Source organism: Hevea brasiliensis, chromosome 15 (genome assembly GCF_030052815.1).
Source record: "Hevea brasiliensis isolate MT/VB/25A 57/8 chromosome 15, ASM3005281v1, whole genome shotgun sequence".
Lineage (NCBI taxonomy): Eukaryota > Viridiplantae > Streptophyta > Magnoliopsida > Malpighiales > Euphorbiaceae > Hevea > Hevea brasiliensis.
The window spans coordinates 23,887,809-23,959,897 of NC_079507.1; the positions used below are offsets into that span (position 1 = coordinate 23,887,809).

At 35.7% G+C, this 72,089-nt stretch overlaps 1 protein-coding gene across 3 annotated transcripts; it reads left to right on the forward strand.

Annotated features, from left to right (window-relative positions):
- The first annotated feature begins 16,890 nt into the window (after positions 1–16,890).
- LOC110664954 (lysine-specific demethylase JMJ13) lies at positions 16,891–25,298 on the forward strand. Of its 3 annotated transcripts, none has more exons than XM_021824883.2 (11): positions 16,891–17,451; positions 19,312–19,696; positions 20,364–20,520; positions 20,597–20,816; positions 21,677–21,730; positions 21,812–21,891; positions 22,007–22,284; positions 22,441–22,836; positions 22,968–23,377; positions 23,552–23,836; positions 24,091–24,452. In XM_021824883.2, the coding sequence occupies exons 1-11, from the start codon at positions 17,449–17,451 to the stop codon at positions 24,175–24,177; spliced, it is 2,355 nt and encodes a 784-aa protein (XP_021680575.2). In that variant the 5' UTR covers positions 16,891–17,448; the 3' UTR covers positions 24,178–24,452. The 3 variants fall into 3 exon arrangements, with proteins under 3 accessions (XP_021680575.2, XP_021680572.2, XP_021680566.2); XM_021824880.2 differs by having other exon boundaries at positions 24,088–24,451; XM_021824874.2 differs by lacking the exon at positions 24,091–24,452 and adding an exon at positions 24,479–25,298 and having other exon boundaries at positions 16,899–17,451.
- Positions 25,299–72,089: the final 46,791 nt, after the last annotated feature.

The window sequence follows — 72,089 nt, forward strand, 5'->3', positions numbered from 1 at the left end:
AGCTATTTTTTGGCACTCCAACCTTCCGCAGCCGAAGTAAATAACTTCGGCAGCCTAACCTAAGTTTCTGCAACTCGATAAAATAGAGCTTTGGGTGGTTGAATAGCTAGTTTAACATTTAATGCACTCTCAACGGTTGTTTTCTTGGAAAACTAAAAATAGACACTATTTATGACTGGAAACAAGTTACAACAACAATCTCTTTGGAAATTTATTGTATTCTAAAGATTTTCTTTATTCTTTCTCTCTAGAACTTGAGCTACCATAGTTAATGTTGAGAACTTGATATTTGAGTTGTAAATTCTTTATTCTGAGAGTTCATTCAAGGTTGTTGTGAGCGCTTATTGTAATTTTGAGTGTGATAGAGCTTTAAATAGCTCTTGAGTGTAAAGGGATTTGTAAAAGAGCAAGGGTTTGCTCTTGTGGTGATTGAAAGGGGTTTATTCTTCATCCAAAAAAGAATTTTAGTGGAGTTAACTCTCAAGGAGGGCCTTAAAGAGAGGACGTAGGCTTAGGATAGCCGAACCTCTATAAATTTCTTGTGTCATCATTCTTCCTCTACTCTTCTTTATGTCTAAATTTCTTTTAGTCTTTAATTTTGCAATTAGAACCCAATTCATCCCCTCTCTTGGGTTGCTACAAGGGACAACAATTAGTTAAATAGAAATTATTTCAATCCATCTAGCTTGATGTCAATATATCGAAATTTTTATTTTGTATAACTCATTTAGTTAGATATTATTCTAAGACAATTGCATTTATTTTATTTATTTTTTGTACGAATTAAATTTAATTATGAAATATATTTTATTTTTTAGGCAATAGATAAATTTCTTATAAAAAGGAAACTCTTAAAGAGTATGGGCAACAAAATGATAAAAAATCTTCAAAACAATCTCATGTGGTGATTCACTTAGAAAGTTTTCATAGTGATCCTGCATTGGACTATCATTCTAATGATCGAGATAAAATTTCAAGATATTATTTACAAAAAGATCCTTGTCAACCACGTGACTATACATTTCCACTAAAATATTGGAGACTTGTTGAAGCACTTTAATCCTTCATGGTTTAATGAATATGGGAATCGGTTAGAGTATAGTATAAAAAAAGATACTATTTATTGCTTATCAACCACATGATGCTCACTATGTGAGGAATCTGTTATATAACCGAAGGGGTGATCAATTGATAAATGATTGTCTAGTTATTTACATTGAAAAAATGTATTTGATAGTATAGGTAATGAAGCGATTACTCAATGCTTTAAAAAATAATAACTTATCGAGGACAATTGTGATTTTAAGGTTATATATATATATATATATATATATTAATGTTTAAATGAAATTGACCTAATAAATAAAGTTTCTGGCTCCATCACTGTGAACCTTTGAAGATTCTTAAAAATATTTTGAAAGCTTCACAAAAGTTTCTTTTTTTTTTTTTGCATTTTTATATGTAAATATAATAATGTTAAAAACTTTCAAAATTTAAAAAAAGGAGGATGGTTGGATATTGTTGTAAGAAAAAGGAGCTTGCTCAATTGAATGGTTAGATTGGAGGAAAATGCCTAGCAACAATAAAGAAGATTTTATAAAATTGACTAAGGTATCAAAATTTCCTTGAAGATTTTATTTTCTAAATTTGACTATTTTTCTTTATTTTTCATATCTTTTTACTTTTCACATATGTACAATTAATAAATTTCAATTATGTTATTTGGTCATTTATACTACTAAATTGGTCATTCTAATTGATGTAATATTTCATTCTTTCTATTTTAATTATTTGTAGCCATAATTCAAATATCACCTTATTAATTTGCACTAATTATGTTTGTACTTGTATTTTATTTGATGTGCAAGGCAATTGAAGTATGAGGACTAATCAAATGCAATCATATATCAGTGTTTCAATATATGAAGATATCTAATATTTGTTTTTTCGATGAATTGATTTGCACATATGATAGAATATGTTATTAGGATAATTTTACTTTTTATATGGATTGGAGGATAATTTTGTTAGCAAATGTTACTTGACCAAATTGGGTACATTAATATATTTTATATTTTCTTTAAGTATTTATGTTGTTTGAGAAAAATTGTATAATATATGTTTTCAATAATGAAAGTACATTAAAGGTTTAAAAATATAAATTAGAAAAATTGATGTGAGGATATATTGCCAAAAAAATCTTTTGAAAATTTAGAAATTAGCTACGATTTTGCATTGTTAATTGGGGATGTTGTCAGTAAGATGCGTCATTCGTATTACGACATTTATAGAACAAGTGTCGCTAATTTAGGACGCTAAAATAATATAGCTAATTGGGGATGCAATCATAACTATACGTTGTTCATTTTGGGATGTTATAGAATAAGTATTGCTTAACGTGAGACACTGTACATCCATACTTTAGCTATCTGGGGACACAGCCACATCTATGCTCGTTCATGTTAAGACACTTAATAGGACAAGTTTTGCCTTATTTGGAACACTATTTATGCATAATGTTGCCAATTGAGGATACAACCATTAGTAGGCGTTGTCAATTTTACGACACAACCATTAGCATGCATTAAAGATGGCACCCAAAAAATTTAAAGTATCTGAACTTGAACTTTTGTAATATATAAGCTACCCAAACCTGAATAAAATATATTTTTTTATTACCCTAAATCCGATTAATAATTCTCGCATACTACTCGTGTCACACTTTACCCCTCCGAAAGACATAATATGATCCCGTAGAATACTTAATGAACTACCGAACTTTACCTACCGATAACTCATTAAGTACTCTACAAGGGATTTTAAAACAATTTTCTTACATTTTGGAAGTAGTGAGCATTTTGGTAGGAATTAAAAACCATTTTTTCAAAGTTTAAATACTAGTAAAAATTTTGTCCATTTAAATTTTGCCGCAAATTTTATAAAAATTTTGACAGAGTTCCGTTTGTAATTGGAGAAAACAGTTCTTCAAATACCTGAGAAAAGCACTTCCAAAAATTTTTCACAACTCCCAACCTCCAATAAATCTCAATCATCTCAATTCAAATCACTTCAAAGAAATCCCACAATACAAATCAAAATTCATCATCTCAAAATATTTAATACTTCATTCACGAGGCATAAAAATATGAAATTCACATGTACAAATATTAAATTTACAGAAGGAAATCCAAAATAATATTATTACAATTTATTTACAACTGCTCAACTTTCATTGATACATACAACATTTCTATATTTACATCAAAATTATCTACAAGGGTATAAAATAATACCCGTACAAAATGATCGATGTGGTCCACAATTCGATAGCAGCTCACTCTGCTGCTTTCTCCTTGATCTTATCTGCGACAGCAAAATAAGCTATCGCTGAGTATAAAAATACTCAGTGGTGCACAATAAAAATTTAAAATGAAATACATAAATCATTCATTGGTGAAACACAATTTAAATATTTTTCAAATTAACAAAGCTCATAATAACACAATTTAGTCAAACAATTTCATAAACACAGTGTTGCCAAAGTCATACACAACTTAAGTCATGACACAAAATTTCTGATCAATGCCGTGTTGTACACCACGACAAAGCAATCTCAACCCCATTAATCGAAATCAATGAGGGAGGTGGCTAGCTAGCTAATGAGTACTCATCCGATCTCAACCTCAACTGGCAAGCCAGAGAGGGAGGAAAATAAACGATCTCAACCCCATAAATGGAGGAGGAATAATGTGATACCGTCATGCTAAGTGTGAACATAAAATCAATTCAAAACAATTTATTCAAATAATTTGTGAGAAATCTGATCCATTTCCAAAGTCATATTTGTGATCATAAAATGGCAACACAATACACAATTAATCACAAAAGTCAAATTTTCAAGAATAAAATATTTAAATAAGAATTATTGTGCACAGACCTGACGTGAGTCGCCTTTAGGCCTTGACTCAGTCTCTTCGAGTTTCTAAGTCTTTTTCAGCTGAAACACACAATTTCACAGTGTTTCAGTACCATAACTTAGCATAAATCCAAAAATAAATTTCACTTCATTTTTACCTAGCTTTAATGTACTAATTTCGACATTCTCGAAGTTTTTGTGTTTTGGGTTACTATTCACTACACTATTCAAGTCAAATTGTTGACTTTTTAAGGCTTAATAGGTATGGGAACTCCAACTTCACCCACATACCACATTTTAGTCATTAAATTTGTTGGTTTTGGTCATTTTCTCAAAGCTTAAGTCCTTCAAGCAAAATTGTCAAATTTTCAGTTTTGATGCTCTTAGTTGTACTGTTCCATTGGTCAATCTACTGTTGGAATTTGGCAAACCTTTCTTCATAGAAAATGTTCCTTATTGTCTTAAGTTTATTCTCATTTTTGGATCACCTCAATTGGAGTTTTGTAGCTCAAGTTATGGCCATTTGAACTAGGGCTGCCGGATTGGACACAACCCAGATTTTCTGGGCAAATTTTGGTGCTGCCAGATTTGAGTCACCAACTTGGGGTGGCCAAATGACTTAGTTGCTGGCAGAATTTGGATTGTGTTCTTCATGAAAGTTTTAGGTCTATATCTCATCTAACCACTGGTAAAATTTCAGGTCATTTGGACCTGCCTAGCTCGAGTTATGACCAAATGAACAAACACTGTTTATTTGGTCGGTTTATCTGATGTGATCGCTCTTATTCAATTTTGGTCAATTGGTTCACTAAGTTTTGGTCACTTTTTGGGCATGGTTCCTGAATGAAAATTGTGTCATTTTATGTCTATTTTCATCCCCAATTGGTGCCATATCAATTGGACTTGTAAAATTTCAGTTTTGGTCCTTCAAAATTGACTTGGTCATGCTGCCAGCAGCATGACCATACAACCTCCGAATTTAGCTTCACTTCTCACAATTCAAACACAACTCATTTGGTCACAATTGACCATTTTTCACTTCACAATAGGTCAAACATGCCATTTACTCATTTCTCCAAATTTTGCCTCAAAACCCTAGGCTTCCAACCCTAATCACACTAAATTGTTACATTTAATCACATTTAAGCATTTCAATCTTACTACCACTTTCATACAAGCTTACTAACACATATAATTCATTCAAAATACATCAAACTCTCATACATCCATGGCTGGCCGAAATTTCAGTAATGGTCCCTAACAATTTTTTTTTTCTTTCATTTCTTTAGTTTCTAGTTAATTAGACTAATAACACAACTAATTCAACAAAAGAAATCAAATTTAATCTACTAACCTTAGTGCAGAATTTTTTTCCTTCAAACTTCTTCCTTTCTTCTTTTTTTTTGTTGTCAAGTCCTCTATCAAGGCTTGAAATCAAGGTTTAATATTGGAGGTTTAACTTTCTATGGTGGAGTTAGGGATTTGATCAAGCTCAAAATGAGCTTTAATGGAGGTTTTGGGTGAGGGAGAGGGAAAATGAAAGTGAGGCGGCAACTTGATGGAAAGAAGAAGACTTTTAATTCTTTTTTTTTCTTTTCTTTTATTTTATAACTTTGGCTTATGGAAGATCACAAAATCTAATTTAATAAATAATTTAATTAATTTTATTTATGGCATCATGCATGAGGTCATGCATGATGTCATCACCTTTTTAGTTTTTCATTTTCCTCTTTTTTTTTTCTATTAGTTTTTTAATTTAATTCTCGATTCTGAAATTTTTTTTCTCCGATTTTATTTGACAGTTAGGTCAGGAGTCAGCTCTCGGGGTCAATTGACCAAATTGCCCCTCGCCGGTTCATCCCGGTTTGCAAATAATTTCATATTTCTTCCGACTCCCTGACCTAATTATTTGACTGGCTTAACAATTCTTTTTCGTGATTTTCTCTTTTCCACTGTGTTCATAAGGGTCCTAAGGACCGCAACGTCATATTTTACGGTTCGAAATTTGAGTTTAAAATGACTTCACAGTCATTCTCGAGGAGGTCACCCATCGCTGTGACTCTCGTTTAAGTTCTTATGTTCTGTTTTTCTTATTTATACTTAACTAATTGAACATTACTAATTATTTGTGTTTATGATTTCTCTAGTTGTCTTAAGTATGGTTCTAATTCCCTTAATTGTCAGGACCGACACCGGTCACCGGAACAGTGAAATATACCAGGCTATACAAATAGGGGTGTTACAATTCTCCCCCCCTTAAATAAATTTTATCTCAAAATTTTTTACTTGGTATCAATCTCTGAACAGCTGTGGGTGTTGTCTCCTCATGTCCTCCTCTCGTTCCCAAGTAGCCTCTTGGCCCGAATGATGGTTCCACAACACTTTTACCAATGGTATCTGCTTGTTCCGTAGCTGCTTCACCTCATAAGCCAGAATCTTTATGGGTTCTTCTTCATATGTGAGGTTTGGATTCACTTCAATTTCTTCTACTGGTAGTACATGAGATGGGTCTGATCGATACCTCCTCAACATAGACACATGGAAGACGTTATGTATCTCCTCCAACTCTGGAGGTAGTGCCAAACGATACGCCAAAGGACCCACTCTTTCCAATACCTCATATGGCCCGATAAAACGAGGACTTAGTTTCCCCTTTCTGCCGAATCTCATAATCCTCTTCCAAGGAGAAACCTTGAGGAAAACTTTCTCACCCACTGCATACTCAATATCCCTTCTTTTCAAATCAATATAGGACTTGACGGATGCGATGCAGCTTTAACTCGATCTTTGATCACCCTAATTTTCTCTTCAGTCTGTTGAACAATTTCGGGTCCAATCATTTTTCTTTCACCCACGTCATCCCAACACAACGGGGTTCTACATTTCCTGCCATACAAAGCTTCATATGGAGGCATCCCAATGCTTGATTGGTAGCTGTTGTTGTAAGCAAACTCAATCAAAGGCAAGTGTGTATCCCAACTACCCTCAAACTCAATCACACAAGCCCGTAGCATGTCCTCCAAGATCCGATTACCCTCTCGGGTGGCCATGCATGCGTGGATAGAATGCAAGATCTTGAAGTTCAATCTAGTTCCTAGGGCTCTCTGAAGACTACCCCAGAATCTAGAAGTGAACCTAGGATCTCTGTCTGATACAATGGATACTGGCACTCCATGAAGTCTCACAATCTCGTCGATGTACAACCTGGCCAATCTGTCTAGACTGTAGTCCATTCAGACTGGCAGAAAATGAGCAGACTTAGTTAGTCTGTCGACAATGACCCATACTACATCATGACTCTTCTGTGTTCTCGGAAGTCCCATTACAAAATCCATAGTTATTCTTTCCCATTTCCATTATGGCACTGACAGTGGATGTAATAACCCAGTTGGTACTTGATGCTCTGCCTTTACTTGCTGACAAGTTAGGCATTTATATACAAACTCTGCCACATCTCTTTTTAAACCCATCCACCAGTAATACTCCTTTAGCCCTCTATACATTTTTGTACCACCAGGGTGCATAGCAAAAGGAGACTCATGTGCTTCCTTCAAAATGATCTGCCTCAAATCAACATCATTAGGAACACATATTCTACCCTGGTGGAGCAATAGACCATCATCTCTGATTGAGAACTCTGGTTTCTTGCCCTGCCGGACTTCTTCCAACAGCTTATGATACCTTTCATCATTCTGAGCAGCCATTCTGATCTGATCAATTAACACTTGTCAGACATGCCATGCAACTATCTGTCGCCTCATCATTAATCTCTAAACTGGCATGTAATGATCTCAACTCATGTACCAAAGACAAAGGAGTAACCTGTAGACTTGCCATAGTCTTGCGACTTAGGGCGTCAGCCACAACATTAGCTTTCCCTGGCTGATAGTCTATTAGACAATCATAGTCTTTTATCAACTCTAACCATATCCTCTGTCTCAAATTAAGCTCTTTTTGGGTGCCCAAATACTTCAAACTCTTATAATCTGTGTAGATGTAGCACTTCTCCCCATACAAATAATGTCTCCAGATCTTAAGAGCAAACACAATAGCTGCAAGCTCCAAGTCATGTGTCGGATAATTCCTCTCATGCGGTTTTAGCTGGCGTGATGCATAGGCAATGACATTTCGATCTTGCATCAATACACAGCCTAACCCATTATGAGAAGCATCGCTGTAAATTGTATATTCTTTACCCGGTGTAGGTAAAGTCAGGACTGGAGCCTCTGTCAAACATCTCTTCAATTCATCAAAACTTTGCTGGCATTTGTCCGTCCACTGAAATTTCACATCTTTTCTAAGCAGCTTGGTCAAAGGAGATGCCAACATGGAGAATCCCTTCATGAATCGACGGTAGTATTCAGCTAACCCTAGAAAACTGCGAATCTCTATGACATTTCTGGGCGGCTTCCAACTGAGGACAGCTTCCATCTTGCTAGGATCTACCTTAATACCCTCTGTTGATACTACGTGCCCCAAAAAGGATATCTCCTTCAGCCAAAATTCACATTTCGACAATTTGGCATATAGTTGTTTCTCCCTCAAAGTCTGCAGTACAATCCGCAGATGTCTATCATGCTCTTCTGCATTCCTCGAATAGACCAATATATCATCAATAAATACCACAACAAACTGGTCGAGGTATGGTCTGAAGATAGTGTTCATCAGATCCATAAAAGCAGGCAGAGCATTAGTTAACCCGAATGGCATGACCAAGAACTCATAATGGCCATGGCGGGTTCTGAAGGCAGTTTTAGGAATACTCTGCTCTTGTACTTTCAGCTGATAATAACCTGATCTCAGGTCAATTTTGGAGAACACAGCTGCACCCCTCAACTGATCAAACAAGTCATCAATACGGGGCAATGGGTATCTGTTCTTTATTGTCACCTTATTCAACTGCCGATAGTCAATGCATAACCGGAGAGTGCCATCCTTCTTCTTAACAAACAATACTGGCGCTCCCCAAGGTGACACATTAGGACGAATGAAGCCCTTATCAAGCAGCTCTTGCAACTGCACTTTCAATTCTTTTAGTTCTGCAGGTGCCATTCTGTATGGTGTTATGGAGATTGGGTCCACACCAGGCATAACATCAATTTCAAACTGCACTTCTCTTTCTGGAGGTAATCCTGGCAATTCATCAGGAAATACATCCGAAAAGTCACATACAGTAGGAATGTCCCTCAGTGCTGGACTCCCCACTTGGGTGTCTATCACATGTGCCAAGTACGCCTCACACCCTTTTCTAATCATTTTCCTGGCCAGTGCAGCTGAAATGATGTTTGAAGGCAATAATTGCCTCTCCCCATGTATTACTACATCACCATATTGAGGGAGACCAAAAGTGACTGTCTTCAGTCTACAGTCAATCATGAAGTGATGCCTGGCTAACCAATCCATGCCCAAGATAATGTCATAATCTCTGAAGGGCATTTCAATTAAATTAGACAGAAAAGTATGTCATAGGATCACCAAAGGACAGTCCCTATATAGCCTATTTACCCTGACCTCCTGGCCTAATGGACTAGTTACTAGCACATCATAATCCATTAGTACACACTGAATAGCAGTAGAACACATCACACTAGCACTAACATACGAATGTGTGGAGCCAGGATCAAATAACACATACACATCTTAGTCAAGGATGGAGAAAATACCAGCTACTACATCTGATGTTTCAGCTTCCTCCCTCTGACGCATGGTATACACTCTGACTGGTGCGCCACTAGTTACTGGCTGGTTAACAGTGGTTTGACTTCCAGGAGTGCTACCAGGACCCCTACCTCTGCCTCTACCTCTAGCAGCTGACGGTGACCCTTTAGGTGCAGAGACTTGGGCTGATCCTTCCGATGTAGCAAAAGATCCAGACCGGAATAGACTAGTACAATCTTTAGCGAAATGTCCGCTCCCTCCACAGTTAAAACATGCACCGGTGGCCTTGAAACAAACCCCACCATGAGTTCTCCCACAAGTTTCACATTGTCGTACTGATAAAGATCCTCGAGAAGCTTGTTGGGTCGGCTGACCAGACCGGGGTGGTCTTTGGCCAGAAAATCTGCCTTTGCCGAATCTACGGGAGCTGGATCCCCCAAACTGTTTCCTCTTGCCAGAACCACTTTCAGATGCTTGTCCAATAGTCTTTTCAGCCTTCTCTTTCTCTTGTGAACCCTTCTTCACTGCCCCTTCAGATTCTATCCTTTCTAGTTCCAAGGCCTGTGAGATCAATTCAGCAAAATTCTGATGTCGAAAACCCACGACTTGCATTCTCAAATTCGGCCTTAATCCGGACTCAAACCTCTTACATCTGTCTCTGGGGGTGGAGACTAAGCTTCCAGCATAGTGGCTTAGCCTTGAGAAGTCTCTCTCATATTCTGCTATGGTTCTGTCCCCTTGTTTTAAACTCAAGAATTCTTGTAATTTCATATCTACATATGCATCAGGAACCCATTTCTGCCTGAATTCCCTCAGGAAGTCTGTCCATGTCAGCACAGGTGGCTCAACCAGGCTGTGGGGGATGGTCTTCCACCATTCATATGCATCCCCTTGTAACAAGAAAACAGAATACTCAAACTTCATCTCTTCCGTACACTGCAGTTTTCTGTAAACTCGTTCCATTCTTTCCAACCACTGTTCTGCCTTCAGTGGATCCACAGTGCCTTTAAACTCGGTGGCCCCAAATTTCATCAATTTTACATATTGCCGAGCTGAGGGCTGTGGTTGTGCTACAGGTATTGGCATCTGAGCTTGGGGTGGCACATTACCCGCCATTTGCTGGAAGAACGCTGACCATCTCGGACAAATTGAGCAGAAATCGCGGTCTTTGGTGTAGGAGCTGGAGTGGCTGACCCACTCACGTTCTGGAGTGCTGGGGCTTCCCCTTGAACCTCAGCCTCAATAAATTATTCTTCGGAATGATCTCCTCCTTCCATTCCGTTTTCCTAAAATTTCTACTTCCTGAGATCAAACACAAGGAGGTTGACCTCCGTTAGTGCATATTCATGATGTAAATACGTCATATGTATCAATTAAAGACACTTGAGCAGTTGTACTTATCAATAAAATATTCATACACATAGTCAAAATTTATTGAAAAACCATGCTCTGATACCACTAAAACATGTCACACCTTACCCCTCCGAAAGGCATAACATGTTCCCGTAGCATACTTAATGAACTACCGAACTTCACATACCGATAACTCATTAAGTACCCTACAAAGGATTTTAAAACAATTTTCTTACATTTTGGAAGTGGTGAGCATTTTGGTAAGAATTAAAAACCATTTTTTCAAAGTTTAAATACTAGTAAAAATTTTGTCCATTTAAATTTTGCCGCAAATTTTATAAAAATTTTGACAGAGTTCCGTTTGTAATTGGAGAAAACAGTTCTTCAAATACCTGAGAAAAACACTTCCAAAAATTTTTCACAACTCCCAACCTCCAATAAATCTCAATCATCTCAATTCAAATCACTTCAAAGAAATCCCACAATACAAATCAAAATTCATCATCTCAAAATATTTAATACTTCATTCACGAGGCATAAAAACATGAAATTCACATGTACAAATATTAAATTTATAGAAGGCAATCCAAAATAATATTATTACAATTTATTTACAACTGCTCAACTTTCATTGATACATACAACATTTCTATATTTACATCAAAATTATCTACAAGGGTATAAAATAATACCCGTACAAAATGATCGATGTGGTCTACAATTCGATAGCAGCTCACTCTGCTGCTTTCTCCTTGCTCTTATCTGCGACAGCAAAATAAGCTATCGCTAAGTATAAAAATATTCAGTGATGCACAATAAAAATTTAAAATGCAATACATAAATCATTCATTGGTGAAACACAATTTAAATATTTTTCAAATCAACAAAGCTCATAATAGCACAATTTAGTCAAACAATTTCATAAACACAGTGTTGCCAAAGTTATACACAACTTAAGCCATGACACAAAATTTCCGATCAATGCCGTGTTGTACACCATGACAAAGCAATCTTAACCTCATTAATCGAAATCAATGAGGGAGGTGGCTAGCTAGCTAATGAGTACTCATCCGATCTCAACCTCAACTGGCAAGCCAGAGAGGGAGGAAAATAAACGATCTCAACCCCATAAATGGAGGAGGAATAATGTGATACTGTCATGCTAAGTGTGAACATAAAATCAATTCAAAACAATTTATTCAAATAATTTGTGAGAAATCTGATTTATTTCCAAAGTCATATTTGTGATCATAAAATGGCAACACAATATACAATTAATCACAAAAGTCAAATTTTCAAGAATAAAATATTTAAATAAGAATTATTGTGCACAGACCTGACGTGAGTCGCCTTTAGGCCTTGACTCAGTCTCTTCGAGTTTCCAAGTCTTTTTCAGCTGAAACACACAATTTCATAGTGTTTCAGTACCATAACTTAGCATAAATCCAAAAATAAATTTCACTTCATTTTTACCTAGCTTTAATGTACTAATTTCGACATTCTCGAAGTTTTTATGTTTCGGATTACTATTCACTATACTATTCAAGTCAAATTGTTGACTTTTTAAGGCTTAATAGGTATGGGAACTCCAACTTCACCCACATACCACATTTTAGTCATTAAATTTGTTGGTTTTGGTCATTTTCTCAAAGCTTAAGTCCTTCAAGCAAAATTGTCAAATTTTCATTTTTGGTGCTCCTAGTTGCACTATTCCATTGGTCAATCTACTATTAGAATTTGGCAAACCTTTCTTCATAGAAAATGTTCCTTATTGTCTTAAGTTTATTCTCATTTTTGGATCACCTCAATTGGAGTTTTGTAGCTCAAGTTATGGCCATTTGAACTAGGGCTGCCGGATTGGACACAACCCAGATTTTCTGGGCAAATTTTGGTGCTGCCAGATTTGAGTCACCAACTTGGGGTAGCCAAATGACTTAGTTGCTGGCAGAATTTGGACTTGTGTTCTTCATGAAAGTTTTAGGTCTATATTTCATCTAACCACTGGTAAAATTTCAGGTCATTTGGACCTGCCTAGCTCGAGTTATGACCAAATGAATAAACACTGTTCATTTGGTCAGTTTGTACAGTGGCAGACTGCTCTTATTCAACTTTGGTCAATTGGTTCACTAAGTTTTGGTCACTTTTTGGGCATGGTTCCTGAATGAAAATTGTGTCATTTTATGTCTATTTTCATCCCCAATTGGTGCCATATCAATTGGACTTGTAAAATTTCAGTTTTGGTCCTTCAAAGTTGACTTGGTCATGCTGCCAGCAGCATGACCATACAACCTCCGAATTTAGCTTCACTTCTAACAATTCAAACACAACTCATTTGGTCACAATTGACCATTTTTCACTTCACAATAGGTCAAACATGCCATTTACTCATTTCTCCAAATTTTGCCTCAAAACCCTAGGCTTCCAACCCTAATCACACTAAATTGTTACATTTAATCACATTTAAGCATTTCAATCTTACTACCACTTTCATACAAGCTTACTAACACATATAATTCATTCAAAATACATCAAACTCTCATACATCCATGGCTGGCCGAAATTTCAGTAATGGTCCCTCACAATTTTTTTTTTCTTTCATTTCTTTAGTTTCTAGTTAATTAGACTAATAACACAACTAATTCAACAAAAGAAATCAAATTTAATCTACTAACCTTAGTGCAGAATTTCTTTCCTTCAAACTTCTTCCTTTCTTCTTTTTTTTTTGTTGTCAAGTCCTCTATCAAGGCTTGAAATCAAGGTTTAATATTGGAGGTTTAACTTTCTATGGTGGAGTTAGGGATTTGATCAAGCTCAAAATGAGCTTTAATGGAGGTTTTGGGTGAGGGAGAGGGAAAATGAAAGTGAGGCGGCAACTTGATGGAAAGAAGAAGACTTTTAATTCTTTTTTTTTCTTTTCTTTTATTTTATAACTTTGGCTTATGGAAGACCACAAAATCTAATTTAATAAATAATTTAATTAATTTTATTTATAGCATTATGCATGAGGTCATGCATGATGTCATCACCTTTTTAGTTTTTCATTTTCCTCTTTTTTTTTCTATTAGTTCTTTAATTTAATTCTCGATTCCGAAATTTTCTTTTCTCCGATTTTATTTGACAGTTAGGTCAGGAGTCAGCTCTCGGGGTCAATTGACCAAATTGCCCCTCACCGGTTCATCCCGGTTTGCAAATAATTTCATATTTCTTCTGACTTCCTAACCTAATTATTTGACTAGCTTAACAGTTCTTTTTCGTGATTTTCTCTTTTCCACTGTGTTCATAAGGGTCCTAAGGACCGTAGCGTCACATTTTACGGTTCGAAATTTGAGTTTAAAATGACTTCGCAGTCGTTCCCGAGGAAGTCACCCATCGCTGTGACTCTCGGCTCGTTTAACTTCTTATGTTCTGTTTTTCTCATTTATACTTAACTAATTGAACATTACTAATTATTTGTGTTTATGGTTTCTCTAGTTGTCTTAAGTATGGTTCTAATCCCCTTAATTGTCCGGACCGACACCGGTCACCGGAACAGTGAAATATACCAGGCTATACAAATAGGGGTGTTACAACTCGAACTTGATTAAACTCGTTAACTTTATTATGCATTTTTCTAGAAAATGGAAAACATATCTAAATGGATCAGATATCAACCTAAACCTGTACATTTTGAATTCGATATTTAATAAGCAACTAACATAATAATAAATATTAAGCAAAGTTTCCATAATTCAAACAAACTTAATACGTAAAACATAACAAAATTATCATAGCACATGCCAAATAATAACAAATTAAATCCCTATCAAAACAAAAAAATAAATTAAATCCCAAATTATAAAAAACAACAAGTTCAGATATACAAAACTTCTAAAACAACTCATAAAACTCATAAAAACACAATCTTAAAACTCTAAAATCTCAATTAGGCATAATGAAAATTCCTTCAATACTTTAAAAAATAAATTATAAAAAAAAAATAGAATATTACACTTTCTAAAAAAGTATATATTATGCCCAATAATTTAAGAAAAAAGACATCTTCATAGTATTTTCCACTTTCACGTAGTAAAATCGGATACTCATAGGTAGCCTAAACCCGCATAGCTAAATGAGTTTGGCCTATGGATAACCTAAACCCATTACTTGATTAACTAAGCAGGTTCTTGTAGAGGGTACCCAGGGTGTAGAATTCGGACCCTACCTAAACCCATGATGGGTAGTTTTTTTCTCAACCCAAATTCATCCAACTCTGAATAATATAAACCTAAACTCGTCCCATTAGGTTACTTGTGAAAACTCGCTCACCTACTATCCTCAGTATGCATACGCATAGTGTCTATGGGTGTAAATTTTAGTCTATATAGTGACATGAGCAAGCTGGTGCGTCACCCACTTGGTGATGCTTAAAGAAAAAGCATTGGCAAGTTAATTTTACTAACACAAAGGTATTGTGTTACAAAAATATGGGATGACAGCACTTACAGCAATTCAAGCACTGACGCTTAAAAAAGCAATCATAAATATTTAGGGACACTAATTAGTGTAGCTAAATTTAAATTATTAATGTGTCTATTAAGATGTTTTCATGTAGCGCTATATCTAAAGAAGTTACAAAGATTTAAATTGTTTTATTATTTAGCCTTTAATATAAAATATATATTTCAAAAAATTTTAATTATTATTTTTAATATTTTGTGTCCTAAAATTTTAAAAATTTATATTAAATTGCACCTCTCTATATATATATATATATTAGTATAGTTGATTCACATGGAATCAAGATATTATAATTTTAAAGGTAACTCTAATATCACTAAAGAAAATATTATTGATTAAAGAATATGCATTTTTATTTATTCTTTTGATAATTAACTGCACACATCCAACAGTAAACATTGCAATTTTCATACTCACGTATATTTTGAAGCGTTTTACCGCAACCATGACCAAAGTTTAAAATACTAACTATACGGATGAATTGTTTTGAATATAGACATGCCATCACAATAAAAGTGGAGTGCGAAATTCAAATTATGCTATCTAATTCTTTCTTGGACAATTCTGTCATGCATTTGCCACTTTACACGTGACTATAGTTAATGTTTTATTTAATATTTTTTGAGAAGAACGTTCTATTTAATATTTAATATTTTAATTTATTTATTTTAAATTTTCAAATATCAATTGAACAAAATTTATATAGCACTGAATTTTAAAATTTTATATTTAATAATAATAATATTGATTTTATATGTCTGCATATAAAAATAGCGAAAAATTAATATAACAATATAAAAAATAAGATTTTTTTTTTGCCATATATATAAAAAAAAAAAACATTAATCAGCATGCCATTATCTTCTTAGAATATGTCAAATGATAACTTTTAGGGAAGACTTCATCCTCAATATAATTCGTCGATTAAAATGCCATATTTTGCCACAATATTAAAATAATAATTAAAATTCATGAAAATGTCGTGGCGTAATATAGAGTTTACTTGACTTATACATAGGATTTTACGAAGATGGTAAAATAAAGTTATTTATTTTAGAATCCGATCTTTGAGAAATAATTAATTATTTCTATATATATATATATATATATTTTTTTTTTTTTTTTACAAATCGGAACTTATAATCCTTTATGCATGCTGCCCCTGCTGGTACTCTTTAAGTGATTAGTGATGGTCGATCCTATGAGAATATTTTATTCTTTGATAATTATTTTAATGATTTGTTAAGATTTTAAATTATTATTATATAATTAAATTTAGAATATATTTAAAATTGTTGTTCAAGGTCCAGGGCGTTTACACGGTTTAGCCAGTTGACATTGGACCGTTAATAAGCCGCTTTTAAAGGGTCAAAATGGTCAAATGTTGAAAACGGAAAGCTTCCAAAACCAGCGAAACGCGAGAGCAGCGAATCCTAAAAGAAACGCGTTTGGGCCGGCAGGGCGTTTGGTTGAACCACCTAACAACCACCGCACCACTTTCCTTCACAAGTCTTTTCTTGCTATTCTCCCTCTTTATTTCATATATAAATTAAAATATTTTTAAAAATTGCACTATAAAACTATAAATTATCCTCTTTTCGCTCTTTTTCGGTTTTCTAAGCCATTCCTTTCTCCTCTCTCTCATCTACTATTCCTTTTTTTTTTCTCTCTCTCTACATACTTCCGACTGAAAGTTTCGTCCTCCGGCCGGGAAACCGCTCATATATCCCGTAATCAGCCTCCGTGCCTTCTCGGAAAACCGCTTATTTTCTTTGATTTGAGACGCGCCGATTTGTTTCGCTTCCATTTCCCTGAGTTGCTTGGGGAACGATTTGGATCTGAGTTTGACTCGTTCTGTTCTTGTTTGCCGCATTTTGAGAAAATGTGGGCTCTTTGCTCCTCTGTTATGAATTTTTGATGCATAAGATCGTGATCTAGGGTTTGGATTTTGGATTTCTGGACTTGGCTTTGTACCTAAAACTTCTGGAAAAACGGAGGCTAATAGAGCGCGTCTACGGAATGAAATGGTATGCCATTGTATGTTTACATATATGGATTATTTGTGTTAATTTGAAATAGTTTTCAATTTTTTTTTCTTTTTTGTAGGTGTGTATATGCATTGCATTTTTCCAGGTTATTGTTTAATTTGTTTTCTCATTGTTTTTATCGTTCAGATCTCAAAGCAATGTTCTGATACGCAACGGTCTCTTCATTTTTTTAAATAATTTTTGCCTTTTTTTTTCTAATTTTAGAAAGTCGTTTTATTTGTCAAATCTCAAATTTCTGGTTATTTATTTCGTGGAAATCGTGTTTCTTTTGCATTTTCTGTTACTTAAATGCTTGTGAGAGAAGCTGGTTTCCTTTTTCTTGTTTTATTTATAATTAGGATATTTTTACTATGGATTTCATTTCAAAAATTCAAAAAAAAAATTGATTTTAGCTTTTTTTTTTTGTCATATTAATCTTATGGGGCTTAGTTGTGATCGGTGAATAATTTGCACGCAATGATGGTCAAGAAGATGCTTGTTCAATTACTATTACTATTATTTTCCAATTTCGCTTTTTTATTTTCCGGGCAAGTAAAATTTTGCGTTTAACTTTACGCGAGTATTTGTTGAATACTAGCTTTGAATATGCTTTAAATTTCTCCGGGTAGAGTTTAAGAGGTTGAGTTAAATAATAATTGAACACCGTCAGTATGTTCATTTAGCGAGTTGGGTCAATTTGTGCATTTTGCGTTTGAAACATGCATACAGAGATTGGAGACTTAATGATTTGTCAAGTCATTTGACTTACATTTCAAGATGGGTCCAGCAAGCACTCATTTCTGGCTTTGATTGTGTTAATAATTTATTAATTGATCTAGTCATATGAGGTTGACTCGGTAACGTTGTATTCTTGGTAGAAATATACAAGGGAATTTTTTTTTGCTATATATTAAACTTGTAGAGCAGTAAAAAATTCATGTATTGCAACAACTTTGTGAAATATGATTTTCTTTTTTTTTTTTTGATATTTTTATGACGGTTTTTCATAATTTCAATTTTAGGTTTGTAGTTCTCAGTTTTATTCTGAATTTTTTTTAATACTGTTTTAGCTCTTGCTTTTTGGGCACATTGATGTTCATTTTATTCTTGATAGGAGCCAGTGCGTCAGATAGGGAACACTGTTTTGGTACATTGTAATTGAACTTATTGCACTAGAGTATAAGTTACGGTTGAAATACACAACGTAAATGGTACATTGCTATTGAAGTTATTTTATTAGAGTACAAGTTATGGTTGAAATACACTACTAAAATCATTGCTTTCATGTTTGATGGAATGCATGGTGTAGAAGTTTTGCATCATACTGTTTGAATTCATACATGACAGTTTAAAATATATGTAGGACCTACTATTTATGGTTTAATCTAGAAATTATGGAATGATTCTTATGAAATGGAAGAGGTTGACGTGACCATGTTAAGCTGGGATGTGTAAATCATTAGTCAAGGTGAATGCTTTATGATAGATGTTTACTTGTTCATTAGTAATTTTGAATGGTCAACCTGTCCTGGACCAATTTTAGTGCTTATGGGTTAAAGCATGATGTCCTACTGTTTTTCCCCACAAGTATTTCTCTGCTAGAAACTTATTAGGAAAGATGATGTCTGAGGCTAATTTAGAATGCATGTACAATTGTTGATTACATTTATTAATCTTTGGTTGTTACGATTTGATGAATTAGCTGTTTGTTATTACTGACTAAATTATGAAACTACAACTGGTTTAACATGATTCTTCCGGTCCTCCTCCTCCTCCTGCTTCCTTTTTGGTCTGTACATGACAAATCTTTTCAAGTATAGAGCTATCAGGTTTTATTATTTTGCTTTCTTTTATTGACAGGTGGAAGGTAGGGTCCGTTTGTCCAAAGAGGCTAGAAATGGGTTAGAATTTCTGAAGCGTAAAAAACTTCAGCGAATGAAATCAGAAACTGTCACTGAGACTGTAGTGGTCACTGGTATGATGAGTAGAAGTGGAGGAGATGCTTTAAGGGCTTCAAACTCATGTGGCATTAGACTACACGGTAATGTTGAATCCTTTGTTCCATCCAACGGCGCTTCAAGTGGGAAGGATGCCTTTGCAAAGAGAAAGGTTGATAAGTTTGATACAAGTGATCTAGAATGGACAGAGAAAATCCCTGAATGCCCTGTATACCATCCAACAAAGGAGGAGTTTGAGGATCCTTTGGTATATTTACAGAAAATAGCTCCAGAAGCTTCAAGATATGGTAATGAATCTTTGCTGAGGCAAATTTCTTTCAATATAGACTGAGAAAAACTAGCAAAGTGTATAGTTAGAGTTAACATAGTCCTGTAAAATTCTTTAGCAAATTAATTTTGAAAATTGACCTTAAAGAAAAATTTCCCTAAACCTTGTTTCACTGATTTTGCAGTGTGGCTGCCTTGGTCTTATGAGCCACAGCTGCAAAGGAGGCATACTTAAAGCTGATCTTGTTTTCAACCTTTTTCTTAGTCATCAGTGAAAATTAGTTCTCTATTTTACTGAAGGAGTGCCTTAATAGGAGTTTTAGTTGTCTTTGTTATCTTTTCCCCATCCGAATCCCTGTAACCGGCCCCGTTAATATTATATTATTATTTTTTTATTAAAATTTTTTTTATGTATTTATATATTTAAATATTATAATTTTAACAAAAAAATATATTTATATTATTAAGATTATATTTAAAACTTATATTTATAATTTAAGTTTTAATAAATAAATTTATATTATATAATGATAAATTAAAATAAAAAAAGAAAAAGAAAAATCCCTGCAAGAAACCTGTCCCGCCCTGCCCCTCTCTGACCCTGATTTCTTGTGGGGTGGGGATGGGCTCGGTCCCTGTACTTGACCCATTTTGTTGCCATTCCTAAATTTTTCTCATGATTGTCAGGTATATGCAAGATTGTTTCCCCTTTGAGTGCTTCTGTTCCTGCTGGGGTTGTACTGATGAGGGAGAAAGCGGGATTCAAGTTCACAACTAGAGTGCAACCTCTTCGTCTTGCCGAGTGGGATACTGATGATAGGGTAACCTTTTTCATGAGTGGAAGGTGAGTTTTCTTACTTCAAAGTAAATATAGTTGTTGACAAAGTTCTATTGGTTTAAAATACGGGTTTACTTTTCAGAAATTATACGTTTCGTGATTTCGAGAAAATGGCGAACAAGATTTTTGCCCGTAGATACTGTAGTGCCAGTTGTCTTCCTGGAACATACTTGGAAAAAGAATTTTGGCAAGAAATTGCTTGTGGAAAGACTGAAACAGTTGAATATGCATGCGATGTTGATGGTAGTGCCTTTTCATCGTCTCCCAGTGATCCACTTGGAAATAGCAAATGGAATTTGAAGGTGTTGATTTTGCTTTTTGTTCAACCATTTCCTGTATGTTTTTCTGATGAAATTTCACTTGCTTAATTTTAGCATGATGAAAAATAGAGGTAGGAGAAGTGAATTCCCCTGGGTGCAAGAACAAGTTGTAGTTTTCTTCTTTCTTTGGTGGTGTATATTTTATTCACTTGGAGGAGGATATAACGACCATTCAAATGCAAGATGGCATACATATCAAAGGATATTGAAATATTAATGGCAATGTGCAATATGAAAACTGCTGGGAGAATATTATTCCTTTGGAGGAGGGTTGGGGGGAGGTGATTGGGTAAACCCTCTTAACCCTGACCGGAAATCAGTGAGGTACCCTCGCAAGTTTGCCCTGGTTTAGGGATTTTGGAGCTGTGGGATGTGGGGTTCGGGTGCTTGAACTCTCAGATATTTATTGATCAGGGAATAATAGTACGTAGAGTGGAGATGCTGTCCTGTGACAGATATGATAACATACAGTGTGCTGGTCATATTGTGTAAGGCTTGAATATAATTCGGTAATAGGCTTTTAAGATAGATAATTTGTCCTTGGGAGGAAGGTGAATAATTTTAGTAAACAGAGATGGTTTTTCATGTGGTATTATCCCATTTAGATTTATATAATTTGTTAGTTGTTTCTAAATATTAACCTGATTGTAACTCTCTCTCTCTCTCTCAGTTATTTTACTGGTTCAGTTTGTGTGAATGGATAATGCTTTTTGGAAAAATTCTAAATAACTTATTAAAAGCAATTTCCTGTTATTAGTGATTTCTCAGAGATTTCCTTTATTTTCACAGTACAGCACTGATGTTCATTCAATTGTTTACCTTATCTCTGTTTGTGATTTCAGAATGTTTCACGGCTTCCAAAGTCCATTTTACGGCTTTTGGGTACAGTTATTCCAGTGAGTAGACTATAAATACCCCTTCAGATATCTGTGTTCATACTCGCTGCAATTTCTTGACTTTCATTGTGTATATTTCAGGGGGTAACAGATCCCATGCTTTACATTGGAATGTTATTTAGTATGTTTGCTTGGCATGTCGAAGATCATTATTTATATAGGTAGGCCCTGTGCATTACACTTATTTTCAGTACATTTGACAATATCTTTTATTTCATTTACTTGGCAATTTTTGTTTACTGGCTTTTATTTATCATTTTCTTGATGTTATGGCAGTATTAATTACCATCACTGTGGAGCGTCAAAAACTTGGTATGGAATTCCTGATAATGCAGCTTTAGATTTTGAAAAGGTGGTCAGGAAACACGTATATACGCATGATATTCTATCAACTGAGGGGGAGGATGGAGCTTTTGATGTACTTTTGGGGAAAACAACTTTGTTTCCTCCAAATATATTGTTAGAACATGGTGTACCTGTTTACAAGGCTGTGCAAAGGCCTGGGGAGTTCATTATCACCTTCCCTAGAGCTTATCATGCTGGATTTAGCCATGGTAAGATATTTTTGATCTTCAATTGTTAAGATGGTTGGAAACTGATGATAATAATGGTTAAATGTTTCATGAACACACTTATTCCTATGCTTTAACTTGGGATATTTATCACAGTACAATTGCAGCATTTGTATTTTACCTTTTTTAAATCTATAGGTTTTAATTGTGGTGAGGCTGTGAACTTTGCAATTGGTGATTGGTTTCCGATGGGAGCTATTGCTAGCTGGCGTTATGCAATTCTTAACAGGATGCCTCTTCTTCCCCATGAAGAACTACTCTGCAAAGAAGCTATGATTCTCTATACGAACCTGGAATGTGAAGATTCAGATTATTCATCTGCAGACTTGATTTCTCATCATTCCATTAAGGTTTCTTTTGTCAAACTGATGCGTTTCCTGCATCATGCTCGATGGTCTCTGATGAAATCAAGGGCATGTACTGGCCTTTTGCGAAATACCCATGGAACTATTCTATGCAGCTTATGCAAACGGGACTGCTATGTAGCTTTTGTTAACTGCAACTGTGACATGCATCCTGTATGTCTTCGGCATGGTATGTTTTGCTACATATTTGTTAATGTGAATGTGTATGTATTGGTGTATTGTCTCTTTACTTTTTCCATCTGTCATTTGTTGATCTTCTGTTTTCTTGATTTCTTATGATGATCCTGATTACCTATCCAGATATTGAGTCCCTCAACTTTTCGTGCGGAAGAAATCATCATGCATTATTTCTGAGGGAGGACATTTCAGCCATGGAAGCTGCAGCCAAGAGTTTTGAGAAGCAAAATGGAGTACTGGAGGAGATTCAACGGCAAGAGAGAAGGGGGGATGATTTTTATTCCTATCCCACATCAAACAAATTTCTAAGTGTTTTGGAGGATGGATATTCTCCTTATTGTGAGATAAATTTTGACATTAACGCTGAGACTGCTGCAAAATTTCAGGATTGGTCACAAGACCATAGGCAGTCCACTTTCATATGTGGCATTGAAAATTTTAGACCTGATGTCTCAGAAACGTCTGTTGCTTGTTCTGCATCTACTCTCTGTCCTTCCAGAGAACCGATAGAAAGCACTTCTGCGGCTAACTGTGTAAGATCCAGCTTTCTTATTCCCAAAAATTGCTATCCTTTTCCTTCTTATTTTTCCCCTTTCTAATGAGACGCTCTCAAACAGTGAAAAGAGTTGTGTTTTAAAACTATAATTAACGATTTCCTTTTTCTTTTTCTTTCTTTCTTTCTTTTTTTTTTTTTTTGATATGATTAGACGGTAAAGGGGTGGGCTGACCTTGACACTAGGAATCTCGAATCTACTAAGTCTTCTGAAGAAGTAACACACAACATGCACGAGTCCTTTCTATCCTCTTTGTCTCATGAGGAATGCCCTAGCGTCCAGCATGGCAACCTTCATGGATCAGAGGCTAGACCTAGCGTGTATCAGCAAAGTGATGATTCTGATTCAGAGATATTTAGGGTTAAGCGCCGGTCTTCTCTTAAGGTGGAAAAAAGAGTTGTGAATGATGATGTGTCTTCAAAGAATATTGAGCACCAGGTATAGTACTGTAATTTTGCCATTTTTTATGTGCAATTACTTTAGTAGTGGGAATTGGGAACTTGTCCACTGTTGGAAAGATAGTATCTTTTACGCATTTATTTGTCATAAATGATCCTGTTTCATCTTGTTTTTTTATTGATGGCATTTTTGTCAATGCGCCACCTTTGTCAATTCCAATTTGAGTTACAAGCTCTAGTGCAGTGATTGATCACACTTTGATTAAATACTTCAATTCAACCTCTATTCAGCAGTTCCTTCATATCTTGCATTGGACACAAATTACCGAAGGAACAGAGGAGCATAGCTGCATGGGAAAGGAAAAGCTCATTAAGCTGTAATTGGTGGGGCATAGGGCATAAACCTAGTAATAGTGGTTGAGTTGCATCTGAGATTAGTTTTCTAGAAGAGCAAAACACATATTTGCTTTTAGTGATTCAATTGTAGAGCTATTGAATTTTTTCTCTTTTTCCCTTTCCAAGTCAAAATTAGGCATAAGCGTAAAACCTATTCTTTGCATGGCCATTTTATAAATGGTGTGTGTTCATTTGTACTATTATGTAATTTTCATTTTCTCTGGGCAGCACAGTGAATTTGCTTTGATTTAAATTTTTATCTTCTCTTATTTGTTCAATTACATAGGGGCTGAAACGATTGAAGAAGCTTCAATTTGAAAGAAGATATGGTCAAACAATGTCATCCGAGTGCAGCCAAACTCATGATGAATCAAATCACAGTTTTACGTCCACCTCAAATCAAAATCAAAATCAAAAGGAAGCTACAGAGAGTGCATGTAGGGACAGGTTTGCCAGGGGAAGTGGCATTCCCATCTCTATTAAGTTCAAGAAGTTGGTCAATGATGAAACAATGTGCAGACAACAAGAAAAACAGAGATTGGATAGATTCCAGCATGAGTTGGGAAAAACCATGACGGAACCGCCCCCTATAGAGATCGGTCCAAAGCGTCTTAAAGTCCGAGGCCCATCATTTCTTGGGTCAGAGAACAAGAATTGACTTTTGGATAACATGATAGGTGAAGAAACTGGTTGGCCTGCCTCTGGAGCATCATCTAGGGCTTGACTCTGCTAACTTTAATTTCTCTAATGGGGTTCTAACAACACGGAATATCCAGAAGATTAATTGTGGGAGCAGTGTAGTGTTAACTTTAGGAAATTTTTATTCTTTGTGCGGGGCTCGAATTTGGGGCACTTGGCACGGTTGGTAATTCTTCTGGTTCTCAAGCTACGGTGTTTTTCCGTCTTCGGCAGGAAAACCTTCCTGCAAAGCCAAAAGTAGAATTTGGTTAGTAACTCTGTAAATTTGTTTTTATCAGCCAAATTAATTCTTGAGAGGAAATGTGGGTATTCCCAATACTCCTCCATTTAAGGTCAATCTGCTGCTTCCTCTTAGGTTCTTTATTCTTTTTTAAGCAAAATAAATGCAGGGAAATGCCTTTTCTTTCTCTTTAGTATCTGTTGAGATTTTTCCTTTCCTCTTGTTGCACTGAAATTCTGATTTCTTTCATTATAGGCGCATGCTACGTAAAATTAGAAATGCGCACTGATTACCAATAATCTGTATATATATATATATATATATATATATATATATAAACCTTCATTTCTTTATTTTTTTCATTGTAAGTATATTAATATATTATATAATATGTTTAATTTTTAATAATATATTTTACAATTAACGATTATATAATTAAAAAATAGATAAGTATATTATATAATATATTTTGCATTAATAATTAACTTTAAAGCTTAATTATGTAATTTTGATATGATTTTCTATCATAAATCATATTAAATTGTGTTAAGGACCAAATTAAACTAAAGTAGAACAAAAGCACTAAGAATCAAAGTGAAATCAAAATATTGAAAAACGAAATTACAATATTGAACTTTTAATTCAGTTTCAATTTTTAAATAGATTTGAAATTGTGTTGCATATTGTTTGTATCCGTTATACATATTTATGATAAAATTAATAATAATAATAATAATAATAATAATAATAATAATAATAATAATAATAATAATAATAATAATAATAATATAGGTTAATGTATGTTAAACGGCAAACAAAAAAAAATTATGAGAATTAATGAGAAAGTATAGGAGGAGATGTATAAATTATTGGTTGTATACATTTAATCATTTTTAATAAATAAAATAGATATATTACTTGAAATCCCACTCAATTAAGAGTAAATAAATGGTGACGATTAAAAAAGAGAGGAAAAAAAATTTATATTTTTATTATTATAGATAGAAAAGTCAATAAATTTATAATAAAAAAAAACTAATGATATGCTTTTTTTTTTTAGTTTTAATGTAGTTAAAATATTAGGTCATTAGAATTTTAAATAAAAAGACTTGTTTACTTTTTTATTTTAATGATTATTGTAACAATTTGTTAATGTCTTAAGTTTTAACTTAATTAAATAATTAGATTTTGATAGTATTAGAATTTTATTTTAAGATAAATTTGTAATAAAAAAATTATTACTTTTAACATATTTTTATTTTATTAATATTTAAAATAAAATGAATTTCAATAGTCAATTAAAATAAAATAAAATATTTATTATTATAATACTAATTTATGGGACATCAAAGATTAGCTCTTCATGCACACACATCTCAGATTCAGATTCCACTGATTACTGCTAAATTTCCTTGTGCGAGAGTAATTCGAAAGTCCCACTACAACTCCCAATAGTCTATAGCTCTTCTTGACCCTAGAATGGAGATATCTCTCCTATACATAAACTTTTCTCTATAAAAAAAAAAAAATAAAGAAATTAAAAAAATTCCTTAATCAATCAAAATGAACGCAAAAGTACTACTTAATACATTTCATAAGTCTAGCCTTTATTTACGCATGTATAAACTAAACTCTTATGCAAATTTTAGATTGATCAATTTAATTATACATTTATTTTTATGTAATATATTTACTTTATTGTTTTACTAATATCTATTTTTTTCATATATCTTAAATTTTAATAATTAATTTTTTTTAATCTTATGCTATTATGTCATATAATCTAGTTATTTGGAGTTTATGTTTATTTTTTGGCTTTTAGATTTGAAGAATAAAGTCTGCTCATGATAGATCTAAGTTTATATTTTAAAGTCTAATGATAGAATCAAAATATAAGTCCATTAACCTATTAGCTTAACACTTATTTTGTGCTGGAAATTCAAATAATCATTGATATGGTGTAATATCAGAATAAATTATAATCATTTTACAGGTTACAATAATTATAATAAGGTCATTGATTATGGTATTATGAGATTCTTTTCATAACTGAAAAATGGTAAGTTGAAAAATCTAAGTGATTATAAGGTTATTGATTATAGCACATAATAGGTAAGAGTGAAAAAAAAAAGGCAGAGTTTTACTTTTACATAAAAGAAGAAGAAGAGGGTGTGAAAGTTGTGCTGTTTATTCCTTCTCTCTTCAGTTCTTGGAGATTCATTATTGTAAAAGGTATATATAGATTGTGAAATCTACATATATGAAGGAGCAGAAGCATGAGAAACACAAGTTTAGATCATTGAATTCAAAAATTTTTCATTTAGGATCACATGCATAATGCAAGTTCATTTTATCTATTTGATTTCAATGATAAACAGCATATTAAAACTCTTTTAATATATTTTTGGATCTATATTTTCTATTTAAGATTTTAGAATTAACAGATTAATTCATTAGAACTCTAGATTAGATCAAGAACAAGTGCACTAACCTTTTTGATGCATTGCAGTGTGTTTGGCATCTTTGGGATGTGCTTTAGGACACTAGGTGTTGTCCCTCTAGCTTGTCCATACCAAGATCACCAATGGTAGCCCCTTAAACAGCTTCTAAAGCTTCTCTAATCAATTAGAAAATCAAGTTTTGCCTTTTGAGAGATTACAGATGTAAACAGGACACTAGAAACGATTTCTAGTATTTTTAATTCAAGAGATTGTTTGCTAATTTCTTTGAATTGATGAGAGATGAAGAAGAAGAGAAGGGAGAGGCAGCCAAGGGTGACGGCACCAAAGAGAATGAGCAGCTTGTTATTTTTTCTTTTCATAACAACACATTATATAGCTAGGTCACCACTTGAAACCCTTGCTATATGTCACCTTTTGATTAGCTCTAGGTTTAATTGACCCAATCACATTGTACAAAGTGTCAAACCTATATTTAATCTTGACTTTGATCATCTTATATGATCAAAAGACATATGGCAAGCTTATTGTTATTTTTTCTTTTCATAACAACACATTATATAGCTAGGTCACCACTTAAAACCCTTGCTACATGTCACCTTTTGATTAGCTCTAGGTTTAATTGACCCAATCACATTGTGCAAAGTGTCAAACCTATATTTAATCTTGACTTTGATCATCTTATATGATCAAAAGACATATGGCAAGCTTATGTGTAGTGCCATGTGTCACCATCTCATGGTGCCACATGTCACCCTGTGAAATGACCAAAATACCCCTGTGTCTTAATTTTGAGTTATCAAACCAAAATAATTATTTCTCTTCTTCTAATTAATTTATATCAAATATAAATAAATTAATTAATCTTTATTAATTAATTTCTCATTAATTAAATTCATATTTAAACACTTTAAATATAAATTTAACTTATGCTATACATCTAATAACCTAGATTTGGTTTCAAGCCATGCTATGGACTTTACAATCTAATTGCAAACTAAACCTATTTAATTAATCAATTAAATTCTTTAATTAATTAATTAAATCATATTTAATTTGGTGATTATTTGTGTATGTGTGTGACTTACTAGGCTCATCACTAATTGGCAATGAGACATGATATCAACTCTTAATATCATCAAAACTCTTTCTTATCATTAATGATTTCTCTAAATCATTTTATGCACCTCATAGACCATAGTTAACACCTAGCATAGCATGCCATGGCCACCCAATTAATAATAAAATTTACCTTAAATGAACCTATAATCATATGTTATCATGCACTAGAATCTCTCTATTACAAAATCCCAATTTGAGCTGGAGTCATGGTTTATGTTAAACCCCATTTGCTATGAATATTCCTTTAATTCCAGTTTTTGATTAAAAAGATTTTTCTCATTAGAAACTCTTTTCTGATTAAATCTATCTGTCCTGGCCAGGAACTTGAAACATCAAGAACAATTAAATGAACATAGGATTTTATTCCTATTTACTTAGACGAACAAATTCCATCTTGATCAACACTTACCTTCATATATAACTAATAGGAGCCAACACATGCCCATATACCCTTACACAGTATAAGTATGAAAGCAGTATCAAACTCAAACCACCTATATACAAGATAACTGTGCTACCTCAGGTCTAAAGATTATATGCACTAATATGATTTATGACAATACATTGACAAGAGTAAACTCCATGTGCTTGTCATAAATGTCATTGGTTCGGCCTACTTATCAAGTATAAGTGCCTATCATGTTTGTTATATGGCATGAGACTCACCATTCCTATAACACCCTCCCTCTAGCAACTCCGTACATTCTACTGTTCCGGTGACGAGTGTGGGTCTGACAGTTAGAATATCCAAAAAAATATTTAAACTAAAGTGAGGAACCATAATTAATTCAAATATTAATAAAAAAATTTTGAAAAAATTTTAGAAATAAAATACAACCAAGTTAAATGAGTCGGTGCCCTAGCGATGGGTAACCTAGTGGAAAGTTGCGGTTCTCGCAACTAAGAGCCCTAGACCCAAGGAAAAATTCATAAAATAATTTTTGGGACTCCAGAGAAGGGTCATTGAGGTTCCTATGGCATTAGAATTCCAAGAAAATTCTTAGAAAATTTTTTCAATCGGTATAGACAATTTTGGTCTGTTAAGACAAACGGAGGGCATTTTGGTCATTTCGTCTTCAGAGATGATTTTTGGCCGACTTGTCCAGTTGAGTAAATAATTATTATGATATAAAATATGAATAAATATTGCTAGAAGTATAATTAAAAATAAGAAAACAAAGTAAAAAGAAAATGGAATTAAATTAGATTTATGACATAGGATGACATCATTAAAAAGCTTCCCACTAATTAGAAATTGACAAGCCAATTAAAATGAGATAAATACAACTAAAATGAAGTAAAAAACAAACACAAATTCTGCAATTCTCTTCCCATTTCAGCCGTGCTCCTTCCTCCTCATTCCTTCCACCATTGTTGATCAAAACTTCTCACTAGAATTCCTTGATAAACCACCATAAGATTTTAATCTTGCTTCACAAAAGCTCTTCCTCACACCTTAAACAACATCAAGCTAGTAAAAAGAAAAAGGAAAAAGGGAGATTTGGGAACTTGGAAGAGAGATCAATTGAGGTTAGTGACCAATCTCCTCCCTTTCTTGTTTAATTCATGTTTAGTGCCATGAGATAAGTGGAAATTGTAAGAAAAACAAAATAAAATTTATGTATATTTATCCCTACAATTTTGGCAGCTTAGGGATTGTTAGGGTTTGATGAATTTTCTTGAAGCAAAGGGTTTATGAGTTGCCCTTGACATGAGATGAGTGATTGAACATTTAAGTGCAAGTGTAAGGCAAGTGTAATGCATTAATGGAACTTGAAAACTTGGACATTTGAACAATATTAGGGTTTGCTCATGTAATGGTTAATTAACCTTGTAATGGTCAATTAGTGACCATTTGAATTTGTATAATGAGGAAATGAAGTGAGTTGAGACTTGGCATTTGTGTATGGGTGAGCTGCCTTGGCTGACCTATAGGACTAAGCATGAGTCCAGCAGGTTTGGGCAGTTATAAATGGAATTGTAGAGGTTCAATTGGTGCAAGGCCAATTGGACATGAAACTAGACACATAATAGCACAACTTTGGTATAGAAACCTTGCCTAGAAAACGAAACCAAGTTGACCTAAAAATTGCCCTAATCCGGGTGACCTGCATTCTGCCTAGGCAAAATGACCAAATGAACAGTATTTATTCATTTGGTCATTACTCAGTGTGGAAAGGTCCAATTGACCTGAAATTTTACCAGTAAAAATCTGAGACATAGACCTACAACTTTCATGAAGAATACAAATCCAAATTCTGACCATAACCTAGTCAAATTGCCAACCAAACTTAGGTTACCAAATCTGGTAGAACCAGTTTTGCCCAAAATTTTGGATTCTGTCCAATCCGGCCAGTTATGGTGTTTAGGCTATAACTTGAGCTAAAAAACTCCAAATGGAGTGATTCAAAAAAGGAAATGTAACTAGACAAAATAAGGAACAACTTTTATAAAGACAAGTTTGCCAAATTCCTACTGTATAAATGACCAATGAAATAGTAAATATGAGGCTTGAAATCTGAAAATTTTGAATAACTAACACTAAGCTTAGAAATGGTATTGGCAACCAATACTAATAATTTTAGAATGAAAAATGTGGTATGTTGAGAGTATTAGAACCAATGTACCTATTGTCTATGCAAAAGTCAACATTTTAGTTGACTAATGAAATGAATAGTAACACCTAAACTTAAATTTCAAGAATTGTACAATTTAAAAGTGTAACATGCCCTAGTACACCTAGCAAGATTGGTTTGGATAGGTTGGCATGCCAATAGGGTTCAGTTAGCAGTACTACACATGGCATTATGCCATTCCGTGATTTTATGGCTTTTAGCCACTCTGACATTGTGTTGATACTTGGCCTTGTGCCTGATATTATTACAGCTGATTAGCTGTTCTGTTGCACACCAGGAGATGCATATGTGACCGATGGTGTGACGGCCCGAGGTACTAGATACCCAGTGCTAGTTTACCCGTTTATCCAGTCCAGTCATCCAATATAGGTTACTTGGGTAACCAAAAAATTTAATGAAATTATGAATATAACAAGTACAAAATAAATAAGATTACCAATAATGATCAAAAAACTGTCTGCATAAGACATCAAGACATGCACTGCATATTTATTTTCTGCTATTTCTTTTTATTTTATTATTGGTACCACTAAGCATTATTGCTTAGCGCATTGCTTTTTGCCACGCGTAGGTTCTGGAGAGACCGACTGAGAGCCCAGTAGACCACAGACTGGGTGAGATCTTCTGCAGCTCTGCATAGTGTCTGTGTCACCTCACCGTCATTAGTGCATTGGTAGGACACTATGTTTTATTTTGGTATTTTGTAATTAACTTTTATTTTCTTATGTGTAATTAAGACTTATGTAATGTATTTTAGTATTGATGTAAATTACGAAAATTGTGTTTATGAATGAACAAGTGAATATTTATTTATGAGTCTTATATGAATTTCATATGAAATGAATGAATGAGAATGGGAGTATATATGAGAAATATTGGGATATTGTTGATAAAATGGAGTTTGGGATTAATTAAAAATTTTAGAAGTGTTTTTCACAGGTTCTGAAGAACTTTTTTATCCATTTTTAGCCGGCACTCTGCCGGATTTTCTATAAAATTTGCAGAACCTCAAATAAATTATAATTTCAATAAATGACTTAAATGAATGATATTTCATGAATTATACTTCATAACTATGAAAGAAATAAATTAGGAAGAATAAAATAGTTGAATTAAAATAAGGTGTTCCGGTACATTGTGTGACATATCTTACTCGGCTATACAGTAGACGGGTAAGGGGTGTTACAATTCCATCTTATTAACATCTCATATAAATAACTTGGAAACAAATATGATTATAATCTTTCTGGATAAGTCATGTCCTTACTGTGAAGTATCCTCAATTGTGAACCAATTTATGATACTTTGTGCTAGAAATACTGTCACTCATATTCTCAACAACTTAAGAATAAAATTTCTAACAAAATATCAATGGACCTTTTCTATTACACATAAATATATTATGTAAATGAAAAAGTGAAAATGCCTTTTATTAATAAAATATGTACAAGATACATGCTAAATGATATGCTTTAGGGCATAATACTAACAATCTTCCACTAGCACTGGAGCCATTCATTATATACCTTAGACCCATCTTCTCAAGATGTTGGTCTAACTGTGTTTGTGATAAAGGTTTAGTGAATGGATTAGCTAGATTTTCAGCTGATGCTATTTTCTACATGGCTACATCGCCTTGCCCAACTATTTCTCTGATAATGTGGTAGCGCCTTTTTATGTGTTTGGATTTCTGGTGAGACCGGGATTCCTAATATTCAAATAGCCTCTTTTGTAGAATCTGATGCAGCAATATACTCAGCTTCTGTAGTGGAATCAGCAGTGGTACTCTGTTTAGAACTCTTCCAACTGACTGCACTTTCATTACAAATGAACACAAACCCAGAGGTAGACTTTCTATCATCGAAATCTGATTAGAAATCAGAATCAGTATAACCATCCAATTGCAAGTCATCACCTCCATAAATCAAGAATAAATCCTCAGTTCTTCTTAAGTACTTAAGGATATTCTTGACAGCTATCCAATGTTCCAAACCTGGATTGGATTGATAGTTGCTAGTCAAACTAACAACAAATGAGATATCTGGCCTAGTATACAACATTGTATACATCAAACTTCCAATAGCTAATCCTGGCCATTTATCTCTTTCTTCAGGTGTTTTTGGAGACATCTCTTTAGAAAGGTGGATACCATGTCTCACTGGTAACAATCCTCTCTTGGAATCAAGCATGTTAAACCTCTTTAACACCTTTTCAAATATAGACTTTGGGATAAATCAATTATTCTTTTCGCTCTATCTCTATAGATGCGAATCCTAAGAATATAGGTTGCTTCCCCTAAGTCTTTCATGGAGGATGTGTTTCTTGATGAATTGCCAGGATTACCTCTAGAAAGAGAGGTGCAGTTTGAGATTGATGTTATGCCTGGTGTGGACCCAATCTCCATAACGCCATATAGAATGGCACCTGCAGAATTGAAAGAGTTGAAAGTGCAGTTGCAAGAGCTGCTTGACAAGGGCTTTATCCGCCCTAGTGTGTCACCTTGGGGAGCGCCAGTGTTGTTTGTAAAGAAGAAAGATGGCACTCTCCGCTTGTGTATTGATTATCGGCAGTTGAATAAGGTGACAATAAAGAACAGATATCCTTTGCCCCGCATTGATGACTTGTTTGATCAGTTAAGGGGTGCAGCTGTGTTTTCTAAAATTGATATGAGATTAGGTTATTATCAGCTGAAAGTACAAGAGCAGAGTATCCCTAAAACTGCCTTCAGAACCCGCTATGGCCATTATGAGTTCCTAGTCATGCCATTTGGGTTAACTAATGCTCTGGCTGCTTTTATGGATCTGATGAACACTATCTTCAGACCATACCTCGACCAGTTTGTTGCGGTATTCATAGATGATATATTGGTCTATTTGAGGAATGCAGAAGAGCATGATAGACATCTGCGGATTGTACTGCAGACTTTGAGGAAGAAACAGCTATATGCCAAATTATCGAAGTGTGAATTTTAGCTGAAGGAAATATCTTTCTGGGGGCATGTAGTATCAGAAGAGGGCATTAAGGTAGATCCAAGTAAGATTGAAGCCGTCCTTAATTAGAGGCCACCCAGAAATGTCACAGAGATTCGCAGTTTTCTGGGTTTAGCTGGATACTGCCATAGATTTGTAAAGGGATTTTCCATGTTGGCATCTCCATTGACTAAGCTACTCCTAAAAGATGTAAAATTTTAGTGGATGGATAAATGCCAACAGAGTTTTGATGAATTGAAGAAATGTTTGACTGAAGCTCTAGTCCTGACTTTACCTACCCTGGGTAAAGAATACACAGTTTACAGTGATGCTTCTCACAATGGGTTAGGCTGTGTATTGATGCAAGATCGAAATGTCATTGCCTATGCATCATGCCAGCTGAAACCGCATGAGAGGAATTGTCCGACACATGATTTGGAGCTTGCAGCTATTGTGTTTGCTCTTAAGATCTAGAGGCACTATTTGTATGGGAAAAAGTATTACATCTACACAGATCATAAGAGTTTGAAGTATTTGGGCACCAAAAAAGAGCTGAATTTGAGACAGAGGAGATGGTTAGAGTTAATAAAAGACTATGATTGTCTGATAGACTATCAGCCAAGGAAAGCTAATGTTGTGGCTGATGCCTTAAGTCACAAGACCATGGCAAGTCTACGGGTTACTCCTTTGTCTTTGGTACATGAGTTACGATCATTGCATGCCAGCTTAGAGATTAATGATGATGGGCAGACAGCAGTTGCATGGCATGTACAGCCAGTGTTGATTGATCAGATCAGTATGGCTGCTCAGAATGATGAAAGATATCAGAAACTGTTGGAAGAAGTCCGATAGGGCAAGAAACTAGAATTCTCAATAAGAACTGTTGGTCTATTGCTACACCAGAGCAGAATATGTGTTCCTAATGATGTCGATTTGAGGCAAATCATTTTGAAGGAAGCACATGAGTCTCCTTGTGCCATGCACCCTGGTGGCACAAAAATGTATAGAGGGCTAAAGAAGCATTACTGGTGGATAGGTATGAAAAGAGATGTACAAAATTTGTTTCCAAATGCCTAACTTGTCAGCAAGTAAAGGTAGAGCATCAAGTACCCGCTGGATTGTTACATCCACTACCAGTACTAGAATGGAAATGGGAGAGAATAACTATGGATTTTGTAATGGGACTTCCGAGGACACAAAAGAGTCATGATGCAGTATGGGTCATTATTGACAGACTGACCAAGTCTGCTCATTTTCTGCCAGTCCGGATGGACTACAGTTTAGAAAGATTGGCCAAGTTGTACATTGATGAGATTGTGAGACTGCATGGGGTGCCAGTATCCATCGTATTAGACAGAGATCCTAGGTTCACTTCTAGATTCTGGGGTAGTCTTCAGAGAGCCCTAGGAACTAGATTGAACTTTAGTATTGCCATTCCACCCACAGACAGATGGCCAGTCTGAGAGGGTAATTCAGATCTTGGAGGACATGCTATGGGCTTGTGTGATTGAGTTTGAGGGCAGTTGGGACACACACTTGCCATTGATTGAGTTTGCTTACAACAACAGCTACCAATCAAGCATTGGGATGCCTCTATATGAAGCTTTGTATGGCAGAAAATGTAGAACCCCGTTGTGTTGGGATGACGTGGGTGAAAGAAAGATGATTGGACCCAAAATTGTTCAACAAACTGAAGAGAAAATCAGGGTGATCCGATATCGACTTAAGACTGCATCAGACTGTCAGAAGTCCTACATTGATTTGAAGAGAAGAGATATTGAGTATGCAGTGGGTGAGAAAGTTTTCCTCAAAGTTTCTCCATGGAAGAGAATTATGAGATTCGGCAGAAAGGGGAAACTGAGTCCTCATTTTATCGGGCCATATGAGGTTCTGGAAAGAGTGGGTCCTTTGGCATATCGTTTGGCACTACCTCTAGAGTTGGAGAAGATACATAATGTCTTCCATGTGTCTATGTTGAGGAGGTATCGATCAGACCCATCTCATGTACTACTAGTAAAGGAAATTGAAGTGAATCCAGACCTCACATATGAAGAAGAACCCATACAGATTCTGGCTTATGAGGTGAAGCAGCTATGGAACAAGCAGATACCGTTGGTAAAAGTGCTGTGGAACCATCATTCAGGCCAGGAGGCTATTTGGGAACGAGAGGAGGACATGAGGAGACAGCACCCATAGCTGTTTAGAGATTAATACCAGGTAAAATTTCGAGACAAAATTTATTTAAGGGGGGGGGGGGGGGGAGGAGAATTGTAACACCCCTATTTGCATAGCCTGGTATATTTCACTATTCCGGTAACCGGTGTCGGTCCGGACAATTAAGGGGATTAGAACCACACTTAAGACAACTAGATAAGCCATAAACACAAATAATTAGTAATTGCCAATTAGTTAAGTATAAATAAGAAAAACAGAACATAAGAAGTTAAACAAGCCGAGAGTCACAGTGATGGGTGACCTTCTCGGGAAGGACTGCGAAATCATTTTAAACTCAAATTTCGAACCGTAAAATGTGATGTTGCCGTCCTTAGGACCATTATGAACACAGTGGAAAAGAGAAAATCATGAAAAAGAACTGTTAAGTCAGTCAAATAATTAGGTCAGGGAGCCAAAAGAAATATTGAATTATTTGCAAACCGGGATGAACCGGCGAGGGGCAATTTGGTCAATTGACCCAGAGAGCTGACTCCTGACCTAACTGTCAAATAAAATCGGAAAAAAGAAAATTTCAGAATCGAGAATTAAATTAAAGAATTAATAAAAAAATAAAAAAAAAGAAAGAAAATGAAAAAGTTAAAAAGGTGATGACATCATGCATGACATCATGCATGATTCCATAAAAATAAGAATTTGTGAATTTAATTAATTAGATTTTTGGTCTTTCATAAGACATAAAAGAAGCATAAAGAAAAGAAAAAAAAAAAAAAGAGAAGACTTATCTCTCAACCCGTTACTCACCTCTCTCTCTCCCTCACCCTCACTTTCCTCCATTAACAAGCTTTTGAAGCTTGAAAAATTTAGTTCTTCCCCCACAAATTTCAACCCTAAATCTTAAAAAGCTTCTAATTTACCCTAGAAAAGAAGATTGAAGAAGAATAGGAAGGAAGAAAGTGAAGAGTGGGTTAGCTTGGAAATCTCACAAGAGAGGTAAGTTAATTTAATCTTTTTCTTTAGTTTAATTAAGTGAAGTTGAGTTGAAATTTCATATGAAATGGAAGAATTGATGCTTGTATGGAAATAAAGAATTTTTGGCAGCCATGGAAGTTTATGGAATTGATGTGTTTTGATTTAATTAAACATGCCTTCTAGCTTGATTAGTGATGCTTATATGATGTATAGGTTGAGGTTGCCTTGAATTGCTTAGAATTGAGAAGTTGAAAATTTAGGGTTCTTGGCACCAAGGGTTTGGGGAGAAAAACTTGTGAATGAGCCATATGATGTAGTTAACCTTATTTGAGTTGAGAAATAGTCATTTGTGACCTAATGAAGAGTCTTAGAGGTGTTGGAATCAAAGCCAAATTCGGATGGAGTATGGTCATGATGCTGGCAGCATGACCAAAATTCCTTTGAGGGACTAAAAATGAAATTTTACAAGTCCAATTGGTATGGGACCAATTGGGAATGAAAATAGGCACTAAATGACACAATTTTCATTTAGGAAGTATGCCCAAAAAGTGACCAAAACCTAGTGAACAAATTGACCAAAGTTGGAAAATTGCAGGCTGCCCTGTATAAACTGACCAAATGAATTTGTTCATTTGGTGATAACTTGAGCTAGGCAAGTCAAAATGACCTAAAATTTTACCAGTGGTTAGATGGGATATAGACCTAAAACTTTCATGCAGAACACCAACCCAAATTGTGCCATTAACCCAATCAAACTACTGAGCAAATTTGGATCACTGAATCTGTAGGACTGCAGATTTACTATATGAATAGTAAAGTTTCAATGGCTATAACTCTCTCCAGAAAACTCCGATTTAAGCTATTCTTGAACCGATGGAAACCTAAGACATATTAGAACATTTCATATGAAGAAAATTAGACCAAATTATGGACTTAACTTGATCAAATTGCTGAACAAAGTTGTATCAATAAATCTGCCAGAACTAAAATCTACAGCATGAATAGTAACCGTATTTTGGACATAACTTGAGTTAAAAAACTCAAATTGGAGTGATTCAAAAAGGAAAATAAACTTAAGACAATAGGAAACATTTTCTATGAAGAAAGTTTTGACAAATTCCAACAGAAAGATGACCAATGGAATAGTGCAACTAGGGAGACCAAAACCGAAAATTTGGCAATTTTGCCTAAAAGACCTAAGTTTTGAGAAAATGACCAAAACCAACAAGTTTAGTGACTAAAATGTGGTATGTGGGTGAAGTTGGAATTCCCACACCTATTAATCCTTAGAAAGTCAACAATTTGACTTGAATAGTGTAGTGAATAGTACCCCGAAACACAAAATTTCAAGAACGTCGAATTTAGCACATTAGAGCTAGGTAAAAGTGAAGTTAAATTTATTTTTGGATTTATGCTAAGTTATGGTACTGAAACACTGTAAAATTATGTGTTTCAGTTGAAAAGAATACCGGGAAAGAACTCGAGGAACAGAGTCAAGGCCAAGAGGCGACTCGCTTGAGGTTTGTGCACAACATCACTATGCTTTAAAATTTATTGATTAAGTGAATGAAATATGCATTTTAATTTTGCTTTGAATTTTTGAAAGTGTTGTGACCCTATTTATGATGTTTTGATTTAAATTGTAAAAGTTACTGTGTATATTTGAAATGACAATGTTTAGCAAATTGTTAAGATAAGTTTTAAAACCACAGTGTCATGACCATATATTTGAACACCTCACTAGCACGACTAGTGGGGGTAATTAGTTTCGAATTTTGATTCCTTCTCTGCAGAAGTGTTGAGGTGTGCCAGTAGAAGAGGATGTGAATGGATATCCATATATTTGGGCTAGCTAGCCTTGTGATGTGATTTCTCTTTAGCCTCAGCTATTGAGATTCTATTTGTTTCGAATGGCATGAACTAACTGTGAGTTTTCTGAAATGTGATTTGATACTTCAAAATGAAATTGCTTGGGATTAAAATCTCATAAATTATGTTTTGTGTTTAACTCGCATGCTCAGTTCAAATTTTAAATAAATGTGATTTTATTTCTGCATAAAGATTATTTTAGTATGTTGTGCACCACTGAGTCCTAGTACTCAGCGATAGCTTTTATTGCTGTCGCAGATATAGAGATTAGAGGAGCAGCAGACTGAGCTGCTGAGGATTGAGGAGCTATCAGCTTGAAGTCATTAGGTATAATTTATACCATAACTGTAAATATTTCTTTTGATGTATGTATTGCACATAAATGTATGGACATATAAAATGGTCTTGAGCAGCTTGTACAAAATTTGTATGAAGTTTGTAATAAAAATTTAGTTTGAATTTCCTTTGATGTAAATTTTGTAATGACGTATATATATAAATTGTTTTGTTTCAAATGAAATATGAGTGGAACTATTTTATTTAATTTGAATGAGATGAATTGCTAGTATTTTAAGGATTATTGCATTTTGGAAATTGAGAAATGTTGATTGTGGAATCTTGAGATTTGAGATTAATTGAGAATTTAAAGTAGTGGTTGAGAAAAACTTTTAGAAGTGCTTTTTACTGGTATTTGAAGAACTGTTTTCTCAAAATACAGATAGAACTCTGCAAAAATTTTTATAAAATTTGCGGAAAAATAAAATGGACCAAAAATATTAACTAGTTTTAATTTTAACTAAATGTTTTAAATACTTATTAGAAAATACTCACCACTTACCAAAAATAAGAAAATTGTTTTAAAATCCCTTGTAGAGTACTTAATGAGTTATCGGTAAGTGAAGTTCGGTAGTTCATTAGGTATTCTATGGGATCATGTTATGCCTTACAGAGGGGTAAGGTGTGACATTAAAACCCCTAGGTTGTTCCATGAAAATGTTTTCTTCAATGTATCCATTGAGAAAAGCTGTTTTGACATCCATCTGTCAAATCTCATAATCATAGTATGTAGCTATTGCTAATAGAATCCTAATTGATTTAAGCATGGCAACAGGCGAGAAAGTCTCCTCATAGTCGATTCCTTGCCTTTGGCGAAACCCTTTCGCTACTAGCCTTGCCTTATAGGTCTTTACCTTTCCATCAGAACTAATTTTCTTCTTGAAAACCCTTTTGTTGCCTATAGCTACAATACCTTCGGGTGAGTCAACAAGATCCCAAACTTGATTCTTATACATGGAATCAATATCGGATTTCATAGCATCAATCTATTTTGAAGAGTCTATATCTGATATAGCTTCTTCATAGGTAAGTGGATCATCTCCATGATCAATTTCTTCATGAGTAGACAACTCTTGTTCTTCTTCATGAAGGAAACCATATCTTACTAGTGGGTGAGATACCTTGGTTGTTCTATGAGGAACAGCTGTAGATGTTTCATCAATAGGCGTAGGTTGATTAGATGGATCGATATCCATCTGATCTGTTGGTTAGTCAGAATTCTCCAATTTTAACTCTATTTGCCTTCCTTTGCCTCCTTCTTGAACAAACTGTTATTCAAGAAATGTGGCATTTCTACTTATCACAACATTTTGTGATGTAGGTAAATAAAAATACTATCCAAAACTATCTTTTGGATATCCAACAAATTGACCCTTTTCTGATCTAATTTTCAATTTATCAGTGTTCAGCTTTTTGATATAAGCTGGACAACCCCAAATCTTAACATGCTTAAGACTTGGTTTTCTTCCATGCCATATCTCATAAGGTGTGGAAGAAACTGATTTTGATGGAATCCTATTCAGAATATACAAAGCTGATTCTAATGCAAATCCCTAAAAGGAGATTGGCATATTAGTATAGCTCATCATACTACGTACCATATCTAATAGGGTACGATTTCTTCTTTCAGATACAATTCAGTTGTGGTGTTCCTTGAGGAGTCAGCTGAGAAACAATGCCATGCTCTCTCAAGTATTCATCAAATTCAGTACTCAAGTATTCACCTCCACAATCTGATCGAAGAGTTTTAATACTTTTTCTTTTTTGATTTTCTACTTCAGATTTAAATTCTTTAAACTTTTCAAAGGATTCATGTTTGTATTTCATCAAATACAAATACCCAAACCTTGATTTATCATCAGTAAAGGTAATAAAATAATGAAAATCACCTCTAGCCATTTCTTTAAGTGGAGCACATACATCACTATGTATTAGCTCCAAAATATTTTCAGCTCTTAGCCCTTATCCCACAAAGGGTGATCTACTCATTTTGCCTTGAAGGCAAGATTAACAAGTTGGAGTAGGCTCAGAGCCCAGTGAAGATAAAATCCCCATTTTCTCCAGTTTTGTAATCCTATCTTCTGCAACATGACCTAACCTTAAGTGCCAAATATATTTTGAACTTGAGTTGATTTTCACAATGGCATTGCATTCATCTAGATCACTTGCATTCATTTTGTGTTTGTCATTATTATCCAAATAATAAAGACCATCATTCATATAACCTGAACCAACATATTTATTTCTAAAATAAATATTACAAATATCATCTATGAACTGAAATTCATAGCCATTTCTAGTCAAACTAGATATAGAAATGATGTTCTTAAAAATATCAGGTATATATAAAATATTATCCAAACACAAAACATGTCTAGACATGTAAAAAGATTTAGATCCTATGGCTAAAGCTTCAACAGTTGAGCCATCGCCAATCCAGAGTTTAACATTTCGATCACGCAAGCTGCTACTATTTGCTAGTTCCTGCATATCATAAGAAATGTCAGAAATGGCACCAGTATCTAAAACCCAAGCTGTAGATGAACTATGAGTATCATCAGAATCTAAATAACAAGATATGGACATACCTTCTGAAGGTGTATCCTTCTTGTCCTTCAGAGAAGCAAGATACTCTGGGCAGTTCCTTTTCCAGTGCCCATTCTTCTGGCAGTGGAAACACTTTCCTTTGCCTCCATCAGTTTTAGTCTTCCCTTTCTGTTTAGCTATTTTCTTGGAAGGACCAGGAATATGAGGTTTCTTTTTCTTATTGCCCTTCTTCTTGTTGGACTTTCCAGCAGAAGAAGATGCAATCAAAGTTACCTCTTTTCCTTTATTGCCCAGCATATTCTTTTGGGCAATCACCAGCATGTTGAGTAAACCAGCCAAGGTGCATTCCTGTTTAGTCATATGGAAATTTGTTACAAAATTCCCAAAAGACTTAGGAAGGGACTGAAGGATCAAATCCGTCTGCAATTGGAAATCCATGTTAAAGTCAAGATGTTCCAGTTGCTCAATCAGCCGAATCATCTTGTGGACATGATCCCCAACATTCTGTCCCTCAGACATCCACATGTGGAACAGCTGCCTAGATATCTCATACCTAGCATTCCTGCTGTGCTCACCATATAACTCTTGTAGGTGAAGGAGGATCTCACTCGCACTTTGCATGTTTTCATGCTGCTTTTGTAACTCATTACTCATAGAAGCAAGCATGTAACACTTGGCTCTCATGTCATGCTCCTTCCACTTGTCCAAAGTTTCATGTTCCTCTTGTGTGGCCTCTGGAGGTAAGGGACCAGGAACCTGTGAGTCTAGAACATATCCAATATGTTCAAGGTTTAGGACAAGTTTCAAATTTCTTAGCCAATCAGATAAATTAGGTCTTGTCAACCTATTGCGATCAAGTATGCTTACAAGGATATTGGATGGTGGTGGTTGTTCTGTGCTCATTATTATCAGAAAATTAACGGCAGAAAATAACCAGATTAATTAGTAAATATATTATGTAATTAACCAAAATGATTATGGTCTTTTAATCAATTTGGTCCTCCCACTAACTTAGCGAATCCTACACTTCCAAAGTAAAAAACGGAAATCCTAGTTGGATGGATTTCTAATGGGTGATTGAATTCTTATAATTCTATTGATCATCCTCAGGTACATCCATTTTTGGAATTACAATAAACTATAAGTGAGCAACTACTTGCCCATCACATCTCATGTGAGGTTCAATCCTTTACCTAGTCCCTAATACTCAAAATCTCAGGTACATCCATTATTGACTTATCTTGCATTAGTTAAGTTGATCCCATTGAGCTAGTAATTATGCAAATAATTTTAATGTCCTCAGGTACATCCAATATTGGCCACCAAACCATTTACATATTTACAACATCTCATGCTTAACAATTATTCTTAAAAAAATCTCTTAAATTAATTGCATCTTATGCAAGTATTTAAATTTTCCTAAAATAATTGCCTCAACGGAGGGCCCATGTTATAATTACTTTAATTATAGTATTTCCAACTTAATCATTTGTTTGAAAGATTTTGTGGTCATCCTAATTACTATTAAGGTCTCACTTTGCACATTATCTAATTAGTATGCATATATCATATACTTGCATATATTCCCATACATCTCATGCATTCATGGATAATAAACAAATATGGTATGATCATGGACTTTTTTAAGAGATTCAATTCTGAGGTATGATCATGGACTTTTTTAAGAGATTCAATTCTGAGCCGCCAAGAATTGAATCAGGGTATTCCTAGGTGCATTTCATTCATTTATTTTACAAGAGTTGCTAAAGGAGTACATAATCAACACTTGATCTTGAATTCCTCCCACTGGTCCCACTAATGCTCTTGACCTCTTTGATCTTCTTGCAATCCAATTATATAGTAATCCTTGGCATACCAAGGCGAATTTATAAGAACTAAATAAATGAAATTACAATACAAAATTATTACAACCTTAATAAAACATGCCCAAAAATAAATTAAAATAAATTAATTAATTTACAACCCAAAGAAACATAAAAAAAATAAATCCAATCACATTGGTCTTTTATAGTCTATGATCATCCATCATGCATATCACTATTTAACAATTAAATAAAACATACATACTTAAATTAAATTGAATATCTCATATTCAAATTAAAAATCCATATTTGAATATAATTTAAACAAATTAAAAAATTCAGATTTGAATCTCATTCAAATAAATTTAAAAATTCAGATTTGAATCACATTCAAACAAATTTAAAAATTCAGATTTGAATCACATTTAAACAAATTTAAAAATTTCAGAATTGAATTAAAATTTAATTGTGTGATTAAAACTCTAATTAAACAATTTAATTAGACATAAAATGGGCAGATCATACAACACTTGCACACACAATACCCATCACTTACCATGCGCACCATGGTGGTGCACAAACCATGTGCACCATGGTGCATCCAAGCATGCCGCCACCTTATTCATTGTAACCAGCAATGATTTAATCATCTCATGATCAAATCACATAATTAAATCATATAATCAACAATCTAAATGGGAAATATAGTGGCTCTGATGCTAATTGAAGGAGCAGAAGCATGAAAAACACAAGTTTAGATCATTGAATTCAAAAATTTTTCATCTAGGGTCACATGCATTATGCAATATTCATTTTTATCTATTTGATTTCAATGATAAACAGCATATTAAAACTCTTTTAATATACTTTTGGATCTACATTTTCCATTTAAGATTTTAGAATTAATAGATTAATTCATTAGAACCCTAGATTAGATCAAGAACAAGTGCACTAACCTTTTTGATGCACTGCAGTGTGTTTGACACCTTTGGGATGCACCTTAGGACACCAGGTGTTGTCCCTCTAGCTTGTCCACACTAAGATCATCAATGGCAGCCCCTTGAACAGCTTCTAAAGCTTTTCCAATCAATTAGAAAATCAAGTTTTGCCTTTTGAGAGATTACAGATGTAAACAGGACACTAGTTAATTCATGAGATTGTTTGCTAATCTCTTTGAATTGATGAGAGATGAAGAAGAAGAGAAGGGAGAGGCAGTCAAGGGTGGCAGCACCAAAGAGAATGAGCAGCTTGTTATTTTTTCTTTTCATAACAACACATTATATAGCTAGGTCACCACTTAAAACCCTTGCTACATGTCAACTTTTGATTAGCTCTAGGTTTAATTGACCCAATCACATTGTGCCAAGTTTCAAACCTATATTTAATCTTGACTTTGATCATCTTACATGATTAAAAGACATATGGCAAGATTATGTGTAGTGCCAGGTGTCACAATCTCATGGTGCCACATGTCATCCTATGAAATGACCAAAATACTCCTGTATCTTAATTTTGAGTTCTCAACCCAAAATAATTATTTCTCTTCTTCTAATCAATTTATATCAAATATAAATTAATTAATTAATCTTTATTAATTAATTTCTCATTAATTAAATTCATGTTTAAATACTTTAAATATAAATTTAACTTATACTATACATCCAATAACCTAGATTTGGTTTCAAGCCATGCTAAGGACTTTACAATCTAATTGCAAACTAAACCTATTTAATTAATCAATTAAACTCTTTAATTAATTAATTAAATCATATTTAATATGGTGATTACTTGTGTATGTGTGTGACTTACTAGGCTTATCACTAATTGGCAATGAGACAAGATATCAACTCTTAATATCATCAGAACTCTTTCTTACCATTAATGATTTCTCTAAATCATTTTATGCACCTCATAGACCATGGTTAACACCTAGCATAGCATGCCATGGCCACCCAATTAGTAATAAGGTTTACCTTAAATGAACATATAATCACATGTTACCATGCACTAGAATCTCTCTGTTACAAAATCCCAATTCGAGCTGGAGTCATGGTTTATGTCAAACCCCATTTGCTATGAATATTATGTTCTCCTTTAATTTCAGTTCTTGATTAAAAATATATTTCTCATCAGAAACTCTTTTCTGATTAATTCTATCTGTCCTGGCCAGGAACTTGAAACATCAAGAACAATTAAATGAACATAGGATTTTATCCCTATTTACTTAAAGGAACAGATTCCATCTTGATCAACACCTACCTCCATATATAACTAGTAGGAGCTAACACATGCCCATATACCCATACACAGTACAAGTATGAAAGCAGTATCAAACTCAAACCACCTATATATAAGATAACTGTGCTATCTCAAGTCTAAAGATTATATGCACTAAAATGATTTATGACAATACATTGACAAGAGCAAACTCTATGTACTTGTCATAAATGTTACTGGTTCAGCTTACTTATCATGTACAAGTGCCTATCATATTTGTTATATGGCATGAGACTCACTAGTCCATCTTATTTACATCTCATATAAATAACTTGGGAACAAACATGATTACAATCTTTCTGGATAAGTCATGTCCTTATTGCGAAATATCCTCGATTGTGAACCAATTTATGATACTTTGTGCTAGAAATACTGTCACTAATATTCTTAACAACTTAAGAATATAATTTCTAACAAAATATCAGTGGACATTTTCTATTACTCATAAATATATTATGTAAACGGAAAAGTGAAAATGCCTTTTATTAATAAAATATGTACAAGATATATACTAAATAATATGCTCTAGGGCATATTACTAACAATATATAGTTCATCTAGTATGAAGTGATTATATATGCGACTATGTGATATAAGTGAAGTTATATTTTTATGCATGTTTATGCACTTGGATCTGGGTTTTTAATATTCCAACATTGGTATCAGAGCATGTAAACGTATTTTCCATAGTCTATTTGTAATATTTGATGTGTCAAATATGTCAAAGTATGCTATATATTAGATTTGGATTTTTTTTTTGTTTTGGATTTTTTGCAAACATGATCGATGATTCTAAGACATTATATCTTCATGTGTGAATATGGTTAGGGTCAATTTTTAAATCCATAAAAAAGTAAACATTGCAAGCTTTTGAAAGATTCCTTATTTGCATAATTTGGACTTAATTTGAGAAAGTTATGGCTTTTCAAAATTGATTAAAACTCACTAAAATGAGTAAAAATTTTCCCTAACATAAAGGTTAAAGATGATGCCATCCAATTTACCTTAGTTTCGTTTGAAGGATATGTGTAACACCCTCACTGTAGCAATTCTATACATTTTACTGTTCAGGTGACCAGTGTCAGTCCGGACTGTTAGAACGTTAGGAAAAATATTTAGACTAAAGTGAAGAGCCATAATTAACTCAAATATTAATAAGAAAAATGTTGGAAAAATTTTAGAAATAAAATACAACCAAGTTAAATGAGTCGGGGTCCTAGTCTTGACCAAATTGTCCAATTAAGAATATAAATTATATGATATCAAATATGAATAAACATTGCTAAAAATGAAATTAAAAATGAGTAGTAAAAAGAAGAGAAGAAATAAAGATAATATCGATTTATTGTGTAAGCATGAGGTCATTTAAAAACTTTAGCCAATCAAAAATCAAGAAATACAATTATAATACATTAAAAATAAAGAAAATAAGTCAAAATTCTAGAACAACCCATCTGCCCTCATCCTCCTCTCCAAACCGCACCACATCCCTTACTTCTCTCCTCTATTGCCAAGCTTTGGAAAGCTTCATTTCCATGGTTTTTCTTCAACCAAACCCTAAGTTCTCAACACAAAACTTTACTCTTTCATCTTAGTGAAGCTTTTGGGAGCAAAAAGAAGTAAAAAGGAAGAGCTTTTACAAGCTTGGAATTAATTCCATTAAAGGTTAGTGTCCAATCTCCTACCTCTCTTACTCAATTTATGTTTAATGCTATGAGATAAGTGGAAATTGTAAGAAAAACAAAATAAAATTTATGTGTATTCATCCCTACAATTTCGACAGCTTAGGGATGGTTAGGGTTGATGAATTTTCTTGAAGCAAAGTGGTTTATGAGTTGCCCTTGGCATGAGATGAGTGATTGAACATTTAAGTGTAAGTGTTATGCAAGTGTAATGCATGAATGGAACTTGAAAACTTGGACACTTAAACAAAATTAGGGTTTGCTCATGTATGGTATATGAACATTGTAATGGTCAATTAGTGACCATTTGACTATGTGTGAGGAGGAATTGAAGTGAGTTAGGACAATGGAATTGAGCTTAGGCATGCTGCCCTTAGTGACTTGTAAGACTAGGTGTGAGTCTAGTAGGTTTGGGCAGCTATAACTGGAGTTGTGTAGGTTAAATTGGTATAAGACCAATTGAACATGAAACTAGATACATAATCGCACAACTTTGGTGAAGAAACCGTGTTTAGAAAACCAAACCAAGTTAACCTAAAAACTACCCTAATTCGGGTGACCAACATGCTATCCCTAGAAAATGACCAAATGAATAGTATTTATTCAAATGGTCATAACTCAGTGTAAAAAAGTTTAATTGACCTGAAAGTTTACCAGTAGAAAGCTGAGACATAGCCCTACAACTTTCATGAAGAAAACAAACCCACATTTTGACCATAACATATCCAAAAACTTACCTGCAATTAGTGTACAAAAATTGTAGAATTGATTCTGCCTAGAAATTCTGGAAAAATTGCAATCCGGCCAGTTATGGTGTTTAGGCCATAACTTGAGCTACAAAACTCTAAATAGAGTTTTTCAAAAAAAGAAATGTAACTAGAAACAATAAGGAACAATTTTTATGAAGAACATTTGGCCAAATTCTCACTGTAGAATGGCCTAATGGAACAGTGAATTATAACACTCAAAACTGAAATTTCTGAATTTTTCTCCATTGGTTTTAAGTATTGTTTGGCAACCAAAGCCAACACCTTTGTAAACCAAAATGTGGTATCTTGGTGAACTTAGGTTCAACAAATCTATTATAAATCAAAAAGTCAACCTTTGAGTAAAATTAGCCAAGTAAATAGTGACCTCTACATTATAAAAATAAATAATTAAATCATTAACTGTGTAAAATGCCCTAGTATGCCTAGAATGATTGGTTTGGATAGGTTGGCATGCCAGTAGGGTTCAGTTAGCAGTACTGCACATGGCATTATGCCATTCTGTGATTTTATGGCTTTTAGCCATTCTGATATCAGTGTAATACTTGGCCTTATGCCCAATGTTTATTACGGCTTATTAGCTATTCTGTTGCACACCAGGAGACACAATGTGACTGATGGTGTGATGGCCCGAGGTACTTGGTACCCAGTACCAGTTTACCCGTTTATCCAGTCCAGTTGACTAGCCTAGGTTAGTCGGGCAATCAAAATAAATCTTACTAAATTTTAATCACATAATACTAAAATAATTGCTAGGAACTTAATCAACATGAAATGTTAGCATACATTTTGCATATCAATTTTATTTTAGCTATTTTATTTTATATTAGCACCACTAAGCAGAATTGCTTAGCGAGTCGCTTTTGCCACGCGCAGGTACTGGAGACATAGCTGGGGAGTCCAGCAGACCTCAGACCGGGTGAATTGTCAGATCTGCTTAGAGTCTAGACTTACCTCATATCTGCAGTGCTCTTAGTAGGATATTAGGATTTTGGGTTGTATTTTGTATTTTGCATTTTGTACTAGTTTTTTATTCTAATTATAAACTCATGAAATCATATGATAATGTAAATATATGAAATTTCATGTTACTGTAATTATCAGCATATTTTGTTAAAAAAAAAAGAAATGTTGGAGAAATATTCATAAAATTGATTTGAATTGTGATGTGAACAAAAATTTTGAAAATTGTGTTGAGATTTGGAGATTGAGTTGATATAGATGTATACTGGAGTTCTGGATCTGAGAATCATATTGGAATTGTTTTTTTTTTTTTAGCAGGTTCAGAAGAACTGTTTTCCAATTTACAGCCGACACTCTGCTGGATTTTCTATAAAAATTTATAGAAAATTCAGAATAATCAAATTTGTAAATAAATGATATAATTGGTGAACTTTTGCACTTGGTAAATAACAAATAAATAAATTAAGGAGGGTAAATTGTTATGAAATAAGATATGGTGCTCCGGCACACTAGGTGGCATATCTTGCTCGACTACACTGTAGACGGGTAAGGGGTGTCACATTTAGTGGTATCAGAGCATCGGTTTAGGCGTTTCTGGGCCTAGATAGAGTGCATACCATTGCATTGCATTTATAAGTGTTGAGGTGACACTGATGCAGATCTGTTTTTTTTTTTTTTTTTTTTTTTTGATTAGGATATGGATCCTGCTTCTCAAAGAGCAGTTGATGAAGAGGTGGAGAGTCGTGCTCCACCAAGGGCTAAATCTGGAGGCAGGGGAGAATCTGCTCCACTAGCAGCTGAGGCACCTGCCTAACCTCAGTTTGCATTATTTCAGCAGATGACTGAATTTTACTGGCAAATGATGGGGGCAATTCCACCACCACAACCATAGCCACAACCTCCGCCAGCACCACAGAAGTATCATCTAGAAAAACTACAAAAACATGGGGCTGTAGATTTCTTTGGGAAGAAGGAGGATGATCCCATGACAGCTGAAAACTGGTTGGATAGAACTATAAGAGTGTTGAAACAGCTTCATTGTACCCCTGAGCAGAACCTAAAGGGTGCTGTGTCCCTACTTTAAGATGATGCATACCAATGGTGAGACACAGTATCCAGTGAGGTGCAACCAGATCAGATCACCTGGGATTTTTTCCTCACAGCGTTCAGGAAGAAGTATGCCAGTAAAGTGTATTTAGAAGAGAGAAGAAGAGAATTTATCAGTTTGAGACAGTGGCAACTATCAGTGGTAGAATATGAGTGTGAATTCGTCAGACTGAGCCGATATGGGAGGGAGATAGTCCCTACAGAGGTAGAGAGGTGCAGAAGGTTTGAAGAAGGGCTAAATGACAATATCAAGGTCATGTAACAGCATTGGAGATTACGGATTTTACCAAATTAGTTGATGCTGCATTGAAAGTAACAAGAGTCCGAATAAATGAGCAAAACAGAAGTGAAAGACAGCAGAAGAGGGGTCTAAGTTAGACTAGTTCATTTTCTGCTCCTAGTAAGAAGTTTAAGGGTCCTCTTGCTCAGAGTTCGGGACAACCACAAGGTCAGGGTCAGTCCCAGGGGCCTAGACCACAGTTCACACCTAGGAGAGGCCAGTCCACACCATCAGTGGGCAGCTCTCCAGGGACGGTGTTCAGGGGACTAGCCCCAGCATCTTCTGCCTGTCCATACTGCCAGAAGTGGCATAAGGGGCTGTGTTGGCAAGTGATTGGTGCATGCTTACGGTGTGGATCTATAGAACATCAGATCCAAAATTGTCCGAAGAGGACTGCTATAGTTGCCCCAACACAAGCAGATAGGCCTGCCCATGCACCTCAAAGAGGTAGGAAGTCCGGTAAATCTGAGGCAGCTGCTCCATCACTGAGGCCTCCATCTGAGTCAACTGAGAGGCCAGAGGCCAGAGTACCTGCCAGAGCCTATGCCATGAGAGCCTAGGAGGAGCAAGATGCCCCAGATGTTATCAGAGGTACATTCTTCCTTTACACTTTACCTGTGCATGCATTGGTGGATCCAGGATCTACCCATTCATATATCTGCATCAAGCTACCTGTAGAGAGGGGAGTTTCAGTAGAGGAGAGTGATCAAGACATTCTGGTTACAAATTCACTAGGCCGCAGTGTGGTAGTGAATAAGGTGTATAAACGTTACCCGTTGAGGATTTAGGGGTATGAATTCTCGATAGACCTAATTGAATTGCCCTTCCACGAGTTTGACATGATTTTGGGAATGGACTGGTTATCACATCATCAGGCAATAGTTGATTGCAAACTGAAGAGGATTTCTCTAAAAACTCCTAAGGGTAATGAGATTACAGTTGTGGGTGAAAGGACAGATTTCCTGTCCAATGTTATCTCAGCCACAGTTGCAAGAAGATTGATGAGAAAAGGCTGTGAAGCTTACCTAGCACACGTGGTTGATACTAGGCAGGCTAAGCCAAACTTGTGTGATATACCCACAGTAAGAGACTTCCTAGATGTGTTTCCTGAAGAATTGTCTGGTTTACCACCAAAAAGGAAAGTCGAATTTGCTATTGAGGTAATGCCGGGCACAGCACCAATTTCTATTGCTCCTTATAGGATGGAACCCACTGAATTGAAGGAGCTAAAAATTCAGTTGTAGGAGTTATTAGATAAGGGGTTTATATGCCCCAGTGTGTCATCATGGGGAGCTCCGGTGCTGTTTATGAAGAAAAAGGATGGAACCTTAAGATTATGCATTGATTACCAGCAGTTGAACAAAGTACCTGTCAAGAATAAATATCCATTGCCCAAAATTGATGATCTGTTTGATCAGTTGAAGGGAGCTGGTGTATTTTCAAAAATTGATCTCATATCAGGGTATCATCAATTAAGGGTCAAGGATGCAGATGTGTCAAAAACTGCATTCAGAACCCACTATGGACATTATGAATTCCTAGTGATGCCGTTTGGGTTAACAAATGCACCAGTAGCATTTGTGGACCTTATGAACCGTATCTTCCATCCATATTTAGATCAGTTTGTAGTGGCCTTTATTGATGATATTCTGGTGTATTCCAAGACTAGGGAAGAACATGATGAACATTTGAGGATTGTTCTACAAACCCTGAGAGAGAAGAAGCTGTATGCTAAGCTATCCAAGTGTGACTTCTGGATGAGTGAGATCTCCTTCCTTGGACACATATTATTAGCTGAGGAGATTAGAGTGGATCCCAAAAAGATAAAAGCAGTGATAGAATGGAAGTCTTCCAGAAATACAACTGAGGTTAGAAGTTTCTTGGGGTTAGCTGGGTATTACAGAAGATTTGTGAAGGGGTTCTCTCTTATAGCTGCTCCAATGACCAAGTTGTTACACAAAAATGTGAAATTTGGCTGGAACGACAAGTGCCAAGCCATTTTTGAGAGGCTGAAGGCTATGTTAATAGCGGCACCAGTGCTAACACAGCCAGTGATGGGAAAGGACTTTGTGGTCTACAATGATGCCTCGCATAATGGGTTAGGGTGTGTACTGATGCAAGAGGGGAAAGTGGTTGCCTATGCTTCCAGGTAGTTAAGGCCACATGAATAGAACTACCCTACTCATGATCTGGAGCTAGCAGCTATTATCTTCGCACTGAAGATGTGGAGGCATTATTTGTACGGTGAAAAGTGTTACATCTATACAGACTACAAAAGTATGAAATACTTGCCAACCCACAAGGAGCTCAATCTTAGACAGAGGCAATGGATTGAGTTCCTAAAGGATTATGTTTGTGTGATAGATTACCATCCTGGGAAGGCAAATGTAGTTGCTGATGCCTTGAGCAAGAAGTCTATCACAGCTTTAAGATCACAAAATGCCCATCTGTCTTTAGCTCAAGATGGAGCTATTTTGGCTGAGTTACAAGTGAGGCCAAACCTGCTATAGCAGATACAAGATGGGCAGAAGGCAGATGAAAAATTAATGGCTATTGTGGGTAAAATCTCAGAGGGGAAGGAAACTAATTATGAGGTGAAAATAGATGGGTGTCTGTACAACAAAGGAAGAGTATGTGTACCAGATGATGGGGAATTGAAAACTAGTATTCTGAAAGAAGCACACACTAGTGTTTATGCTATGTACTCAGGAAGCATAAAAATGTATAATGATTTGAAGCCTCATTATTGGTGGCCTGGTATGAAGAAGGATATAGCTGACTATGTTACTAAGTGCTTGACATGTCAGCAAATTAAAGTAGAATATCAAGTTCCATCAGGATTGCTACAGCCTATAAGCATACCTAAATGGAAATGGGACAGGGTCACTATAGATTTTGTCAGTGGTCTACCTTTCACCCAAAAGAAGCATGATGCAGTGTGGGTGATAGTGGATAGATTGACAAAGTCAGCACATTTTCTGTCAGTTAGGACTGACTACTCACTGGAGAAGCTAGCAGAATTGTATATCAGTGAGATAGTTAGACTGCATGGAATCCCACTTTACATCATATCTGATCGAGACCCAAGGTTTACATCAAGATTTTGGAAGAAGTTGCAAGAAGCCTTGGGCACACAACTCCACTTTAGCACGGCTTTTCATCCTCAGACGGATGGACAGTCTGAACGAGTAATCCAGGTAAACCTAAAAACTAATTGAATTCTCACAACTAATAAATTGAAATGATAGTAACAACATGAATTATGTGATAGGTTCTTAAGGATATGCGGAGGAGTTGTGTCATTGAGTTTGAGGGGAGTTGGGATAGATATCTCCCACTGGTAGAATTCGCATATAACAATAGCTACCAAGCAAGCATTCAAATGACCTCGTATGAAGCACTGTAAGGGAGGAAGTGTAGAACCCCAATATGTTGGACTAAATTGGGTGAAGATAAGCTAGTAGGACCAGACCTGGTGAAACAAACTGAGGAGAAAGTAAAGAAAATCAAAGCTAATTTGAAGGTTGCCTCAGATAGACAAAAATCTTATGCCGACTTAAAGAGAAAAGAGATAGAGTATGCAGCTGGGGACAAAGTGTTTCTCAAAGTCTCACCGTACAAGAAGGTATTGAGGTTTGGAAGAAAGGGTAAGTTAAGCCCTCGGTTCATTGGCCTATATGAAGTCATTGAACGTGTGGGACCAGTGGCCTATCAGCTAGCTTTACCACTAGAACTGGATAAGATCCATAATGTATTCCATGTTTCTATGCTAAGAAGATATCGCTCAGACCCTTCACATGTCATCTCCATTGAAGAGATTGAAATCCAACCGGACTTGACATATGCAGAAGAACCCATATGGATACTGGCTCGGGAGGTGAAGGAACTGAGAAATAAACAAATTCCACTAGTGAAAGTACTTTGGAGGCACCATAATACCGAGGAGGCAACTTGGGAAAGTGAAGAGATGATGAGGCAACAGTTTCCTCAACTGTTTGCATCAGGCAAATTTTGAGGAAAAAATTTAAATTAGAGAGGAAGAGTTGTAACCCCCTCATTGTAGCAATTCTGTACATTCTACTGCTCAGGTGACCAGTGTCAGTCTGGACAGCTAGAACGTCAGGAAAAATATTTAAACTAAAATGAGGAGCCATAATTAACTCAAATATTAATAAGAAAAATGTAGGAAAAATTTTAGAAATAAAGTACAACCAAGTTAAATGAGTCAGGGCCCTAGTGATGGGTAACCCAGTGGGAAGTTGCGGTCTTCGCAGCTAGAAGCCCTAAACCCAGGGAAAACTTCATGAAATAATTTTTGGGACCTCAGGGACGGATCATTGGGGTTTCAATGATAATAAAATGTTAAGAAAATACAAGAAAAATTTAATCAATCGATACACACAATTTTAGCTCGTTAAGCCAAACGGAGGGCATTTTGGTTATTTTATCTTTAGAGATGAATTTTAACCAACTTGTCAAATTAAGTATATAAATTATATGATATCAAATATGAATAAACATTGCTAAAAATGAAATTAAAAATGAGTAGTAAAAGAAGAGAAGAAATAAAGATAATATTGATTTATTGTGTAAGCATGAGGTCATTTAAAAACTTTGGCCAATCAAAAAATACAATTATAATACATTAAAAATAAAGAAAATAAGTCAAAATTCTAGAACAACCCATCTGCCCTCATCCTCCTCTCCAAACCGCACCACATCCCTTACCTCTCTCCTCCATTGCCAAGCTTTGTAAAACTTCATTTCCATGGTTTTTCTTCAACCAAACCTTAAGTTCCCAATACAAAACCTTACTCTTTCATCTTAGTGAAGCTTTTGGAGCAAAAAGAAGTAAAAAGGAAGAGCTTTTACAAGCTTGGGATTAATTCCATTAAAGGTTAGTGTCCAATCTCCTACCTCTCTTACTCAATTCATGTTTAATGCTATGAGATAAGTGGAAATTGTAAGAAAAACAAAATAAAATTTATGTGTATTCATCCCTACAATTTTGGTAGCTTAGGAATGGTTAGGTTTGATGAATTTCCTTAAAACAAAGTGGTTTATGAGCTGCTCTTGGCATGAGATGAGTGATTGAACATTTAAATGTAAGTGTAATGCAAGTGTAATGCATGAATAGAACTTGAAAACTTGGACACTTGAACAAAATTAGGGTTTGTCCATGTAATGGTATATGAACATTGTAATGGTCAATTAGTGACCATTTGACCATGTGTGAGGAGGAATTGAAGTGAGTTAGGACAATGGAATTGAGCTTAGGCATGCTGCCCTTGGTGACCTGTAAGACTGGGTGTGAGTCCAGCAGGTTTGGAAAGCTATAACTAGAGTTGTGTAGGTTCAATTGGTACAAGGCCAATTGGACATGAAACTAGACACATAATGGCACAACTTTGGTGAAGAAACCTTGCCTAGAAAACCAAACTAAGTTGATTTAAAAACTACCCTAATTCGGGTGATCAATATGCTGTCCCTGGAAAATGACCAAATGAACAATGTTTGTTCAAATGATCATAACTCAGTGTAGAAAAGTTCAATTGACCTGAAATTTTACTAGTAGAAAGCTGAGACATAGCCCTAAAACTTTTTTGAAGAAACCAAACCCAAATTTTGACCATAACATATCCAAAAATTGATCTGCAGTCAATGTACAAAAACTATAAAATTGATTCTGCCCAGAAATTTTGGAAAAATTACAATCCGGCCAGTTATGGTTTTTAGGTTATAACTTAAGCTACAAAACTCCAAATGGAGTGATTCAAAAAAAGAAATGTAAATAGACACAATAAGGAACAATTTTTATGAAGAACATTTGGCCAAATTCTCACTGTAGAATGGCCTAATGGAATAGTGAATTATAACACTCAAAACTGAAATTTCTGAATTATTCTCCATTGGTTTTAAGTATTGTTTAGCAACTAATGCCAACACCTTTGTAAACCAAAATGTGGAATCTTGGTGAACTTAGGTTCAACAAATCTATTACAAATCAAAAAGTCAACCTTTGAGTAAAATTAGCCAAGTAAATAGTGACCTCTACATTACAAAAATAAATAATTAAATCATTAACTGTGTAAAATGCCCTAGTATGCCTAGAATGATTGGTTTGAATAGGTTGACATGCCAATAGGGTTCAATTAGTAGTACTGCACATGGCATTATGCCATTTTGTGATTTTATGGCTTTTAGCCATTATGATATCAGTGTGATACTTGGCCTTGTGCCCAATGTTTATTACGGCTTATTAGCTATTTTGTTGTACACCGGGAGACACAATGTGACCGATGGTGTGATGGCTCGAGGTACTTGGTATCTAGTACCAGTTTACCTGTTTATCCAGTGCAGTCGACTAGCATAGGTTACTCAGGCAATCAAAATAAATCTTACTAAATTTTAGTCACCTAATATTAAAATAATTGCCCGGAACTTAGTCAACATAAAATGTTAGCATACATTATGTATATCCATTTTATTTTAGCTATTTTATTTTATATTAGCACCATTAAGCAGAATTGCTTAGCGTGTCACTTTTGCCACGCGCTGGTACTGGAGACATAGCTGGGGAGTCCAGCAGACCTCAGACCGGGTGAATTGTTAGATCTGCACAGAGTCCAGAGTCACCTCATATTTGCAGTAGACTTGGTAGGATATTAGGATTTTGTGTTGTATTTTATATTTTGCATTTTGTACTAGTTTTTTTATTGTAATTACAAACTCATGAAATCATATGATAATGTAAATATATGAAATTTCATGTTACTGTAATTATCAGTATATTTTGTTATAAAAAAAAAAGAAATGTTGGAGAAATATTCATGAAATTGATTTGAATTGTGATGTGAACAAAAATTTTGAAAATTGTGTTGAGATTTGGAGATTGAGTTGATATGGATGTATACTGGAGTTCTGGATTTGAGAATCATATTGGAATTGTTTTTTTTTTAATAGGTTCAGAAGAACTGTTTTCCAATTTATAGCCGGCACTCTACCGGATTTTCTATAAAAATTTATGGAAAATTCAGATTAATCAAATTTGTAAATAAATGATATAATTGGTGAATTTTTGCACTTGGTGAATAACAAATAAATAAATTAAGGAGGGTAAATTGTTATAAAATAAGATATGGTACTCCGGCACATTGGGTGGCATATTTTGCTCGGCTACACCGTAGACGGGTAAGGGGTGTCACAATATGCATGACCAAACACCTAGCAAGAGCCCCTGTTTGTAAAAAATAACCATGCCGTAATACTCAGAATGCCCAAAAACTCCCCACCAAAATTTTTTCTGTGGCCAATAGAGGCCATCTTGCCAGCGCGTGGCTTACACGCACTCAGTTCGGTGCGTTGACATGTGCATGTACATGGCACATGCATCCTAACTGCTGGAGCTGGGCTTGGCTGATGCTGGGCCTGGCACACAGCGTAGCCTAACTACACACATCGGTCCGTCCGCTTATAGGGCTGAGCCCACCATCTGCTGGCCAGATCCATTTGAAAGCCTCCCCAGGTTCATGCCAAAATGTCACACCTTATCTCTGGTAAGGCATGACATGTTCTCGTAGCATACCTAATGAATTACCGAACTCCACCTACCGATAACCCATTAGTTATGCTACAAAGGATTTTAAAACAAATCATAACTTTTTATCTTATCAATTCTTTTGCGGAAAACTACATGAGAATAGTTAAAATTCCATGTAAACATTCATTGGAAATAATGATAGACTAAATATTGTAAAAGTTACATTTTCATAAGTCTCAAAATAAAATACAAATAGTTACAAACACAAAATACTTTAGTAATGCAGTACTTTTTAATACAAACTGCTTAATGTCCGTACATCCATACATATAGGTACAAAATATATCCAAAGGAATCACAAGGGTATACCTAACATAAATACCCATAATCAATACCAAAATGCTGCTTCTAAGTCCCTCACTTGGGAGCCTTCTCCTTTCCTTTACTTGCGACAACATAAAGAAGCTATCACTGAGTATATCACTCAGTGGTGCACAACTAATAACTTTAAAACTTAAGGTAAAACACAATTTGTCAAAGCATAATAAATCACATTTTTCTTAAGCATGAAAACTTCACAATAGTTCTAAGTCCATAAGAGCCATTTATTGGAATAACATTTCAAAAGAGAAATCACACTTCATAAATCGCAATTCACAAAGCATTAGTGTTGCCAACATCAACACATAGTTCAGGCCATGATATAAAATTTCCTGATCAGTGTCGTGTTGTACACCACGACAAAGCAATCTCAACCTCACTAACCGTTATTAATGAGGGAAGGGCTAGCTAGCTAATGAGTACTCATGTAGTCTTACCCCACTAACCGTTATTAATGGGAGACATAATCAATATCAATTATCAACCCCAAGTAGCCGTTACTACGAGGAGTTCCGAAAGGGACTGTCATGCTAACTATGGCTTCAAAACAGTTTCCAAAAATTTCCCACTCAACAATCACATTTATAAACCAATAAACACATTTAAATTCATCATAACATCCATATAAAGGTGGCAACACCCAAATTTCTTAAATGTAAAAAAAAAATCATATTTCAGTCAAAGTAAACTTGTTCAAAGCAAACTCATTCAATTTAATACATTCCAAGCAATTTACAAGTTTAAAAACAAAGAAAATGTTAGTTGTGCACAAACCTTCAATGCTCTCCTTTTTCTTTACTCACTATTCCTTGTCCGTTCCAACTTCTTTTTCTACTGAAAACACACAAATAAAATACCTCAATACCAATCTAAATTGCTGCCAAAAACTCATTACATGCATGTCTAATGCATCCCAAGTTAGCTTTGCAAATTTTAGAAAATTTTGGTTTTGGGACAGCTTGGTGCCCCAATCTTTGAACCCAATTTTACCTAGTTTGATCATAATTTGATGAGGTGTTCTTCATGAAAATTGTTCATTTATGTCTTAACTTTATTTTCCTTTTTGAATTGCCTAATTCGGAGCTGTGTAGCTCAAGTTATGACAAAAATACAGTTACTGTTCACGTTACTGTTCATCCTGCAGATTCAGTTCTGGCAGATTTATTAATCTAACTTTATTCAGCAATTTGATTAAGTTAAGTCCATAATTTGGTCTAATGTTCTTCATACAAAATATTCTACTATGTCTTAGGTTTCCATCGGTTCAAGAATCGCCTAAATCAGAGTTTTCTAGAGAGAGTTATGGCCATGCAAAATTTACTGTTCATATGGTAAATCTGCAATTCTACAGATTTAGTTAAGTCCATAATTTGGCCTCAAGTTCTTCATATAAAATGTTCTACTATGTCTTAAGTTTCCATCGGTTCAAGAATCTCCTAAATCAGAGTTTTTTAGAGAGAGTTATGGCCATGCAAAGTTTACTGTTCACATGGTCAAATTCTGCAAGTTCCAGAATTTTATCTCTGAGTTCAAGGCTCATTTCAGATAGCTTAAGGTCATTTTCGGGGCAGGATATCTTCACAGACATTCTAGCCCTATGTCTTAAGTTTCATTTTTAATTGGTTTCACACTAATCGGAGTTGTGTAGCTCAATTTATGAGCTATCAAACACACTGAACTTAGTCTGCAAATTCTGCTCTAGGTTCAAAATTTTCATTTCTTCAATTATTCTAGCTAACCAACCTCAATTCATATTTAATTCACCCAAAATGACTATAATTTAGCATTGACACATCAATGGCACTTCCTAGTACAAACCCCACAATTTTCAAACACCAAAGTTTACAATTTTCCCTAATCCTACCATTTCATTACCTCCATTCATCAACCCAATGTCAATTCAAACTAAATAAACCTCAAATGATCATAATTTAACACTACACACACTAATTTTACTCTCTAGCACCAAAACCCTATTTTCCCATGAACTCTAATCTCCCATAATTAAATTTATACACATTTCATGTAATTTCTTTGCCCCAATCTTGTATACTACTTCAACTAAGCTTAATCTCATCATCAATTTCATTCAAAGACATCAAACCCTAACTTTTCTCCAATTTGGCCAAAACCCTAGTTTAGATTCCATACATATTTTCTTTCATTTTCTTATGAAATTCCATCATAAACTAACTTAGTTTAAGGTTTGTATAACTAAATGAGCATTAAAGAACTTACCTCTTGATGACTTCCTTCCAACTCCCCAAATCTTCAATTTTCTTCTTATTCTTTGGTTCTCTTAGCTTTTAATCTCTCAATCTAAAATAGATTTGATGTTTTCTACTAATTAGATAGAAAAACCATGGAGAAAAAGTGAGAAAAATCAAGAGTTGTGAGAGGTTGTAAGTGGAAGAAGGAAGAAAGAAGAAAGAAAAGAGAGGGAGAGGGAAAGAGTGTGGGGAGGCACCTAAGGGGAAAAAAAGGGGAATTGGCTTTTTTTTTTTTAGTGGATGTCACAAGAGATTTTGCGGTCGCCTGAACGAACCCTCACCGAAGTGGGAAAGAGTGAGGAGTCGCCACCTTAGTTTTGAGGGAAACTAAAGAAAACCATTTGTGAAAATAAATTGAAATGAAACCACTTCAAGACAGAGATTCTAGGTTCGGGGTCCGTAAACGGGTGGGGAAGGTGTTAGGCACCCCACCTCGTCCCTTAATAAGGGTAAGTAGATTTAACTTTGCATTAGTTAGGAGGGCTTGAATGGACATGTTAATCCTTTTGACTAAAGGAACATTTGATTTTTCACTAAATTTGGATCACCCAGATACATAAGTAAATGAGACAACCTTAGTGAGTTACTGTTGTATGTTAATTTTATTTGAAAGGAATATTTTATTAAAATTTTAATTTAAGAATCGGATAAGAACTCTTCTCCGAACTCTTTAATATTTATTAAAATTCTGAGTTGAGACCGGATAAGAACTCTCCTCCGATCTCTATTCAATATTTATTAAAATTTTGAGTTGAGGCCGGATAAGAACTCTCCTCCGATCTCTATTCAATATTTATTAAAATTTCGAGTTGAGACCGGATAAGAACTCTCCTCCGATCTCTATTAAGTATTTATTTTAATTTTGAGTTGAGACCGGATAAGAACTCTCCTCCGATCTCTATTTAATATTTATTTTAATTTTGAGTTGAGACTGGATAAGAACTCTCCTCCGATCTCTATTAAGTATTTATTTTAATTTTGAGTTGAGACCGGATAAGAACTCTCCTCCGATCTCTATTTAATATTTATTTTAATTTTGAGTTGAGACCGGATAAGAACTCTCCTTCGATCTCTTTTGAATATTTATTTTAAATTTTGAGTTGAGACCGGATAAGAACTCTCCTCCGATCTCTTTTAAATTAACAGGAGCCTGAATGGGATCTTTCCGATCTCCCGAATTTTAATTTCAGCTACATGTCATAAGGACCTAAAGCTAAGGATTCTGGCGTTCAAAGGTGCTGGGGATAAGGCTTCTTTTAACTAATTGGTATTTTGTGACTAAATAAGAGAAGCCGAACTGAATTTTGCTGACCTCCCCTAAGGTCACTTTACCAGTATCCTATCTGTACCCTTTTACTTATCTGAGTTTTGATTTTTATTCCGCCTTATGGCATTATGCTGGATCGCTTCCCATGTCAGCCTAGTGATTCAATTTTGCTATTTCCCTGACATGTTATTTAGACCCTCTTTTTTTCAAAGAGCCACTTTAAACACAATTACCTACATTTTGTCTAGCTGCTTCTACGTAACTCAGGGCTAGATGACTTGCATTCAGAAATAATAAAGATTAACAAAAGTGTGGGTTAGCCAGCACGGGGGTATACTAGAGCATATCTTTTCTTTGTATTTTTTTAGCGTGACATGAACTTAAAGAAAACAACAGGCATAAGAATGAGGACAAAAAGAAATACGTAAAACGAGAAGTAGACTTAATAAAATGGCGATATTAACACTGACCTGTAGGGAGTCGAGTCTATTGAACTAACTACAGAATCGCAAAAAGTAGCAAGATTGCAGGTTGGCAGCCGAAGGACTATGGTTTGCCTCGAAATGAAGTATTCTTTGTTAAAATGTAAACAGGTCAAAATAACCAAGCTTGAGTGGAGTTTAGATAATGGAAATAAAGGATAACAAAGACAGAAAGTGGGAGTGCCACAGGATAATGAACGAACTGAAAATGAAAAATTTCAGTATTCAAGAATCCCTTTTGCAAGAAAACACTTCGGAAAACTAGTTTCAAAAGTTTTTTTCTACGAAAAACTCAAAAAAATAGCAGAGTAAGAAACTGAATTAAGTTTCAGAGTTATTCTGCTATAGTTACTGCCTCTTGTCTATATGTTTTTTTTTCGTCCCTTGAACAGTTTTTCATGCAGGTATTTATAGGGACCGGGTGTTCCTCTTGAAGAGTCAGGATTTATCCTAAGGGAGATGGAGGGTCAAGATTTGAAGGGACATAATCCTAAGCTCAAGAATTAAAGAGAATCGAGCAGTGGCGAGATCCATTTCAGAATATTCGTCTTCTTCCTCCTCTAATCTGACGGCCCCAAATTCTCTTGTCCGGGGCGATCCAAGGGCTAGGAGTGAAAGGCACTGGTTTTGTCGTCTTCTTCTTTGATCCAAGGGCTCTGGGCTCGTCCTTACAAGTTGGATCAACGGTGGAGATTGGGATGTACAAGACTGTCATGTCATATCCTGGCACCTGTCAGCATTGCGGGCGATTCTTAGGCGTGCGGTGGAGATCTCGTCTGCCACGCTTTAACTACCTCGGCTCTGATTCTGACGACGGTTATTTGGGATTTGTCTTATTCTTTTTGCCTTCCGATCCCTCCCACGCTCCTATTCTAATCTCTCATGCTGATCCCCCATCTTCCGATCTCTATTATTCCGATCTCTAGAGATCGCCCAAATGATGTAATCCGATCTTTTGAAAATAAAAGTCAATTATCATCTTATTATTATTGCATTGATTATTTTTCGATCTCTGATGTGTTTATCCGATCTGGTTCCTAACTGAACAACCCTTAACTGATCTGCAATTCGAAACATTTATCTTAATATGCCGATCTCTAATTAGCCGTTCTCTTTATGGAATTTGGAGTGTTCGAGAGACGTGTCAGAATAGCTGGCGAATCCCGTTAACCGATGCATTGCCTGGGACATCGTGAGCATTAAATGCTCGAATGAGTATAAATAGGGGTAGGGGTTAGCCAGTTTCTTACTTTATGCCATTTTCTGTCTCTCGCGAGCAATTCCAAAACTCTCCCGATTTTCAAGCTCTTCCGACTCCGTTCAAGCTCCGGTAAGGGTTTTAATCCTTCTTTTAGCTTTAAGTTCTTTGTTTTCCTTAAAAATGAGCGGCGCCGAAGGTCAGAGAGCGGCAAGCCCACCTTCTGTCCATGTTTCATGGTCGTCTGATGAAGTAGAGGTGGTTGGGCCAAGCGCACGACCAGAACCTTCTAGGGTCTCCGTTCCAGCTCGGGGGCGAACCGCACCTTCGAGGCTTGTACCTTCCTTAGGGAGGGAGAATCTTCCTATGGACGAGCTGCCATCGATCTTGCAAGAAACCGATCTGCAGTCGTTTAGCCAGGAGTACAACATTGAACCCGATTCATATGAACTTATCCAGCGTCATGGTGATCACCGAGCCGATCACTTCTTTGAAGAGAATGACATGGTTATGGTATACGAGAAACAGTTAAAGGCCGGTCTTCGGTTCTCTCTGGACTACTTCTTCAAGGAGGTCCTAAAATTTCACCGAGTGTGCATTGCCCAAATTCACCCTAACTCGTGGCGGATCTTGGTAGCCTTCCGAGGCCTGTGCCGAGCTAAGGGAATCAGACCTACGGCTAAGGTGTTCGCCGAACTGCACAGGCTAACTCGCCGAAAGGACGACGAGCACTGGTTCTTTCAGGTGAAGCCTCATTGTGGGCTCTTTACCGATCTGCCCTCCTCCCTTAAGAATTGGAAGAACCGCTTCTTCATTCTGAGGAGCAAAAATCCGACCTGCTTTGAGGACTTCCCCCGTAGCTGGTGGCACCAGGGGCCCTTGATTCCGAAGCGTATTACCCTGAACAAGGAGGAAAGCCTAGTAGTGATGGAACTGAAGAATCAAGCTATCACTCAAAAGTACTCCTGTTTAGATGCGGTGACTGCCGAGCTGCATCATTGGACGATGGAGTTGATCACGACCGAAAGTCGCGGGCTTCAGCTCTCTGATCTTAGCATCGGTATTTTCTATTTCTTAGATCTTTGGACCTTAGCGATCTCACTGACATCTTTTTTGTGCAGGTATGGCGGGTGGTGAAGGTTCCAGGAAGCGGAAGAAAGAAAGAGAGATTTCCCGGAAAATAAAGGAGATGAAGTGTTGGGCACTACTTCAAACACCCGGCTATGAACCTGGGGAGACGCAAGGAGGCCCGCCCCGACTTTCGGGACCGCCGATCACAGAAGCTGTCCGATCTCCTCCTCAACGAGAAGAGCCGCCTCCACCTCCTCCAGTTGCTCCAAGCACAGAAGGGGGTCGTTCTCGTCCTCCTGCGAGGCCCCCTTCTTGTGGCGCTCAAGTGCTGATCGCTTTCCTGGAGAATAACCGGACTGTTCGGGAGAACCCCGATTTTGCCAAAGTCTTGGGGTCTTCCATCTGCCTCCGGGAGGATCGGGACAGACTGTCTCTGGACAATCTTGACGACATCCTGACCCGATCCATGAGTTTGAATGTAGAGTGCCTGGTGAACCAGCACGTAGTCCGGGAAAAGGCTCACCGCCTGGGTAAGGAGGTCGAGAAGAAGAGTCAAGAAGTGGCATCCCTCCGATCCCAACTCTCATCCGCTCAGGATTACATATCTCAAATTGAGGGGCGCATGAAGTACTATGAGGATAAGTTGGCCGAACAGACTCATGTTCTGGCTGAAAGGGATCGTGCTCTTAGAGAAGTCCAAGCACTCCGGGCCAACGAAGCTGCTCAGGTCGCTCACCTTGCTGAGGAGCTTAAGGCAAAAGATGAAGAGATGGTGACAGGAATAGCCGGTGCTTATGTGAACGCTCACAAAGATCTCTTGGCTGAGCTCCAGAAGCGTTACCCAGAGGAGGACTTCTCTTGGATGGCCGACTTGGCTCCCGGAGGCGAGGAGGAAAGCGAAGAGGAGGCCGAGGATGAGAGAGAAAATGAGCAAAATGTAGATCAGGCTGGGGGTGATTCCCCAGCTGAATGACTTGTACAAATTTTTGAAATGAAATGAAGTGGAATGCCCTTTTTTGTTCGATGAATGGTTATGATCAGAAAATTTCTAAATTATTAAACACTTGATTGTCTGAGTATGTTGAAATAACTGAAAATGATTATTAACCTAAGTGTGAGAGATCGGAAAACACAATGAGCATGAGATCGGTAAATGGGACTTGGTCAAAATCGGCTTAAACACTTAGGATCGGGTCATCATTAAACCGGTGTGGAACCTTTAATCATTCTTAAACTTTTGAAAGAGAGATCGGCAATAAAACTGGTAAGAAGAGATCTATTATCAGTTTATTTCATTTGCCAACAGAGATCAGGAATATACTTGACTGGTCTGGAGATTCGACAATGTGTTTGAGAGATCGGTAAGGCATTGATTCAATTCTTTGTGAGGAGAGATCGGAAATGTGACTGTCTATCAAAGAGGGATCGAAAATGTGATTAGCTGTCAAAAGGAGACTTAGTACTGGAGGTCAGTTTCAAAGTTTTATTGATTTTGGGGATCGGCCAAAATATGGTGTCGACAGTGGAAATTTGTTTTATCCCACCTATAATTATCCCCCAAAATTTATTTATTTAACTATAAATTTTTAATTGTGTCATAATGTAATTAAGCTTAATCTTTTTATTTCTTTTCTTTTCTTTCTATATTTATACTTTATTTTCCCCAAAATTTATTCATAATTCAATATATTATTTTCATTTACTTAAATTGACATTTTGGTCAAAAATTAACTCTTAAAGTGAATTGACTAAAATGCCCCTTATCGGGTCATAATCCCTCTTTTACAATATACCTGGTGAGTCCTTATATTTTTGGGTCACTTGAATTTTCATTGTGTTTATCTCAGTTAATTTTCTTTTCTATTTATTTTTGGTCCTCAAGGTGTCTTTGAATAGTACTACTCACGGACCAAAAATGGTACTATTCATAACTCAGAGGTATTTGCTTGTTCCTCAGCTACTTCACCTCATGTGCTAAGATCTTTATGGGCTCTTTATCATATGTCAGGTCTGGATTCACCTCAATCTCCTCTACTGGCAAAATGTGAGAGGGGTCTGATCTGTACCTCCTCAACATGGAGACATGGAAGACATTGTGAATCTTTTCCAACTCCGGAGGCAATGCAAGTCTATATGCCAATGGACCCACTCTTTCCAGAACCTCATATGGCCCAATGAAGTGAGGACTTAGTTTCCCCTTTTTACCAAACCTCATGATCCTCTTCCATGGGGAAACTTTCAAGAACACCTTGTCACCTACACTGTACTGAATATCTCTTTTCTTTAGGTCAATGTAGGACTTCTGTCTATCCGTTGAAACTTTGAGTCTGTCTCTAATGAGCTTAACCTTTTCTTCCGTCTGCTGCACTAATTCTGGGCCAATCAATTTCCTCTCACCCACTTCATCCCAACACAAAGGAGTTCTACACTTTTTGCCCTAAAGTGCTTTGTATGGAGGCATCCCTGTAACGATCGGGAACCAACCACTAGAGGAATTGTCCGCTTTGGCTATAAGCCTCACGGTTTTGTCCCATAGGTGGAGTGGAGAACTTCCCAGGAGGTCACCCATCCTAGGATTTCTCTCAAGCGAGCACGCTTAACCCTGGAGTTCTTCCAACTCTCCAGGCCATTCCACCAAAAGGCGCCTCTTTCAGAATATTGGCTTTTAATTTCCCATTATCTGGTACACATACTCTTCCTTTGTAGTATAGACACCCATCTGCTTTCACTTCAAAGTCAGTTGCCTTCCCTTCTAGGATTTTTCTCATAATAGCCTTTAGCTTCTCATCTACCTTCTGCCTATCTAAAATCTGCTGTAACAGGTTTGGCCTCACTTGCAATTCAGCCAAAATAGCTCCATCTCGAACCAAAGTTAGACGGGCATTCAATGATCTCAAAGCTGTGATGGATTTTCTGCTCAAAGCATCTGCAACTACATTTGCTTTCCCAGGATGGTAGTCAATTACACAATCATAGTCCTTTAGGAACTCAATCCATCATCTCTGTCTAAGGTTGAGCTCCTTCTGGGTTGGTAAGTATTTCAGGCTTTTGTGGTCTGTGTAAATATAGCACTTTTCACCATACAAGTAATGCCTCCATATCTTCAGTGTAAAGATAATTGCTGCAAGCTCTAGATCATGGGTAGGGTAATTCTGTTCATGTGGCCTTAGCTGTCTGGAAGCATAAGCGACCACCTTCCCCTCTTGCATCTATACACACCCTAACCCATTATGAGAGGCATCACTGTAGACCACAAAGTCCTTTCCTGACACTGGCTGTGTTAACACTGGTGCCTCTATTAACATAGCTTTCAACTTCTCAAAACTGGTTTGACACTTGTCATTCTAGTCAAATCTAACATTCTTGTGTAACAACTTGGTCATTGGAGCAGCTATTAAGGAAAATCCCTTCACAAATCTTCTGTAATACCCAGCTAGCCCCAAGAAACTTTTGACCTCAGTTGTATTCCTGGGAGGCTTCCATTCTATCACTGCTTCTATTTTCTTGGGATCCACTCTAATCCCATCAGCTGACACTATGTGTCCAAGGAATGCAATTTCATTTAACCAGAAGTCACACTTTGACAACTTAGCATACAACTTTTTTTCTCTCAGGGTTTGTAGAACAATCCTCAAATGTTCATCATGCTCTTCCCTGGTCTTGGAATACACCAAAATATCTTCAATAAGACCACTACGAACCGATCTAGGTATGGATGGAAGATACGGTTCATAAGGTCTATAAATGCCGCAGGTGCATTTGTTAGACCAAAGGGCATCACTAGGAACTCATAATGCCCATATCGGGTCCTGAATGCAGTCTTTGGCACATTTGCATCCTTCACCCTCAACTGATGATACCCTGATCTGAGATCAATTTTAAAAAATACTCCTACTCATTTCAATTCAATTTTTAGCAATATTTATTCATATTTTAGATCATAATAATTATTTACTTAACTGGACAAGTCGGCCAAAAATCGCCTCTAGTGATTAGTTCCCCCATTTTATATATCATTACTTTTTGAACCCAAGACCATCTCCGTGCTTTGCCGATGTGGGATTTGCCTAAGGGACCTTTCTCCCCCCCTTTCGAGACTCAGCGTCCTCGCTGAGGTTTGCCCCACCATCGCCCAAGAGGACACGCGAGCGGCTCTGATACCAATTGTAACGATTGGGAACCAACCACTAGAGGAATTGTCCGCTTTGGCTATAAGCCTCACGGTTTTGTCCCATAGGTGGAGTGGAGAACTTCCCAGGAGGTCACCCATCCTAGGATTTCTATATCATTACTTTTTGAACCCAAGACCATCTCCGTGCTTTGCCGATGTTGTAACACCCCTAAGTTCGGTAGTGCGTTCTGCTGCTCCAGTGACTAGTGTTGTCCGGACAGCTAGGATGCCTAGAACCACACTTCAATGAGAGTGAGGAGACATAAAATAATGAAATAAAAGAAAAGAAAGTACAAGAAAAATAAAGGAAAAATGATTGCAAAGAAATGTGATCAAGTTAAGCAGTAGGAAACCTAACGATGGGTGGCCTTTGGGAAGTCACGGCGTGGACCGTTGACTGGCCCTGGACTGCGGGGAACCCTGGAAAACATTTTTGGGACATAAATAGACCCTTGTTGAAGAATAAATATCATTAGAAATATCAAAGAAAAATTAAATAATTAGTACAAAGAAAAGTGAGAAATCGAAAAACAGACAAAATCCGGTATCTGAAAAATCAGGAATGCCACGAACAGGGCATTATGGTCATTTGACATCCCGAAGTGTCTTTTGACCTAAATGTCCATTAAAAATAAATAGTATTACACTTAGAAAATAAAATGAAAAATTAAATTGGTGGTACCTAAAATAAATAGTGGAAATTATGGGTTAAATGTGGAATAAATGAATAATTACTTTATTATATGATTAAGTGACTAAGTGGACCACTAAGGGGATTAATTAAATACATAGTGGGACATGTGTACACTTAAAATGCAGCTGAATAAGTCATCTTCCTCATTTGCATTCAAATTGCCGAATTGAAGAGTGAAGGAAACTCCATAGCCATTTTTCATGCAAGCTTTCTTAAGTCTCCATTTTCAACTCCAATCTCTTAGGTTCTTTCATGAAAAATGGTCTACACACCACAAGGAAGATATTGATACTAATTTTGAGAAGTTTGGTGAAGGTTTAGCAAGTTACAAATAAAGGTAAGTTTGCATTTTTGAGAAATCCTTTGTTAAAGTTTTTATGCATGTTATGGGTATTGGTTTGGTGAAGGAAAATTTTGAGTTTGAAGGGTTATTGTTGTTTTCATTTTGGACAGCCATGAGTCACGTTTTTGATGAGATATTTGTGCATATAATTGATGAGAAATAATGTTAATCATGGTGATTTAGTAACCTAGTGATTTAATGCATGTATATATGGTGAATGATGCACTTTGATGGGAATTGGCATATGGTACGGCAATGTGATGTTGATGAATGAATTGTGGCAGCTTGTGGACACTTGAATAATGGTGTATATTGAAGGGAGTGTGGGCAGCATATTGACCTAGAAGGATTGATGATATGTATGTCAATTTACATTGTAAAGTGTATGTAAAGTTTGTAATGTTTAGGTGTGTTTGTAATGGTACTTAGAAATTGTAATTGTGAATGATATTTGGTGTGTTGAGGGTGATTGGAATCTGCCCAAAATAATGCTAATGTTATGTAGAAAATGTTGTTGGTAATGTGCCAAAACAGTTTGGTAGGGTATGGAAGTAAACCTTGCAAAGGTAAGTGTGTGTTTGAAGTTGGGGTGTGTAATGCATATTAAGGGCAGTGTATATTTTGGCCTATAACCTTGAATGTGTAACCTCAATTAGTATGAGACCAATTTGAGATGAAACTAGGCACAAAATGTGCCAACTTTCATTGAGAAACCATGCCAAAATTCTGCTTGCAAGGTGACCTAAAAATTTGACCAATTCGGATTAGGTGCAATTAGGACCTGAAAAATGACCAATTGGGCAGCAGTGAGTGTTTAGGCCATAACTCACTCAAACCAGGTCCAATTGACCTGAAATTTTAACCAAGAACAGTTAAGACCCATACCTACAAGTCTTATGAAGACACCAAAGCCCAGAAATGACCATAAGCAAGTCAAACAACTTGCACAAGTTCGGGTCCAAAACTGGCCGAACCAGAATTGACCAATTTGACCTAAAATTGACCTAAAATGGTACCATTTGACCAGCAAGAGTGTAATGACCATAACTCGGTCTACTTAACTCGGATTGACCTGAAATTTTGCACCGCGGTCCATTAGACCTAAATCTACAAGTTTGTAGTTTCGACCGAGACCCGAAAACCGAGGGAACTAGATCGTCCGGTTAGGTCAAACCAGTGTCGGAATCGGCAATTTGCATTAAAATGCACTAAGCAAGGAAATGACTTTGGTAAAACATACCAAACCTAAAACCCTATCAAATGTGACATATTAACGACACTAAAACCTAATTTACCTAAAACGCAACGAGGTACGTATATTAGGTGATTAAGTGAATAATTGAGTTCATGCATTATTTACCAAACACCATCGATAGAGCGATTTAAATTAATCTGAAACACTTCAAATTGTGTTTCTCGATTACCAAAGACTCAGGAAAAGGAAGGAAACACCGAGTCGGATCAGGGGCAGTCATCGAGAGAGATTTGTGCACAACAACTGTTTCTTTTGAATTATTTTCAATGGAAATAAATATTGACTATTTGCATATCATTGTTTTAAATTGTGGAAATGTGTTTGG

What these genes read in the sequence shown, in the direction of transcription:
- LOC110664954 (XM_021824874.2), top strand. An exon ending in GCACTTCTGCGGCTAACTGT is followed by an intron (nt 23,378 to 23,551) that starts GTAAGATCCAGC and finishes TGATATGATTAG; the next exon opens with ACGGTAAAGGGGTGGGCTGA. An exon ending in CAAAGAATATTGAGCACCAG is followed by an intron (nt 23,837 to 24,478) that starts GTATAGTACTGT and finishes TCAATTACATAG; the next exon opens with GGGCTGAAACGATTGAAGAA.